This window comes from Cetorhinus maximus, chromosome 4, assembly GCF_964194155.1.
Source record: "Cetorhinus maximus chromosome 4, sCetMax3.hap1.1, whole genome shotgun sequence".
In the NCBI taxonomy this organism is placed as follows: Eukaryota; Metazoa; Chordata; class Chondrichthyes; order Lamniformes; family Cetorhinidae; genus Cetorhinus; species Cetorhinus maximus.
The window spans coordinates 90411845-90483933 of NC_135882.1; the positions used below are offsets into that span (position 1 = coordinate 90411845).

Sequence of the window (72089 nt, forward strand, 5' to 3'; positions counted from 1 at the left end):
TCTCAGACTGGAGGTCTGTGACTAGTGGTGTGCTTCAGGGATCTGTACTGGCACCATTGTTGTTTGTTGTCTATATCAATGATTTGGACGATAATGTGGTGAATTGGATCAGCAAGTTTGCTGATGACACTAAGATTGGAGGCGTTGTGGACAGCGAGGAAGGCTTTCAAAGCTTGCAGAGAGATCTGGAACAACTGGAAAAATGGGCCAGAAAATGGCAGATGGACTTTAATGCGGAAAAGTGTGAGGTGTTACATTTTGGAAGGTCAAACCAAGGTAGGACATACACAGTAAATGGTAGGGCACTGAGGAGTGAGGAGGAACAAAGGTATTTGGGAGTTCAGATACATAATTCCCTGAAAGTGGCGTCACTGGAAGACAAGGTTGTAAAGAAAGCTTTTGGCATACTGGCCTTCATAAATCAAGTATTGAGTATAGGAGTTGGGATGTTATGGCGAGGTTGTATAAGACATTGGGGAGGCCAACTTTGGAGTATTGTGTGCAGTTCTGGTCGCCTAACGACAGGAAGGATATCAGTAAGATTGAGAAAGTGCAGAGAAGATTTACTAGGATATTGTCGGGTCTTAAGGAGTTGAGTTACAGGGAAAGATTAAACAGGTTAGGACTTTATTCCTTGGAGCGTAGAAGAATGAGGGGAGATTTGATAGAAGTTTACAAAATTGTGAGGGGTATAGACAGAGTAAATGCGAGTAGACTCTCTCCACTTAGATTAGGAGAAATAAACACGAGAGGACATGGCTTTAGGGTGAAAGAGGAAAGGTTTAGGGGGAACATTAGGGGGAACTTCTTCACTCAGAGAGTGGTGAGAGTGTGGAACAAGCTACCATCTGACGTGGTAAATGCGGGCTCACTCTTAAGTTTTAAGAATAAATTAGATAGATACATGGATGAGAGAGGTCTGGAGGGTTATGGTCTAGGTGCAGGTCAATGGGACTAACGGAATAATATTTCGGCACAGACTAGAAGGGCCGAATGGCCTGTTTTCTGTGCTGTAGTGTTCTATGGTTCTAACAGAGAGCCCTGGGTGGCCCACTAAGCATTTCCCAAACCACATAACTTGTCTAAAAGAAAGTATTATTTCTTACTCTTCAACAAATTTCTTATCCATCCCCACTAATTTGTCATGTAATACTTTTTGGAAGTCAAGTGACCCTATATTATAGGGCTTTCTGTTATTTACAGCATACCAGTGTGAATTCATCACCAGAAACCTCTGACCTTCATTTTTCTTCACTGCATCTAGAGGGAATCCTTTAGCCCTGCAACGTTTCAACTACAATCTTGGGGACTGATTTAAAGTGACCTTTTTTTTAAACCTTTAAGTAAATTAAGTGTATGTTACATCCGTTTTTGTGTGTGCATCTAATATGTGTGAGGAGTGAGTGTTGTTGCGATTAAATGTCAGGTGTTGTGAGAAATAAGCGTTTATTCTTTCTTTTGATTAAACTTACAGGAAATCTTGTTTTGTGCCCGTTCTTTAAAGTCATAGCACTAAAAAAGGGAAAGACAATCCTTCTCAAAAAATATATCTTGTTCCAGTCAGTTTAGAGGTGAGAAAAGGGGGGTAATTATCCCACATCTCTCCCCATCTATAACAAGATGCTTAAGTCCTAAACATTGGATTCACTTACCTCTTGACTGCTCTCCCCTTCTTTAAGATGCTTCTTAAGACTTACCTCTTCAATCAATCTTTTGGTCACCTGTCCTAATATCTACTAATGCAGCCTGGTGTTAAATTTTGTTTGCTAACACTACTATGAAGCAACTTGGGACATTTTACTATATTAAAGGTTCATATGCAAATGCAAATGGTTACTATATCTGCAATCCTTGAGTCCTCTGGTACAAATTTCATGTCCAAGAATATTTGAAAAAAATATTATCACAGTTTTACTGACTTTCCGTAGCATTTTAAAATGAATGCCATAAAGGACCATGCCTTTTCCATTGAGTTGTATCATTTTAAAAAATTATTTTACTTCTTTAGCTATAGTTATCCTTCCTATGTGTCCCATCTTGTTCTCTGTGTCCTTTCATTACCACTATCAAGCATATCTGTGAAAATTAAGCTTAAGTACACAGTTAGTATTTCAGTCACTGGGGGAAATTTTCACCCGAATTTTCACAGGTAGTGGAGACTCCACGGAGCTTTCAAATTGGTGGGCAAGACCCAGATGCTGAAGGCCTGCCCCCATTTCCAACAGATCCAATTTTTGCCAGTCAGGGAAAGGGGGCAGCACATAATTCACACAAGGGAATCCAGAACCCGGCAAGCCATTTAAACTCAGTGCTGAGTTCAAGGACCTTAACCTGCAGTGTGGAATCATGAATTTACGGGGTAGATGTAAACGCTCCTGAAGGGTGGATAAGGTCAGTATAACTGTCATAATGTGAAGTTATTTACACCCCCAGCCCTTTAAAAATGGAAAAAAAAATAGGCTGCAGGTGTCAACTGGGATGAAGTCCCGGAGAACTGAGATGAGCCTTTTATAAACGTTGCTGGATTCTTGAAGTTCCTCAAGGTCTTTAAGGAGAAAGGAAGCCAGGTACAGCTGTTGATCCTCATGATGGATTTACACACCCATCACAAGGGATCCATGTAGTGATCGTCCATCTCTACAACCTTATGTACCTTTCGTTGATGTGCTCACTTTCCTCCCTAGTAACATTAGGTCATCCAGGCAGCCAACATTTCTGGGAGCAGCCAACATCTCTGGGATCATCTAGCCTGATCTATCACCATCTAGTACATCCCTACCACTTATTCATATTGGTTCCATCTCCGAAATCTGTGTTGAATTTTTGTAGCAAATGCTGACAAATAGGCACTGGGTCCAAAACAACTATTATTCATGTAAAAATGGGCAATGTATTGTTTTAGTCTTTCTGTCACATCTACTGATCTGAAGACTAAAATCAAGCAACCACATTGTTGTGGAGTGTTGGTTACAGTTCGGTAGGTCTGAAGAAGTCTTCATAGTCTTACATAGGTTAACTGTAAGTCTTTATTGACTCTTAGGACTATTTACAAATATACACTACAGGGTATAAGCTAAGACCTGTCACCATGCTTGTTGGTACCAATGGCTCTGTCCAACCCTCAACTGATTCTTGGTGCAGGGTCATGTGCTCTCTTACATCACTGTGTGGACAGTACTGTACTCAGTCCTACATTAAACCTATTTGTGCCAGACCCTTATACTACACCACACACAAGTCTTTCTCCAATTATTTAAGTAACTATAGATTACCTTATGTCTTACACTGTTATTACTATCATACATAGGGGAGACGGTGACATAGTGATAATGTCACTGGACTAGTAATCCAGAGACCCAGGTTAATGCTTTGGGGGCATGGATTCAAATCCCATCATGGCAGCTGGTAGAATTTGAATTCAGTTAATAAATCTGGAATATAAAGCTAGTCTCAGTGATAGTGACCATGAAACTATCTTCGATAGTCACAAAAATCCATCTGGTTCACTAATATCATTTAGGGAATGAAATCTACCATCCTTACATGGTGTGGCCTACATGTCACTCAAGACCCACAGCAATGTCATTGACTCTTAACTGCCCTCTGAAATTACCTAGCAAGGACAATTAAGGATGAGCAAACAAATGCTGGCTTTTCCAGCGACACCCAAATCCCATGAAAGAATAAAAAGTTTTACATTGTCATTATAACATCTCCCCCTTCAAGTCATTGGGGAGAATTTTCCCCATGTCGGGCGGGCCGAGCGGGAGTGGGCGCGGACCTGATCGCCGCCCACAATCAGGTCAGTGCTGCCATTTTATGCGGGGGGCCAATTAAGGCCCGCTCAGCGTATTCCTCGACTCCCGAGGATAGCGGGAGTGGGCAGGCAGCAGCGGGAGTGCACTGACCACCGGGTCCAATGACGACCCGGCGGCCTGTTTAAATTTTGAAGTGTTGGCAGCCTTGCAAGGCTGCTCACAATGGTAGGTAGAAGGGCTCACCAGCGGGTTTCAGGTGAGCAGGCAAGTCCGGAGCGTAGACCAGCAGAGCAGGCCTAGCCGGAGAGTAGGGCAGCGGGACAGGCCAGGCTGAAGGGTAGGGCAGCGGGACAGGCCAGACTGGAGGGTAGGGCAGCAGGGCAGTGTGTCCCTTGTTTTTCGGATGAGTGCCTAGTTGCCCTCCTGGAGGAGGTGGCAGCATAGTGGGAGGTCCTGCTTCCGAGGGACAGGAGGCGGAACCCCCCCCCCACCACCATCTGACCAAACGTGCCTGGAGGAGATGGCCGAGAATGTGAGCTCCCATGATGTGGTGCGAAGTACATCGGTTCAGTGCCACAAGAGATCCAATGACCTACTGCGCTCAGGAAGGGTGAGTACCATGTTGGCTGAGGTCACTTAATGCAGCCGTCAGCCTTTCCCCACAATTCGCCCCACTCCCACCCCCCAACAACTCTGAGTACAGTTACAGCATTGAATCCTTCACGGCATCACTAGGTGGGCCAGTAGATATTGCCCATGCCTAGTTGGCTCTGAGAGGGTAGTGCTGAGATGGGTTCTGCACCCGCAGCATGTGTGACACTGACACCCAGAGTATAGATTCGGGGGCAAACTCAAGGATCTACACCTAGGCAGAGTCCTGGAACTGGGAAGCATGTCAAAGTCAGGGTGCTAACATGCTGGAAGGGGAGCTTCCAGGTGGCGGGGCACCAATCCATCTGCTGTCTTTGCATTCCACGTGTTTGTGCCTCCTTGCTTTGCAAGGTTAGACCATGTGCTACCAAATGTGACGGAGGCAGCACTTGGGCAAGTTGGGGGTCTGCCCTGTAAGTGTGCGGCAGCTGCGGGGTGACAAAGAACTAGAGCCCTGCGATGTCCCACTCTGGCAGGGATGCGATGGGAATACAAGTACAGGCTGGTCTAATCAATGCTCTTCTCTCCTTTTCAAGAAAAGACTGTGCACAATTCTGCCAAACGGACTGGCGGAGGCCAGGCTCAGTTGGCCATCCTGGCACCTTTGGCGCAGAAGAACATGGATCTGGAGAGGCGCCATGTGCCCAGGTCCACCGGTGGCGGTGAGGCTGGAGTGCCACGGGGAGGTACGTTTGCCGAGCACGAGGTCCCCATGTGTGTCCCAAAAACCCTGGCACTGCTGAATGCTCAGTGATTGAAGTTTGCAACATAGGTTGACCATTGATTATGGAAGGATGATCGCATAATGATCTGGGAGACAGGCATGCCCATTGACATTGTCTCCATGTTAACTAATCAAATGTCCTTCTTCTTCCTTTCAGCATCACTGGAGCAGGGCCAGGAGGAGGAGGCAAAGGGGTCACCTCTCACACCTGAGGGCTCTGAACGCATTGATTCACCAGCATCACACCATCTCTGTCAGGCAGGCACCAGCACAGATACTAGCACCTCGGTGGGAATTAGATCTTTGGCTCGTGTCCCAAGGCACAGCAGTGAGGGCACTTCACACTTGCTTGAGGTGCGGGTGGAGACAGAGAGTGCACAGGGCGCCGGCAGTTGGAGCACTACTGGGGACCAGGCACCTGCTCGGTCGGTGGCTGATGATGTGCCTCTGGGGTTGTCCGTGAGGAAGCAAACACTGGAAGTGCAGCAGGATGTGCGGGAGGATCTGGCAGAGATACATGAGGCAATGCGTGGCATGCTGTCCATGCTGGAGGAGTCCACGCGGAGCATCAACAATGCAATGAGCCTCATGGCCGAGCGCCATGCTTCCTCCATGGAGAGACTGTGACCCTGTGGAGATGCTTCTCCAGGGGACCAATCAGGGCGTCCTGGGGATGCACTTGGACCTGCAAGCCCTCACAGCGGCATTGACCTCAGCTGGTCAGTGCCAGTGTGGTAGATGGTTTGGGCACCAAGTATCCCAGCGCAATGCCCATCCATCTACAGTGAGCAGGGAGCTCTGAAGCAACCTCACATCGGCGCAGCAGCTGCCTGTCATCTCTGCGGGCTCCTCTCAGGGCGCTCCGGATGAGGGCAGCAGCTCCTCTGCTCCTCGGCCAGTGACCGTGGCATCCAATGAGGCTGCGGCGACTGGGGGGATGCAGGCTGTGGAACTAGCCACTCCCTCCTAGGCTGGGCCATCAAAGGCTCCATGGGCCAGAGGACAGCAGCCAAGGTCATCGAGGCCTTGGACAGCACAGTGAGCAGCTGTCTCAGATGCCAGTGCCAGCGAGGGGGCAGCACCAAGACGTAGCATCCGTAAGCGTAAATTTAAGGCACCTGAGGCACACCATGGGTTTCTTGCTGGTGCTTTTGTGTTGCCCCACTATTAGTTCAATAACTTGGTGTGATGTGCAATACCATTTTTTTTGGTTCCTGAATTTCATTTTGTTATATCATTAAATTTTGATATGTGATGCCTCAGGGTGATTCCTTACTTCTGCAGGTGGACGGCAATCCATGATGTTATGAGTGATTGTTTGACATTGAGCTTTATTGACAAGGGCCTTAGTTAATGTTCCTATCCAGGCAGATTTTGCACCCAGGTATCGAGTACGGAGCCTGCAGCCCTGGCGTGCAATGGAGGTCCATCTGTGGTGGGCTAGCTGAAGGTTCTTTGGATTAAAGCCTCCCAGGTGTCCCTGCCTCCCTGGAGTAATCCCAGGTCAGCGTCAACCCCCTCAGCATTCTCCTGTGCTTGCTCATCCTCGGACTCACTGCTGGACTCATCGTGTGCAGCCAGAGCAACTGCGTCTACATCTTCTTCACTCACTGCGTATCCCCTTTCCAGCACAAGATTGTGGAGAGTGCAGCATGCAACCACTATCAGCGACACATGATCTGGGGTGTACTGGAGTGCGCCCCCTGAGCGGTCCAGGCACCTGAAGTGCATCTTGAGAAGACCGATGGCTCTCTCCACCACAGCCCTTGTGGAGGCGTTACTCCTGTTGTACCGCTGCTCAACTTCTGTTCTTGGATGGCGGAGATGCGTCATGAGCCACCTTCTGAGGGGATAGCCCTTGTCTCCCAGCAGCCATCCATCCAGATGGGCTGGAGCACTGAAGAGCCTCGGCACCTGGGAGTGTCTGAGTATGTAAGTGTCATGGGAGCTGCCTGGGTTCCTTGCACAGACTTGTAGAATCAGCACCCTGTGCTCACACACTAGCTGCACGTTCATGGAGTGGAAGCCCTTCTTGTTGCCGAAGGCACCGGGCTCACCTGGCGCCTTGATGGCCACATGTGTGCAGTCTAATGCACCCTGGATGCAGGGGAAGCCAGCAATGGCTGCGAAGCCTCTGGCTCACTCTGTCTGGCTGGCCTCGTACCAGTGGTAGTGGATGAAAGTCGATGCACGCCTGAACAGAGCATCTGTCACCTGCTTGACACAAATGAGGACAGCTGACTGTGAGACTCTGCAAAGATCACCCACTGACCCCTGGAAAGAGCCGGAGGCATAGATGTTGAGGGCAGCTGTGGCCTTCAGCGCCACTGGCATGGGGTGCCCACCCACACAGTTGGTGCAGATCTCAGGGCCTATCATCTGACAGGTGGAGGTGACTGTTTCCCTTGAGAGACGGAGCCTCCTTCGGTACTGCACCTCAGACATATTGAGGTAGCAGCTTTGCCTCCTGTACACCCTGGCAGCAGGATAGTGGCATCTTCTGCAGACCCCTCTGCCTTGGACTTCCTGTTGGCCCTGCACCCCTTGTGCCTGTGCCTCTCCTCCCAAAGGTGGCTCCCCTGGAGGCTGAATGTGGACTCCTGGCCATCTCCCCCTTTTGGCCCTCTCTTCCTCCTCAGAGGAGGTGCCTCCAGTGGAGAGCACAACTCCCATTCCCAGGCTAAGGGAAAGCTTCCTGAAACCTGCAGGACCCAAAAATGATATTTACTGTAGAGTCCTGACCTGAAGGCTGTTACTCCTGTCCAAGCAGCCATTATGAGCTTTGAAGTATTCCTGCTCACACAGGCAAGTAGCAGTAAGTTTCACAATTAAATATCTAACAGAAATCACTTGCGACCCCACTCACCCCTCTTATCCCACCCGTGGATAAGGTTTATACAAATGTCTCCTAACGGCCTGCCCGTTGCGCCTGTGCAACATCCTGAAGATCGCATGGGCCCTGAAAAATTACAGACAATTGCTGCCTCAAGTCCGAGAACATCATGAGCCTACCCACCTAAATATTGCAATGGTGCGCAGTGACGTTGGGACGCTCGCCCGATGTCACCGCGCGTCATTTTATGCGTTGACATGCAGGGCCTGCCCCCGCACGCCAATGAGAGAATTCTGGCCCTTGAATTCAAAGGATCAGGCAGTCTGGAGGCCTTATAACCCTTCCATATCTCATTCGCACTACTGTCAGAGGAGTGGTAGGCTCTGTCACTGCTGGTTCTTTCTGTAGGTTCAGAGGCTATTCTGGCATGTGTTTATATTTTCATTCTTTTTCTTCGATTCTTTTATGTTGAACCGCAATTGGTTGATTCGGCTGTTGTGCTGGTTGGTTGTTGCTCCCCTAACTCATTACTTGCGGGTGGATGAACGTTGTGCTCGTCTCCTTGTCACTTTTTCCGCTTCTTCCGTCATCGTATGGGCCATCACAGCATATGTGGAAATTTACATTTCAAAAATGGAACCCTTGTTTCCACTTGTTTCACAATTTTACCCATGGTTTTGCGTATTTTCTTCTTTTCCAGGCATTCGGCACAATACTTACTGGAGACTTCAGATGCTTGAAGTTCATCAAGTTTTAACTGAAGATCTGTCTTTGTTGAATGTGCTTCTACAAGTTTGTCATTTAAGCATTTCAAGTTATCTTTCAAGTGTTCTACATCCTTTGAGGGACATTCTAGTGTTGTCATCAATTCTCGTTTTTCCATTACAAGCTCATCTTTCGTTTGTGAAAGTTGGTTCTCTATGCTGATCAGTTTTTTTTAGCAGAGCATAATTCCTCTGTGCTACCCTTCAAGTTCATGTTCTGTAATTGCACTTCTGCCAATTGGATCTGAGACTCTTCATGCTCTTTTGTGAGAAGTTCTGCTTGCTCTTGCCATTCTAGGTTCTTAATTTTCATCTCTGCATATACATCTTTGGAAATGTAACTTTTTCCCAAGTTTTCTCCAAATGTTCAACCATTTTCTTCAGCTCTGTAGTCTCTTTCTTGTACCTCTTCACTTCCTTCTGGAATATAGAACATTTTTTTAATGCATTCACAGGATGTGAGCTTTGCTGGCTGGGCCAGCATTTATTGCCCATCCCTAGTTGCCCTTGATAAGGTGGTGGTGAGCTGCCTTCTTGAACCGCTGCAGTCCATGTGGTGTAGGCACATCCACAGTGCTGTTAAGAAGAAGTTCCAGGATTTTGACTCAGTCACAGTGAAGAAACGGTGATATATTTCCAAAACAAAAACAGAATTACCTGGAAAAACTCAACAGGTCTGGCAGCATCGGCGGAGAAGAAATCAGTTAACGTTTCGAGCCTTCATGGCCCTTCGGCAGAACTGAAGCATAGTTAGAAGAAGGGAGAAATATAAATTGGTTTAAGGTGGGTGGGGGGGGGGGGGGGGTGGGAAGTGACACATTGAGGGTGTGGTGATTGTGGAGATGAGCAGATAATCAAAAGATGTCACAGACAAAAGGGTCAAAGAGGTGTCGAAGGTGGTGACATTTGTCTGAGAAAAGTGCTAATGAAGAATGGAAGACAGGATATTCAAAGTACAGCTCTAGTGGGGGTGGGGTGGAAAGACTAACAAGGTTTTAGTTTAGATTTAAAAATAATGGAAATAGGTGGGGAAAGAAGAATCTATATAAATTATTGAAAAAAAAGGGGGGGTGGGGGGAAGAAACGGGGTGGGGATGGGGGGAGGGGGAGTTTAAGATCTAAAGTTGTTGAATTCAATATTCAGCCCAGAAGGCTGTAAAGTGCCTAGTCGGAAGATGAGGTGCTGTTCCTCCAGTTTGCGTTAGGCTTCACTGGAACAATGCAGCAAGCCAAGGACAGACATGTGGGCAAGAGAACAGGGTGGAGTGTTAAAATGGCAAGCGACAGGGAGGTTTGGGTCTTTCTTGCGGACAGACCGCAGGTGTTCCGCAAAACGGTCGCCCAGTTTGCGTTTGGTCTCTCCAATGTAGAGCAGACGAGATATATTTCCAAGTCAGGATGGTGAGTGACTCGGAGGGAAACTTCCAGGTGGTGATGTTCCCATCTATCTGCTGCCCTTGTCCTTCTAGATGGTAGTGGTCATGGGTTTGGAAGGTGCTGTCTAAGGAGCCTTGGTGAATTCCTGCAGTGCACCTTGCAAATGGTACACACTGCTGCTACTGTACATCGGTGGTGGAGGGAGTGAACGTTTGTGGGTGTGGTGCCAATCAAGCAGGCTGCTTTGTCCTGGACAGTGTCAAGCTTCTTGAGTGTTGTGGGAGCTGCACTTACCAAGTCCCTTGCTTCACTTCATAATTTTCCAGAGGAACAAACTTTGACCTGAGGGATCCTTGTAGCATGTGAAGGTCCTTTAGCAGGTTTTCCTTTTCTTTGCAAAGTGCAATTACTTTGTCTTGAGTTTTCTTGTAATTTAACAGAGTTCCATCAAGTTTGTTCTACTGGCCCTCCATTCTGCTGTTCAAGGTGGTCTTTATTCCTTCATGGCTGCTAAAGTTTTATGTACGGTTTTTGAATCTGATCTTGAAGGATTGTTAGCTGTTCTTTCAATTGTTTACTTTCCCATTCAACCCTTGCCTTCTCACTCTGTACTTCAGTGCATTGCTTTGTTACTACTGATGCTTCCAATTAAGCTTTTTCTGAAGTAGTATTCAACTTTTTTTTTTAACTCCTCATGTTTTCCCAGGGGCATATATTGGTTCCTCGAGGAGTCTTTCAAGGCCACAATTTCTTTGAGTGCATTTTGTGCCTGCTGTTGTGCCTGGCTGTACAGCAGGTTGAGTTTTCCCAACTCCCGCTTCAATTTGCCAACAATGGAATTCATACGTGTTATTTCCTCCTGGTACCTTTGTGACACCTCAGAAACTTGTTTGTTCAAATCTCAGTTTGGTTCATTGAAAACTTTATTTTGTCCTGCATTTTCAAAGCTAAATACTCAGCTTAAATTTTGTGGTTCAAATCTTCCACTTCAGATTTGATGCAAACATTTTTCAACGTTATTTCATTTTCCTTTTGCAGGGTTTGTTTATTTTAGATTTCATCAGATAGGAAGGGACTTGGCTATCTTTGTTCATGAGTCACTGAAAGCTAACATGCAGGTGCAGCAAGCAAGTGAGAAGGCAAATGGCATGTTGGCCTTTATTACAAGAGGATTTGAGTATAGGAGTAAAGATATCTTACTGCAATTATATAGAGCCTTGGTGAGACCATACCTGTGTGCCGTTTTGGTCTCCTTACTTAAGGAAAGATATACTTGCCATAGAGGGAGTGCAACAAAAGTTCACTAAATTCATTCCTGGGGTGGAGGGATTGTCCTATGAGGAAAGATGAAATAGGCTGGGCCTTTATTCTCTGGAGTTTAGTAGAATGAGAGGTGATGTCATTCAAACATAGAAAATTTGTATAGGGTTCGACAGGGTAGATACAGGAATGATGTTTCCCTTGACTAGGGAGTCTAGAACCAGGGGATGAAGTCTCAGAATAAGGGACAAACCATTTAGTACTGAGGTGAGTATTGGTGTCTGTTGATGGATGTTAAATACCCAGTAGTTTAAGGTAATAAGGGAAACCGGTGTTGGGTATTAGTTAGTTAATTGTACTCAGATGTGTATATAAAGAGTCAGCCAGCACTGGGTGAGACTGTGTTTGAATTGAGAAATGAGCTTTGTAGCAAGCAGTAAACAGTTTTTACCAAAGCATCCTAGTCTCACTTTCTGTGCTGTTTGGGGATCTTACACAAGTTGACACCATGTTGTAGGGTGTTGGTTACAGTTCAGTAGGCCTGAAGAAGTCTTCATAGTCATATGTAGGTTAACTATAAATCTTTAACAAAAACTGCTGGAAAAACTCAGCAAGTCTGTCAGCATTTGTGGAGAGGAAGACAAAGTTAACGTTTTGAGTCTGAATGACTCTTCATCAGAACTAAAAATCTTTATTGACTCAGAACTATTTACAAATATACCTAAAGGGTATAAACTAGGGCTGTCTCCACAGCTCTGTTCAGCACTAGACCGACTGCGTGCAGGTCGAGTGTTCTTTTACATCACTGTGTGGATGGTACTGTACTCAGCCACGTTAACCCTATATGTGACAGACTGCTCTATTACAAATATCACCAACCAATGGAGCTGTTAAGCTTTTTACACTTATCACCACAGCAGCACGAAGCAGCCATGTGTGATTTCAGTGCTCCTAAACCAGTAGATGGCAATATTGGGACACTGATAATGAAATTACAAGCAAAACAAGAATGCGAACTTTAGCTTATACGCCCAAGATCGGAGAATTGCAACACAGGAGAGGCTGATTTGCAAAGTCCGCTTTGGACTGAAGCGGTTTGGAGCAAAGGTCGTCGGTTTTCTGCGGCTGTTGCACACAAACGCAACAGGTTGGCAGCAAACAAGGAAGAAGAAATGAATTTCCTTCTGGAGTCGCTTCTCACACTGTTCCTGTCGCTCTATTACATTCTGGAAGCTCTGGTGCTGCTGGTAGTGCCGGTGCGGAGGAAGAATGTGAGCGGGGAGATAGTGCTGGTGACCGGGGCTGGCAGCGGCATCGGGCGGCTCGTGGCGCTCGAGTTCGCCCGCCGACACGCCACGCTCGTGCTCTGGGACATCAATGAGGAAGGCAACAAGGAGTCTGCCCGGCAGGCCCGAGAGAGCGGAGCTTCCCGGGTCTACACCTACACGTGTGATTGCAGCAAGAGGACTTCTGTCTACGAAGTAGCCGACGAGGTAAAGAAAATACATTCTGAAAACTGCGAGCGAGGACTTGCATTACTTCCCGGAGGGGGAGGAGGGGTTAAATACAATACACGCAGAGGCTGTATCATCACTTTCTCTTTGTCAAGTAAATAAATCCCACTAGCACAGGTTTTTTTGTGTCATTCTATGATTTTAGTTAGGAAATCTTCCCACTATCACACCCCCTCGCCCCAGGAAAAAAATATGGAAATCTTAAAAGCAATGGTAAATCTGAACCATCCTCACCAATTATTTTGGTCAACACCCAAATACCTGGTCATGTGAGGCATTGCACTTGAGTGCAAGTGAACTGTTTGGTAAATTGGTGTTTAGAATCCACCAACCCACCCCTGCCCCCGTACACAAACAGGCCTGCTTGACTCATGTGGCAGGAACCCTCGTCAATTTTCCAATCCTTAATCCAGGATACCAAAGCTAAGTTGTTAAATTCCAGGACCTGGAAGGGTTCGAGGTGTCAGCTGTGGCTCAGTCCATATGCACCCTCGCCTTTGAATCAGAGGGTTGTGGGTTCATGTCCCACTCCCGGAAAACCAAGAACTGTGATTGTACTCCAAAGAAGTTGCAGTCTGTGACTGTTGGTAACTTGAAAGAGTTTCCTGCCCCAATAGCCAGAGAAAAAGAACCTCTAAATGCTGGCAATGGGCACATACAAGTGGGATGAGTCCACTAATGCTTTGGAGGATGAATTCCTAGTATGTATACAAGATGGTTTTCTAGAACAGTATGTTGAGGAACTAAGTAGGGAACAGGCTATCTTAGATCTAGTATTGTGCAATGAGAAAGGGTTGATTAATAGCCTTTTTGTAAAGGAGCCTTTAGGGAAGATTGACCACAATATGATAAAAATTGGCATTAAGTTTGAAAGAGATGATGTTCAATCTGAAACTGGAATCTTAAATCTAAACAAAGGAAACGATAAAGGTTTGAGTGGCATGTTGGCTGTGCTAGATTGGGAAACCACAATAAAAGGTTTGACGGCAATGGCTAGCATTTAAAGAATTAATACAGGATTTATAACAGATATACATTCATTTAATAAGGAACAAAAATCCACAGGAAAAGTGAAGTGGCTAATGAGAAGTTAATGATTGCATCAGATCAAAGGAAGAGGCTTATAAAGTTGTCAAAAATGTAGTAAGCCTGAGAATTAGGAGCTTTTTTAAGAATTCAACATAGGAGGATCAAGAAACTAATAAAGAGATAGAAAATAGAATGAGAGTAAACTAGTGAGAGACATAAAAAATGACTGTAAAAGCTTCTATAGGTATGTAAAAAGGAATAGATTAGCAAAAACAAATGTGGGCTCACTACAGACAGAGACAGGAGAATATATAAAGGGGAATAAGGAAGTGGCAGAGAAACGAAACAAAAATGTTGACTGTCTTCATAGAGGAACATATAGAAGTTGTCCCAAAAATACTAGAGCCAAGGGACTAGTGAGCATGAGGAACTAAAAGAGATTATTGCTGAAAATAGAGACATGCTAACTAAGCTTTTCGTCTTGCACCTATCAGAATAGCTTGCAAAACAATTCCTGTTACTCTTGGTAATTTCTTGCGAGCTTTCCTGATGAGTGCAAAACGTAAAGGTTAGCTAGCATGCCTCTTTTAATCAGCAATACTCAAGTTCTGTACTATTAAACAACTGTTTGAAAGAGGTTAGTAAACAAGTTGTACTAGAGAAATTATTAGGACTGAAAGTTAATAAATTCCCTGGAACTGATAATCTGTATCCCAGAGTGTTGAAAGTGGCAGCTATAGAGATAGTGGATGAATTGGTGGTCATCAAAATTTTATAGATTCTGGAATAGTTCCTGCAGATTAGAAGATAGCAAATATAACCCCACTATTTTAGAAAGGAGAGAGAAAACTGGGACCCATAGACCTGTTAGCTTTGCATCTGTAGTAGGGAAAATGCTAGAAAGTATTCTAAAGGATGTGATAGCTGAACACTTAGAAAATACTGGTAGGATTAGGCAGAGTCAGCCTGGATTTCTGAAAAGGAAATCATGTTTGACAAACCAGTTGGAGTTTTTTGAGGATGTAACTAGTAGAATAGATAAGGGGGAACCAGTGGATGTGTTGTCTTTAGATTTTCAGAATGCTTTCAGTAAAGCCCCACACAAGAGGTTAGTAAGGAAATTTAGAGCACATGGGTTAGGGGCTAACATACTAACGTGGATTGTGAATTAGTTAACGGACAAAAAACAGGGAGTAGGAATAAACGGGTCCTTCTCAGGTCCGCAGCGTGTGACTAGCGGGGCACTGCAAGGAGCAGTACTTGGGCCCGAGCTATTCACAATTTATATCAATGATTTGGATATGGGATCAATTGTAATATTTCCAAGTTTGCTGATGAGACAAAACTAGGTGGGAATCTGAGTTGTGAGGAGGATGTAAAGAGCCTTCAAGGGATGTAAATGGGTTTAGTGAGTGGGCAAGAGCATGCCAGATGGATTATAATATGGAAAAATGTGAAGTTATCCACTTTGGTAGGAAAAACAGAAATGCAGAGTATTTCTTAAATGGTAAGAGTAATGGTAAGGGACCTAGGTGGTGTTGTTCATGAGTTGCTGAAAGTTAACATGTGGGTGCAGCAAGCAATTAGGAAGGAAAATGGTATGTTGGCCTTTATTACAAGAGGATTTGAGTACAGGAGTAAAGAAGTCTTGCTGAAGTTGTACAGAGCATTGGTGAGACCGCACATGGGAGTATAGTGTATAGTTTTGGCCCCCTTACCTAAGGAAGGATATACTTGCCATGGAGGGAGTGCAGTGAAGTTTCACCAGACTGATTCCTGGGATGGTGGGATTATCCTATGAGAAGAGATTGAGGAGATGGGCCTGTATTCTCTAGAGTTTAGAAAAATTCTTACAGGGCTCAACAGGGTAGATACAGGAAGGATGTTTCTCCTGGTTGGGGGGCATCTAGAACCAGGGACACAGTCTCAGGATAAAGGAGTAGGCTGTCTAGGACAGAGATGAGGAATTTCTTCACTCAGATGGTTGTAAATCTTTGGAGTCTCATTCACTATGTTCAAGACAGAGATCAGCAGATTTTTAGATATTGAAAGATATCAAGGGATATGAGGAAGTGTGGGGAAATGGCATTGAGGTAGAAGATCAGCCATGATCTACTTGAATGGAAGAGCAAGCTCAAGGGGTTAAATGGCCTGCACCTCCTATTTCCCATGTTCTAATGAAAAATTGGGCTCAAATACTTAAGGCTTTCAAAGGCCCTAAGATGGTTTTCAGCCAGCTGGTCACTTGCTCTCATTCATCATTCTGGCCCACAATTCTATTCCCAGACTGAGGACAAGGAAACTCCTGCACTGGCTGTACCCTGTTTGGCCGCACCCCTTTTGATACAGCGAACTATGTTTGTAGTGGACAGAAACTGGTGGGATAATTTGGGACACTATGGTACCAGATGCTGGATCCCACCACACTGAGTGAACTTAACACAGAACTGTGCTAGAAGTACTATGGACTTTTAGCCCTGGATGCTTTAAGTGAAAAGCCCCCCAGTTTAGCTAGTTGCCATGTGACAGCTAGCTGTCTCCTCAGGCTATGATGAGTCAAGTGAGACAACAAGGTGTACAATAGCAGCTTTTGTGGAAAGCAGGTGAGCAGTGTGCACAGGTGCAGAATCTGGGCATAGTAAATTGCTCTTGAAAGTTTAAAATGGTGAGTTTTCTAAACAAAATCAGTTATTTGTACAATAAAGTTTTGAATTATTATATTGAGGTGGTATTTTAAATTTGCCACAGTGCCTACCTTTGATACTAGCATGAGTGGTCAAATATCAGAAAATTGAGGTCTGAACTCTCAAGCAGAGCAGGTACCGGTTTAATTGGGCTGGAGAGGGAGAAAAGTTCCAGTATCTGGGCAGCTTGAAGAAAAACTAGGCTCTATGGAAGGGTAATGATTTGGATGGGTTGCACTGCTTCGGTGAATGGGCCTGGAGCAATAGGTGTAGTGGTGGGAGATGGAAGGACAGTTGAGGTAAATCTAAATTTCACTTTACATTTTAAATTTTGTTTTTAAGCAAAATGTATAAAAGTGCTTAAATTAATCATAATTATCAATGTAACAATTCAAATCCTACTAGGAGCACACTCCCAGATGTTTTCCCCTGCCACCCCCCCTCATCCCCACCCTTTCCAAAAATGCACCTGCAATTTTCTGCCTTCTATATTTGATTCTGGTTTCTTTTAGGGTTTTTATTTCTCCAAATGAAGGAATAGTGCACCAGATCACATTTAACTATTGTTTTCACATGTCGGGCCCAAACTTAAATTGTCAGTTTCTGGAGCTGTGCCAGTTTCATTTAAAGCTATTGGTCAGCTTTTGCTAATTTTCTAGTTTGCCCTGTATTAGATACATAATGAATACTATTTTTGAGTAATTCTATGTTACATACAAATAAAATTGCAAAGGAATTAACAAATTAGGGATATAATCAACCAAAAAAAAGTCCTCATTAGCTCAGATTCCTACAAAATCAAAGTTCATAAAGTTGATACAATCTGTGGCTGAACTAAGACCTTTACTATGCTCCTGGTTGTAGCTAAGTGGTTCTCTATGACCTTTATAATGCTAAATCTTTATAAAGCTCTGATTAGGCCCCAACGAGAGTATTCCATCCAGTTCTGATCACCACGCTTTAGGAAAGATGTGACGGTCTTTGAGAGGGTGCAGAGGAGATTTATTAGAATGGTTCCGGGGAATCAGAGGGTATTAGTTACAAGGTTAGGTTGAAAAGGCTGGGGTTGCTCTCCTTGGAGTAAAGGAGATTGAGGGGAGATTTTACTGGAGGTATACAAGATTATGACAAGCTTAGATAAGGTAAAAAAGGAAAAGCTGTTCCCATTAGCTAATGGTATATGGACTAGGGGCCATTGATTTAAGATTTTGGGCAAGAGTTGCAGGGGGAATGTGAAGAAGAACTTTTTTATGTAGAGAGTGGTAATGACTAGGAACTCATTGTCTATGAGAGTGGTGGAAGCGGAAACAATCAATAATTTCAAAGGAAACTGGATGACCACTTGTAGAAAACAAACTTGCAGGGTTATGTGGATTGAGCAGGGGGGTGGGATTTACTGGATTTCTCTGCAGGGAGCTGGCATGGACTCGGTCCTAATGGCCATCTCCTGTGCTGTAAATGACGCTATAGCACTTGCTGCTTCTCCATAGGCAGAGCTTCAGTAAATTCTGTGCGAAAGCAAGTTAGTATAATTCCCTTTCCTGTCCTTTTTATAATAGATGAGCACTCGTGTTGTAGTGGAGTAAAGAAATGCTGGTCCACCACAGTCTATGTTGTTGGTATCTGTTGTTGATGGTGCAAAATGTGTTGTTTGTATTACTTTTGATGCAGTCCAGGTTTGTCTTTTGAGGAAGAAACGTTTCACTCTATCCACAAAGTAAGAATACTTAAAATCTGGCACCCTTCATCAAATCACAAATTATGCCTGCATTCATATTAATTTATGTTTTTGTTATCAGATCCTGGTATATGTAATTATGTTCTGTATGTTAGGTGGATCTTTATGTGTGAATAGTGAAACTTCTGCCACACTGTTCTAACTTTCCAAATCCTGCTTTTAGTTTCAAATTGAACCATTGGTGGTTTATTAGATGTTGCTATACATTTTTCTGACCTCTCACTCCTGTCAGAGCCTCTGATTCTGAGCAGCTTCATTCAATTGGAGAGAAACATTGTCTCAAAGATTGCTTTTGGTTAATAGATTGGTAAATTAATGGCAACTTTAAATATTGTGAGCCTCTTTGCTGTAACCTTCTCTCTCTCCTATCACCATTTTGATCAGCATGGACGGGACATGCCCTAGCTATAAGACTCCAAAGTTCTCTTGACTTGGGAGTCGTTCCTTTAGATTGGAAAATTGCTCATGTCACTGCGGAGTTAAAAAAGAGTGACAGAGGGAAACTAGGGAATTATTGACCAGTGAACCTAACATTTGTTGCTGGGAAATTGCTAGAGTCCATAATTAAGGATAAGGTGAGTGGTCAGCTAAAAACTTTCAAGGTTTTCATTGAAAGGAAACCAGCAGGGATTTGTAAAGGGTGGGTCATGCCTGATGAACCTGATTGAACTTTTTGAAGAGGTGATTAAAGTAGTGGACAGGGGAACGGCTATGAATGTTATTTATATCGACTTTGATGAAGTCCCTCATAAGAGATTGTTAACTAAAATTGTAGTTTTGTTTTATTTTTTGTTTTTTCACAGGATGCAGGTGTCACTGGCTAGGCCAGTGTTTATTGCCCATCCCTAATTTCCCTTGAGAAGGTGATGTTGAGCCACCTTGAACTGCTGTTCCAGGAATTTGACCCAGGGTCAGTGAAGGAAGATCAATATAGTTCCAAATCAGTATGGTGTGTGGCTTGGAGGAGAATTTGCAGGTGGTGGTGTTTCCGTGAATCTGTTGCCCTTAACCTTCTTGATGGTAAAGATTTTGGGTTTGGAAGGTGCTGTCAAAGGAGCCTTGGCGAGTTGCTTCAGTACATCTTGTAGATGGCACTCACTGCTGCCACTGTGCATTAGTGATGGAGGGAGTGAATATTTGTGGATGGGGTGCCAATCAGTGGGCTGCTTTGTCCTGGATGATGTTGAGGTTCCTGTATTGTCAGAGCTGCACTCATCCAGGCCACTGGGGAGTATTCCATCACATTCCAGACTTCTACCTTGTAGATGGTGGACAGGCTTTGGGGAGTCAGCAGGTGAGTTACTCGCTGCAAAATTCCCAGCCTCTGACCTGCTCTTGTAGCCACAGCATTTAAATGGTTGGTCCAGTTCAGTTTCTAGTCAATGGTAACCCCCCAGGATGTTGATAGTGGGGGATTCAGTGATGGTAATGCCGTAGAATGATTTTCTCTTGTTGGAGATGGTCATTGTCCGGCACTTAGGTGGCGTGAATATAACTTGCCACTAATGTCCTTTAGGGAGGGAAGTGTGCTGTCCTTGCCTGGTCGGGCCTACGTGTGACTCCAGATCCACAGCAATGTGGTTCAATCTTAAATGCCCTCTGAGTGGCTTAGTAGGCAATTTCAGTTGTATCAAACCACTACGAACTCTGTCAAGAATAAAACCAGACAGACCCCTCGGCACCAGAAACATCTGTCCATAACAGCATCAGTAGCAGTGATCACTGCACAGTCTTTGTGGAGTTGAAGCCCCATCTTCGCATTGAGGATACCCTCCATTGTGCTGTGTGGCACTACCACCATGCTAAGTGGGATAGGTTTCAAACAGATCTAGCAATTCAAGACTGGGCACCCATGAGACACTGGGCCATCAGCAGCAGCAGTATTATACTCGATCACAACCTCATGGCCTGGCATATCCCCCGCTCTACCCTTACCATCAAGTCAGGGGATCAACCCTGGTTCAATGAAGAGTCCAGGAGGGTGTTCCAGAAGCAGCATACCCCATGAACGAATATTTAAGAGAATCCAAAAATTAGAGCCAAAATTTACAGGAATCCAATTAGGAAACACATACACACGCAGTAATAGAACTTCAGAATTCTCTTCCGCAAATGGCAATTGATACTAGGTCAATTGGAAGCTTTAAATCTATGAAAGATATTTATATATTTATTATCCAAAAGTATTAAGGAGTAATATGGAATTAGGTCTCTGATAAGCTATGATTTCATTGAACGGCAGAACAGTCTTGAGTTGAATGGCCTTCTCCTATTCCTACGTTACTTTGTTTCTAAATCATACTTTAGCAACCAAAGGTTTCATTTTGTCTAATTCAAATGCTTAGCTTATTGCTGACTTCTAATGATATGTTCAATACCCTGGATCCAAGATAGGCTGTTGAAGAAGGGTTCTTTGTTTTGATTTTATATGTTATGTTTCTGATTTCTAGTATACAACATAATGTAATTAGAAGTATGATTAATACACTTAACACTTCATAAACTAGAGTACAAATGAGTTAAAGAAACAATGGAATAACTCTAGTAAATATAGGAAAATGGACTTTAGGCAAAGAGTTTGGATTATGTGTTGCTATTTAGTGGTGTATGTGTTGCTGTTTATACAATTTTTTTTGACAGGTGAAAAGAGAGGTTGGAGATGTCAGCATTCTGATAAACAACGCAGGTATTGTCACAGGAAAGAACCTTATTGATTCACCAGATGCCATGCTAGAGAAAACCATGGAAGTGAACAGTCTTGCACATTTTTGGGTAAGCAATTCAGTACTGTTAATTAGTTGATGATTTGAATCGGAAGTTGACAATCTTGTGTAGCCTGTTATTAATGAGTTTCAATAAAATGTAAGCTACAAAACAAGCATTCTTTGCATTTTATTTTACCTTTGGCCTGATAATAAAGATTTTTAAAATGTTTTTTAATTTGTCTAACATGACCTAACTTAAATTTTAAAGAGGAAGGATATGACCATCACATGCACATGATTTTCAGTTTATTGATGTTGAATCGGAGGGGACATCATTGAAAGCCGCAAAGAACTCTGAGTTTGCACCAGCCCTTTTCACATCTGACCATGTCAGCTGAGGCTCTGGTTATATTGCACTTCAAATCTGAGTTATGTTGCTAGTTGTTTATGTATGAAAATCCATGTTTCCACTGCCACCATACTTCCTAAGCACTAAAATCTTACTTGATACCATGTTGGAACAATTGGATCTCTTCTTGGATCTAAACCAACTTTAATCTTTCTGAAAACTTCATTCTAACTTCCAGAACTTTCTCTTTACGTTCTTTACATATTCAGCTCTCTAGCCTCCTTTGAAAAGCTTCTGAATTTATGTCATCAATCTCTGACATTAAATATCTTGCAATATGAGAAAATCCCATTTCATCAGACCTGACAATCATAATGATATATTTAGTAACATTGATGTTCAAAGATGTCAGTTCAACAAAAATGTCTTAGTAACTATTGCTGGCAATTTTATTTTTTTCTTACTAAACGCTCATTTCCAATTAATTTTATTCTCCTTTTCTACCAGTGTATAAATTTTCAGGAAGAAATGCAGTACTGGTAACATCATCTCTGAACCTCCTATCATTTTGTCAGACAAAAGGACCATAACACACAGCTTTGCCTTTACCCCTGTTAGTATTAACAAGGCCACCCTGGTACTGTTATAGTAATAGACAGCAGCAGCTGCACCAAAGCATATGCAGGTTTGTTTGAATGAAGGGTTAATTTTTGTATCTCTTATGTCTCCCTTGAATGGGGCACAGCCAAGACATTACCTTTGTTATAGGAGTTTGAGGTCCTTTTATTTCACCTTCCCCCTACACTCTGCTTTCAGATCTGGATCTGCCAAATCCTACAGTAGCCTTCCCTTTCAGTTCCAGCACAGAACCACAGATGACTGAGCTGAAGGCTATCTAAATTCAATGCCTCAAAAAAAAACTACGAACCAAAACAGTTTATCTGCTGGAAAATAATTAAACAATACATGTAGCTCTGACTCTCTGTAGGTATGGACATTGTTGGCATGTATTTCCCATTTCTGTTATGAACCTGTTAGGGACTGTTAAAGTTTTAAAGAAATCTGAAAATGCATCAATTAACTGACTGGATTATACCACAAGATTTCATGGTTTTCAACAAAAAAACAAACATCATTATATATCAAAAACAATTAAACAAAGTAACCACTATTACCTTATACATGGTTGCAAACTAGTGTTATTATGAACTCAGTTTTACTTCTTACTCCCTGCACGCCCCCCCCCCAAGAATTTCCTTATCTTATGAAACCTTGAAGGTGCATTCACTTTTCCTGGGACCACCAGAATTTATGCCACAGCCCTCCAGAATTTACTTTAATTCTCCTTCGTATTCCAGTTACTTCTGGGTTAAATTTGATGAGAGTCCTTCCCTTAACCTTTTAGCTACACGACCCTTTACACATGCAGCGAATGAAGAAGCTAGTATTTTCTCTGCTTGAAATGCAGGCCTATCACATCCTATTGGACTCACCTGATGAGATGCAGTCTTTACCAAAACACAGCTGCAACTGCTTCTGTCTGTTCCCAAGCTAAGCTGCCTGCTTCTGTTAGCAAATGCACACAAGCAAAAGTACCTTATAACCATGGCTCCAGAAACCACTATCTGCATGGCAATTTGACCGGCCTGTTCCCCAGGTAGAAATGTAAATTAACTATCTTTAAATTCCAAAGTTTTCCTTGATTCTAGGAAACCATATGAATAGTTTATGTCTCTAATAGTTTTATGACCTCTCTCCCAAAATTGCCAGCTTTTAGCTTTTTTTACGGAGATAACAATAGGCATCCTGGCCAAGAGGTCAGGAAATGTATCATTCATTGTTCAAGTATATAGCTGTCCCTCTGACCTTGGAAAATAAACATTGGCAGCTTTTAACTGTAATTAATTCCCAGCTTGTTTGAATTGCATTCACTTCTCAGTCAGGATTTTCCATTTATCTTACGTTTAACACTTTAACCTCCTAAAACTATAAGTTATATTTTAAAACTTATGAATTATGAACTAGATATTAGCAACACTTCCTACAATAGCCCTTTCCCTCAGCAGTGTGCCCACTCTCTAAAGAGTATGTATCTCTGGGCTCCTGCATGCTGCTGACTCTGACCTCATTTCAAACTGCTTTTAAACTCATGTTGGACTGCTGAGCCTGAGTGTCCCAAAGTTGCCTTCAAACCCCACACAAAGATGGAAAGCAACAACATAAAGATTCTTAGCCCACTTCCCAAGATCCCAGTGTAATAGCCACTGCTTTACACGATGGATCCCTCAGCTCCTTGTTCTGGTTGCCGGCAGATATCCAGTGCCTTCCCACAGCTTTCCAAGCTAACTCTGCTGGCTGCTTTCTGCCACAAGGCTCTGTGAGGGCCACTATAGATTTCTTCCTCTAGCTTAAAGCTGGTAAATCTTCCAGCAGCTTTTCCCTCATAAAATCCAAACTGAGTTAGAGCCCTACCCACCTTCCATGCAGCGAATGAAGAAGCTAGTATTTTCTCTGCTTGAAATGCAGGCCTATCACATCCTATTGGACTCACCTGATGAGATGCAGTCTTTACCAAAACACAGCTGCAACTGCTTCTGTCTGTTCCCAAGCTAAGCTGCCTGCTTCTGTTAGCAAATGCACACAAGCAAAAGTACCTTATAACCATGGCTCCAGAAACCACTATCTGCATGGCAATTTGACCGGCCTGTTCCCCAGGTAGAAATGTAAATTAACTATCTTTAAATTCCAAAGTTTTCCTTGATTCTAGGAAACCATATGAATAGTTTATGTCTCTAATAGTTTTATGACCTCTCTCCCAAAATTGCCAGCTTTTAGCTTTTTTTACGGAGATAACAATAGGCATCCTGGCCAAGAGGTCAGGAAATGTATCATTCATTGTTCAAGTATATAGCTGTCCCTCTGACCTTGGAAAATAAACATTGGCAGCTTTTAACTGTAATTAATTCCCAGCTTGTTTGAATTGCATTCACTTCTCAGTCAGGATTTTCCATTTATCTTACGTTTAACACTTTAACCTCCTAAAACTATAAGTTATATTTTAAAACTTATGAATTATGAACTAGATATTAGCAACACTTCCTACAATAGCCCTTTCCCTCAGCAGTGTGCCCACTCTCTAAAGAGTATGTATCTCTGGGCTCCTGCATGCTGCTGACTCTGACCTCATTTCAAACTGCTTTTAAACTCATGTTGGACTGCTGAGCCTGAGTGTCCCAAAGTTGCCTTCAAACCCCACACAAAGATGGAAAGCAACAACATAAAGATTCTTAGCCCACTTCCCAAGATCCCAGTGTAATAGCCACTGCACAACAGAATGCAAACACCCTCTCCAATGTGTTAATGTCTGTATGCTGTAGCTGTTAGTAAATTCCATAGCCCTTTGATTCTACGAAAACAGCCCAATTGTGGGAACCAAGATAATCCACAATACAAATGCCTCTTTATATTTGTATAGAAATGTGGCAAAAGGCACTTCGGTTATCGTAAAATGTGACCCATGGTTGTTCATAGTCCTTACTGTAATTTCTATAATGTTTAACATTTATCACGAATGGCCTATGATTTCCTTAGAATTTGCCATGACAAAATTGCCACAAGCAGGATAATACATCAAAAACATTACTTGAGAAATGTAGATGTCGTAACATATGTAGTCACCTTATTCTCATATTTGGTAGCATCTGTGAGATGGTAACTGTTTCTCGCTTCACTGATGCTTCCAGACCTGTTGAGTATTTCCAGCATTTTCTGTTTTTATCTCCAATTTCCTGCATCCTCAGTATTCTTCTTTCATGTTACTAGCATGTTTTATAGGTTGTGTCCTGGAACCGAATTTAAAAACAACACCGGCGTCTGTAGAACCTTGTTCAATCTTCCACGTGGGTTGTGCTGGTTGCTGATTCCACCTTCAACTTGTGAAAAGTATAAAAGTACAGCCTGGGGAGAGACAGCATATTATAAAAAATATATTTAACCTTAGAATGCGATTGATAGTAAGTTTAAAATTCAGAAATGTGATTAACTTGGATCACTTCTTTAATATGAAATAACTTTTAATGAAAATTAAATTCTGTGTTTCTGTGTTCCTTTAGTTTAAATGTATTTTCTTAGAATGTATTATCCTAAAATAAAAACAAAACACTACTGCGGATGCTGGAAATCCAAAACAAAAACAGAATTACCTGGAAAAACTCAGCAGGTCTGGCAGCATCGGTGGAGAAGGGTCGTGAGTACTTGAAACGTCGACTCTTTTCTTCTCCACCGATGCTGCCAGACCTGCTGAGTTTTTCCAGGTAATTCTGTTTTTATCCTAAAATAACTCCATGGAAAAGCTCTGTTTAGTTTTCTTCCTCCTACCTCTTTTTATGAGAGGTGTCTGGTTTTCATTCTGTTCTCTTTACACAGAATGGTTGAGTGCAGAAACTCAGCAGAATAAATATATCCACAAATATATCTAAACCGGTTCCTGTTTGTATTTTTAAATAGCAAATAAAGAATTAGTAATATGTAAGGAAGTGCCATAGCACAATTAGAACAGCGAATGACTTATTTCCTTGCTACATTTCCAACAACTCCAAATTCTATTTTTTGACAATCCTGTCAAGTGCTGCCTTAAAATCCATTAAGGTTTTTTGTTCCACAACCAGTAATCTGTTCCACATGCTTAAATTCTATACACAGCAGAAAGGCATACTTGGTTCCAATTTGTCTAAACTTTTCATAACTTTAATGGCAATGAATTAATCAGAGTTAAATTCTTCAATTAACATGCTAACTTTTTTGGCAATTGTTTTAAAATTTTTAAAAATGTGTAGTAATCGTAGAAAGTAACCTACCCCTCCCCCACAACACCCTGATGGATTAAATCAAAGTCTGCCATTTACAGTTCAGTGACTTCTGCAGCCTGTGTAAGCCTTTTATGTTTCAAGCCACAGACTGCTGGCTTCTTTGTATTAATTCTTAGAAGCTTCTGAGCATGAAGCATGTATCGCCAGGTTACAATTATTTTTATTTATGGTCACCTCAACCTTGCTTATTTCTCCCCCACCACAATGATGATGATAAAACGTGTATAAGAATATGGGAAACCAGTGGAGAAAGTACCAGCGATGAGGGGCTTTGGTGGGTGGGAATCTAGGTTGGCTTGCTGCTTGCTTGAGGCACAAACTCAGTGGCTCTTTTTAAAGGCTACTTTTTCAAAACCCTTTCAGCTCCTATTTTCTCAATTTCTAATATGTAAAATAAGTTTAGCAATATAGAATTACGTATTTCACAATAAAATGATTGCCTTTAATTTTTTTGTTTGCATCCATGTAACTTCAGTAATATTTTTCTTGAAGTTTTCCGCCTCTCCGTAGCCTGGGCTTGAGGTTCATATTTTGGCTCAGAACGATTGCTGATAGCTTTAGATGCAGTCTGAATTTGTGTAGGAGTCCCCATTACGCATTAGTAGGTTTCTGTTAATACAAGTGGCAGACTCAAGCAACAACAATGCTATATTTTGGCCCCGCTCTAGATTATGTGCAGAGGTACTAAAATGGTGCTTAAACCTCTGACCTTCTGACACACAAATTTCAGCTGTTGGTAGACTTTCTGATTGCACCTCCAGAATATCCCCAGACACAATAAAGGAAAATCCATCCTTGTTTCTGAAGATGATTCCGTGTAGGCTTGTGCTGAAGATGCAATGCTCAAAGCATTGTGGAGGTGGCTTTGCTTTTAGCAAAGTAAGAACATAAGTTCTTCCAAGTAAGAACATAAGAAATAGGAGCAAGAGAAGGCAATATGGCCCCTTCAGCCTGCTCTGCCATTCAATAAAATCACAGTTGATTCATCAATTCCACTTTCCCATTTTGTCCTCATATCCCTTGATCAGTTAGTTCCCAAAGATTTATTGATTTCAGCCTTAAATATTATAAACAAAGAATCTGCAGTCTTCTAGGGTAGAGAATTCTAAAGGTTTCCAACCCTCTGAATGAAGAAATTTCTTGTCACCTCAGTCTTAAAAGGCTAATACTTTATGCCAAGATTATGATCCCCAGTTCTAATCACTCCAGCCAGGGGAAACAGTCTCTCAACATCTGTTCTGTCAATCCCTCTAAGAATTTTACATGTTGCAATGAGATCACCTCTCATTCTTCTGAACTCCAGATGATATCGGCCCATTCTATTCTATAAAATCTCATAAAATCTTCCCAAGAAGCAGCCTAGCGAACCATTGTTGCACTCACTGCAAAGCAAGTATTTCCTTCCTTAGGAAAGGAAACCAAAACCATACTCCAAATGTGGTTTCTCCAAAGCCCTATATAATTGTTGTGACTTCATTGCTCCTACATTCTAAACCCCTTGCAATGAAAGCCAACGAGCCATTTGCCCGCCTAATTACTTGCTATACCTGTACGATAACTTTCTGTGATACGTGTACAAGAACACCCAATTCCCTCTGAATACCAACAAATTTTTGAGTCTCGCCTTTTTAAAAATATTCTGATTTTCTATTTTTACCAAAGTGGATAATTTTACATTTCTCAATATTATACTCCATCTGCTACCATCTTCCCAATCACTTAAATGTCTCTATTCCTTTGCAGCCTCTTAGCGTCTACCTCACAGTTTATATCCAAGTTTAGACAAAACTAGATTGGAAATAATTACCCAATCCCCGTATCTAGGTCATAGGTTTAAACAGCTGAGCCCCAAGCACTTGTCCTTGCAACACCCCACTAGGTTACAACGTGCAACCCGAAAACGATGCATTTATTCCTATTCTCTGTTTTCTGTTCGTTAACCAATCCTCAATTCATGCTAATGCATGAGCCCTAACCATATTCAACAACATCTTTTGTACCACCTTATCGAATGCCTTCTGAACATTCAGATTCTTGACTGAATTCTGAGTAATGCTATTACTTCTACAATATTGTGCATCTTAAATTGCTTTGCGACAGTGCAAAAATGGCAATAAAACTAGCACGTGAATAATTTTATATTAAATTGTTTTGCCCGCAGTGCATTAAAGGATAAAATCATGTACATTTTGGAGACTTCTTTTGTTCGATTAAAAACTCAGACAAGATACCCTTGGGTTATAATTGCTGATTTTCAGTTTTGTACATGTTTTTAGTGGCTTTCTGTACTTTCTACTTCTCACTGTTTTTTCTCCTGTCTTATTTACTGATTTTGGTTTATTTCATTTAACGGTGATTAATGTAAATAATCTGGCTAAGTTTGCTATACTAGGGGAAAAATGAATTGTCAATGCAGTTTTCAAATATGTCTTTATGTTCTCTTCCTCATTTCGTAATCCTTATAGTTTTAAGTAAAAACAATAAGCCATCGGTTACAGTCCACTTAGTAATTCTGATGGTTAACTGTTTTTAGACCTATAAAGCGTTCCTGCCTGCAATGATTGCCAGCAACCATGGCCATCTGGTTAGTGTTGCCAGTTCAGCAGGACTGTTTCCAGTCAATGGATTGGCAGGTAAGAATAGCTTCTGTGGCTTCTGGAGATTTTATGCTCATAATATTTAGACTGAGAATGTTGTACAATATGGCAGAATATATGCAGCTTTAAATTGCTGTTGTTTTCTACATTTCAGTTTGTGCATATATTTCAAGTGTTTAATATCAATGAGTTAAACTATTACTTTTCTTAAAACATGTGTGGGTATTACACTTTTATCATTATAGAAGCATTATACCATATAATTTACAAGGCACAGATTTTGCTCTCAACAGGGAAAGATCGATATTCAGTATTCATCAAATTGGTGGAAGGGGTCATCAACACTGCTATCAAGCAGCACTTGCTTAGTAATAACCTGCTCACTGACGTTCAGTTTGGGTTCTGCCAGGGCCACTCAGCTCCTGACCTCATTACAGCCTTGGTTCAAACATGGACAAAAGAGCTGAACTCCAGAGGTGAGGTGAAAGTGACCGCCCTTGACATCAAGGCAGCATTTGACCAAGTGTGGCATCAAGGATCCATAGCAAAACTGGAGTCAATGGGAATCAGGAAAAACTCCCCACTGGTTAGCGTCATACCTAGCATAAAGGAAGATGGTTGCGGTAGTTGGAGGTCAATCATCTCAGTTCTAAGACATCACTGCAGGAGATCTTCAGGGCAGTGTCTTAGGTGCGACCATCTCCAGCTGCTTCATTAATGACCTTTTGATCGTAATGTCAGAAGTGGGGATGTTCACTGATGATTGCACAATGTACAGCACCATTCATGACGACTCAGATACTGTAGCAGTCCATGTCCAAATGCAGCAAGACCTGTACAATATCCAGGCTTGGGCTGACAAGTGGGAAGTAGCATTCGCGCCACACAAGTACCAGGTAATGACCATCTCCGACAAGAGAGAATCTAACCATCGCCCCTTGACATTTAATGGCATCACCATCGCTGAATCCCCCACTATCAACATTCTGGAGATTACCATTGACCAGAAACTGAGCTGGACTAGCCACATAAGTACCATGGCTACAAGAACAGATCAGAGGCTAGGAATCCTGCGGCGAGTAACTCACCTTCTGACTCCCCAAAACCTGTCCAAGGCGCAAGTTGGGAGTGTGATGGAATACCCTCCACTTGCCTGGATGAATACAACTCCAACAACACTCAAGAAGCTTCACACCATCCAGGACAAAGCAGCCCGCTTAACTAGCACCCCTTCCATAAACATTCACTTCCTCCACCACCAACGAACAGAGGCAGCAATGTGTGCCATCTACAAGATGTACTGCAGAAACTCACCAAGGCTCCTTAGGCAACACCTTCCAAACCCACTGCCACTACCATCTGGAAGAACAAGGGCAGGGGAAACATGGGAACACCACCACCTGGAAGTTCCCCTCCAAGTCACTTGCCATCATGACTTGGAAATATATCGCAGTTCCTTCACTGTCACTGTGTTGAAATCCTGAAACTCCCTTCCTAAGAGCATTGTGGGTATATTACACCACATTGACTGCAGCAGTTCAAGAAGGCAGCTCACCACCACCACCTCGAGGGCAATTGGGGATGGGCAACAAATGCTGGCCTAGCCAGTGACACCCACAGCCTCTAAATGAATTTAAAAAAACCTCATTGATAGCTGCCCATTGATCTTTAGGCTTGTCAGTGGAGATTTCCTATAATCTGGCATCTAATATTTCTAATATTGAATATCACCGCTATATGTGTTATCAATAATTAGAACTATGATAATTTTTTTTAAACTGTCTTTTTATTCTCATACAACTGACTTCTGTCCTAGTAGATCTGATTCCCAATTGTTTTTGGTGAGCAACGGGTGTCTTTCATCTTTTACAGATTATTGTTCAAGCAAGTTTGCAGCAGTTGGCTTTGCTGATTCTGTTGCACTAGAATTGCTTGTATCAGGGAAAAATGGTATCAAGACTACCATCGTTTGCCCATTCTTTATACGCACCGGCATGTTTGATGGCTGTAACACCAAGTAGGTAGTCATGTAGATTCATTAAATTTGTCATCTTTACTTTCAACTTTATTGACTCAAGCTTAAAATGTATTGCTAGAATGTGTTACTTAAAACTTACAATCTTGAAATGTTAGTATTGTGGCATTCTGATTAATTTCTAGCAATTTTGTAATGAATTACAAAATTAGGGGGAGGCGGTGGCATAGTGGTGTCGTCACTGGACTAGTATTCCAGAGACCCAGGGTAATGCTCTGAGGACCCGAGTTCAAATGCCAACACGCAGGTGCTGAAATTTGAATTCAATAAAAATCTGGAATTAAAAGCCTGATGACCGTGAAACCATTGTCGATTGTCGTAAAAACCCATCTGGTTCAATAATGTCCTTTAGGGAAGGAAATCTGCCATCCTTACCTCGTCTGGCCTGCATGTGACTCCAGACCCACAGCAATGTGGTTGACTCTTAAATGCCCTCTGAACAAGGGCAGTTAGGGATGGGCAATAAATGCTGGCCTAGCCAGCGATGCCCACATTTTATGAATGAATAAAAAAAAAGAATATTTATGAGTCCAACTGATGAATCTGAATTGTGTTAAGTGAAAGTATACTGGCAGGCAATGTATGGGGTAATTCTAAATGCTCAAGGCAACAGGCATAACCAGGGGTTGACAAAATAACAACATTCCATTAAGTGGAAAGTGTGGCAGAGGTAGGAAAACCAATGCCAGCAATAAAAGGAGTAAACAGGTGATAAAGGATGATAAAAAAGGTTGCATTGTTTAAAATTACATATATGATTAAAACACTAAAATGAGTACAGCAAAAAATGAAGAAAATAAATAGATTATGAGGGTGAAGATCATGAGATAAGGATGGTAGTAATTGTTTGTTTTTTTAAAATGAGGGTTCTACAAATATACCCATGAATAAAGAGCTATACTGGTAGCTGTTAGACTTCTGTTGGATCTTCTTTTCAGGTGAACATAAGAAATAGGAGCAGGAGTAGACCACACAGCCCATCAAGCCTGCTCCACCATTCAATACGACTATGGCTGATCTTGGGCTTCAATTCCATTTTCCTGCCTGCTCCCCATATCTCTTAATTCCTTGAGAGGCAAAAATATGCCTACCTCAGCCTTAAATGTATTCAACAATGGAGTATCCACAAACATCTGCAGTGAAAAATTCCAAAAATTCACAACCCTTTGAGTGAAGCAATGTCTCCTCATCTCAGATCCTTATCCTGAGACTGTGCCCTTGTGATTTAGATTCCCTGACCAATGGAAACAATCTCTCAGCATCTACTCCATCGAGCCCATTCAGAATTTGTTCAATGAGCTCGCCTCTCATTCTTCTAAACTCAGAGAATACAAGCTCAATTTACTCACCCTCTCATCATAGGACAACTCCCTCACCCCAGGGACCAATTTAGTGAACCTTCGCTGTACTGTTTCCAATGTAAGTGTATTCTTTCTAAAATGTGCAGGTCAATTGTATTGAATTGCAGTGAAACTTCTTTATACTTGTACTCTAATCCCCTTGCAATAAAGGCCAACATGCCATTTGCCTTCCTAATTGCTTGCTGCACCTGCATGTTAACTTTGTTCCTTGTATGAGCACAACCTAGTCTCTTTTGAACATCAATACTTAGAAGTTTTTTTTAAATTCTGTTTTTCAATTCTTACGACCAAAGTGAATAACTTCACACTTCTCTACATTATACTCCATCTGCCATCTTGTTGCCCATTCACTTAACCTGTCTCTATTTCTTTGCAGCTTCTCTGTATCCTCCTCACAGCTTACTTTATCACCTAGCTTGGTATCACCAGCAAACTTAGATACATTATTCGCTGCCTCTTCCTCTAAGTCATTAATATAGATTGTAAATAGCTGAACTGCAGCACTGATCCATGCAGCACTCCACTGTTCACTGCCTGCCAACTTGAAAAAGCTCTGTTTATACCCATTCTCTGCTTTCTATCTGTTAATCTATCCACTAACCAATCCTCTATCCATGCCAATTTATCACCCCCAACTCCATGAGCCTTTATCTTGCCTATCATCTTTTTATGTGGCACCTTATTGAATGCCTTTTGGAAATCCAGGTATACTACACCCACTGGTTTCTCCTTTATCTACCCCACTATTTACATCCTCAAAAAACTCAAATAAATTTGTCAAACAGGATTTTCCTTAAGACTTCCTTAATAGATTCCAGTATTTTCCCAATAACTACATTAGGCTAGCTGGCCTGTGGTTCACAGTTTTCTCTCTCCCTCCTTTCTTAAAAGGCAGTGTAACTTTTGCCAACTTCCAATCTAATGAGACCATTCCCAAATCTAATCCCCTGGATCCGTTCAGCCAAAAAGTGGAAGATATCTTTTCATGTAGAAAAATAAAAAATCATGAGGCCGGGGAATAAAAAGAAACAGTGGGAATACAGAAAAGGATATGGAAGTTTTTTTGGTAAACACACCTAACCCACCATCGCAAAGTGGCCCCATGTTTTGTGGTGAAAGTAGGATCTTCAAATGTCTAGCTTGAGAAATATAGTACACAGTGATGGTCTGTACAAAGTATTTACCCTCTGCCAGCATCAGTGTACAATTCTGCATACTGTGTCACAAAAGGACATTTTGACCTTTTGAGGGGACACAAAGAAAAATCAGCTGTGTTGGTGAATGGGCTTCAGGTCAGTAGGATGCTTGGTTAAGTTGTGGCGGGTGGTGGTAGGCGAGATGTGGCATTGAGGTGAGCTTAAGTTATTTAAGACTCTCAAGGCAGAAGACAAAGTATATTCTAAAACTTTTCAGCATTAAATGCATTCAAAACTTTAAAATGTGAATGCACGGTTAACATATGAAAATTACAGACAGGAAAAGATCAACTGATCCATCAAGACTGTTTCTCACTCATAATGCCTGAGGCAGCATGACTAGATCCCACTTAAGCCCTCAAGAGGCAAAAAAGGCAGAAAAACACAGAAGCGATAAGGGAAAGAAAATCTGTAAAATTCCCCCTCTACTCCCTCAAGTGATCAAGGCGGTCCAGAAGATCTCACTAACAATGTATTTGTTCACTGTAAATCCACTTACCTTTATCGTGTTTCAATCTATGCATCAGTCAAGAACCAGTCCAGCTTCCCCTTGAAGACTTGCAGGAAGAGCCTTCCTTCCCTCTGCTGGTGGCATGCTAGTATTGCCAAATTTCTCACTTCTGTTTAAAAGCCCCTGTTGTAATGTAGGAAATGTGGCAGCTAATTTCCACCGAGCAAGCTCCCGCAAACATGATAATAACCAGATTTTTTTTTTCATATATACATTGATTGAGGGATAGCCAGAACACTGGGGATAACTCCCCTGTCCTTCTTCAAAATAGTAACATGTGATCTTTCACATCAGCCAAGCAGGCAGATAGGGCCTTGGTTTAAAGTACTCATCAAAAGATGGCACCTTCCACCAAAGTGCAGTGCTGCAGTGGAATATCAGCCTTGTTTTTTTGTGCTCAAGTCCTGGAATGTGACTTGAACCCAAACGTTGTGATTCAGAGGTGTGTGCTACCAACTGAGCAATGTCCAACACCAAGCCCCATCAAATACTCAGATGCCTTTATTACATTGAATGAGACTCTTCTATCAGCAAGTGTCACCAATTTATTGCTATTCTTTAGCTAAGCTGATGGCAAAAAAAATCTTCTAACTGTAGGGAGATCCTGATGAACAATGTAGGAGAAAACCTGTGTTTTTTAGTGTGTTTTTTTTAAAGCAGGATTTCTCAAATATATTTTTTGGGTGGTTAACCACCTTTATTTTACTCATGAAAACCTGCATAATTTTTTTGTTGACAAATTGTGAACAATGAAACTAAGGCTTTTACCCTATAATTTATACTCAATTTCTATACAGGTGGCCACATCTTATTCCCGTTTTAGATCCAAGTTATGTTGCCAAAAAGATGACGGATGCTATTTTACGGGAACAAATGCTTCTTATAATGCCACGAAGCCTGTATTTTCTGTTTGCTTTGAAAAAGTAAGTACGGTTTATCTTGGTCTATGATGTTCTACAATTCATTTTTATATCGTCTTTTAAGCAGTCTTGATTCTTCAATATGAGAAATGTCTATTACAACAACTTTCTTTTATGACATTATTTTTCTCCATGAAAATTCCTGTATGGTAAAGAACTAATGATTGAATATTGTCTTTGTGCACCACTGAATACAATCAAAACATGACCAATTATATAATACAGCTCCATGTTGTAGTTGCTAACATGATGCACACGGTAATGAAAATGGAATGAAGTGGAATGGATGTTGATGGTGGCGGAATTCAGTGATGTTAATGCTATCGAGAGGAGGTGGTTACACTCTTGTTTTAGAAAGACACTGTCTGGTATTTCTGTATTTCTGTGGCATGACGCATGTTACTTGTCATTTGTCAGCCCAAGCCTGAACGTTGCCCAGATCCTGCTGTATGCGGGCATGGATGGCTTCATTATCTGAGAAGTTGTGAATGGAACAGAACACTGTCCAACTCTACACATGCCTCCCCCCTTCTGACCTGTCACCACCTCTACCTCTGTCTACCCCTTCCCTTTCCTCCCAGACCATGATAATGTCCCCCTTGTCCTCACTTTTCACCCCACCAGCCTCCGCATTCAAAGGATCACCCTCCACCATTTCCACCAACTCCAGCATGATGCCATCACCAAACACATCTTCCCTCACACACACACACCCACCCACACTGTCAGCGTTGCATAGGGGCTGTTCCCTCCAGGACACCCACTCCTCCATCACCCCCAACAACTCATCTCCTTCCCACAGCACCTTCCCATGTAATCACAGAAGATACAACACCTGCTCTCCTCACCATCCAAGGGCCCAAACACTCCTTTCAGGTGAAGCAGCACTTCACTTGCACCTCCTTCAATTTAGCCTACTGCCTCTGCTGCTCTCAATGTGGTCCCCTCTACACCAGGGAGACTGAATGCAGACTGGGTGACCGCTTTGGGGAACGCCTCCGATCTATCTGCAAGCATGACCCAGACCTTCCTGTCACTTGCCATTTCAACACCCCATCCTGCTCTCATGCCCACATGTCCGTCCTTGGTCTGCTGCAATGTTCCAGTGAAGTCCAACGCAAACTGGAGGAACAGCACCTCATCTTCCAATTAGGCATTTTACAGCCTTCTAGACTTAACATTGAATTCAACAACTTCAGACGATGAATACTCTCCTCCATCCTCACCCCCTTTGTTTAATCTCCTTTTTTCTACATTCATTTTATTTTTTATCCACTTATTTTTATCTTTATTCATTTGGCCAGTGGTTTCATCCCCTTCTTATCCCCCCTTCTATCCAATTTTCTATCCTTTTTGTTTCCCCCACCACCGCCCCCTCCCCTCACCCCATCCCCTACAGGGCCATCTGTTACTTGTTCCATGTTGTTCTCTCACACAATGCTACTCTTGTTCTGCTATTATCACAAACTGCTTTCTTACCTATATGCCGCTGTCAGCATCGTTTTTAGCACTAACCACTACCATTAACACTCCCTTTGTCCTTTGCTTCATGGCATCTTCATCGATCCCTCATTTGACCCCACCTATTGCTGGCCTTCTATCCAGCTCCACCTACCCCACCCCCCTTATACAGTATCAATTTCATCACATTTCCACTTCTCTTCAGTTCTGAAGAAAGGTCGCACGGACTGGAAATGTTAACAATATTTGTTTTGGGTTGCTTGCACTAATTGTGTGCTCTCAGCTCTACACCAGTGTTTCCTCTGGTGAAGAATGCATGTTTTACTCTGTAATCTAAGGCTGTGTCAAAGTGCCCTTGAGTGGGAGGAACAACTATGACGGGGGGCAAGTTGTGCTGGGTGGTGTGATGCTGTTGGGATAATGGTCGGCTTGGACATCTAGCTGGAAGGCATATGAGATGTTCCTGCAGCAGCTGGAGCCATCTCCAGCAACTCCTTTGAGACGCCTGCTGGCACTACTCGCCCCAGCTGGCTGACTAATGATCTGTAAAGGAGCTGTCAGTATAGCTTTTCTCACTAACACACTTTTCAACTGATATCCAGCCTGTCAAATACTCCAGTGACATTTATGTAAGTGAGAACCATAGTCTCAGTGACGTCAGTCACATACTTCTTGAGCAAGTTGTTCAACACCTATTTCATTTTGTTGTACTCTTCAGTTGACTGATGTTTGCACTCACTCTGCTTCTTTGAATTCCCATGAATTGCGCATGTAGGAGGTGCATCATTGTGCATTCTCCGCCAGCTGCTGCAGGTTGTTTGCAGTAGATTTTAAAAATGTGAAAAGTATATTTTGCTTTTACATTAATTCCTGTCTGAAGCCAGTTTAGTAGGACATCAGTGCTTTGTATAAAGATTAGACATATCTTGTTGCTCCCAGCCTTCAACCCTCTTTATTCAGCTCCTGCTACAACTTCTAGTTCTGTACTTCTCTCAAACAGTCATTATATGTTCTAATGTGCTAGTAGCTATGCTGGGGGCAGGAGAATCACTGTGGAACTTGGCTCGACACAGTCAGAAATGGTTTCTAATGTTTAACAATGCCTCAGGGCAATGCTTTGGCCAACTGGGGTTAAGCTGCCTGGTTTAAATTTCAAGCAATGCTTGGCAGTTAACTGTCAGTCACCATCAATGGTGCATTCTCCATCACAACACCACTTGCCAGCCAATTCAGCATTCTCTTCACATACAGTATAAATTGTTGTCTTCTTCTTATATTGGTATTCTTACAAGTGCCCTGATGAGTGCAAGATGAAAAGCTTAGACATGTCTCTCTTTTCAGCAATACTCAAGTTCTGTACTACCAAACAACTAATTTTAATGTTATTATGTATTATAATTTTGTGAAGCTTACCAATTATCAATATTAGGCTGACTGATCAGAAGTTACCTGATTTATTCTTTTTGACCTAACTCACATCAAAACTGTTCACCTATCACTCCAAAGCTTGCTAACCTCCATCCTGGTCTGACTGAGATATTTAAAATGCGTATCCTTATTTTCAAATCCCTGTGTGGCCTTACCCCTCCCTATTTCTGTAACTTCTAGCTCTACAGTCCTAGCCTCCGAGATATCAATGCTCCACCACTTCTGGCCACTTGTACACCATCCACTGCTGATGACTATGCCATCAGCTGCTTAGTCCTAAACTCCAGAGGCTTTTGCCAGACAACAGTGAAGGGCCTCTAAGAGTGCCATTACCAATGGATCAGGGTCATGCCAGCAGGAGCAGGTGGGTGTTGTTCTACAATGGACACAAAGGATCGGTGACACTTATTCCCAAAGGAGTAGCAAGGGGCAGGTTCTGGGTGGAGATGGGCTGCAAAGATAGTGCAAGGGAGGGAAGAGACCACCTGACATAGAACTGATCCACTCAGTCTTCCAGACCACTTTGTAAGAAGAAGGAGCAGTGAAGACGGAGAGAGAGCCAGGCACTGGTGGCTCCACAGCAGCAACTGAAGGTCAGCCTCTGGATGCGCATGGCAGGGGAGTGGCAGCAGCTGGCCACGTGCAAAAGGGCCTGTCAGCAGGAGAGATTCTATTGTACACTACTCAGCTAACTGCAAATGTCAGAGCTGCAGTGTCAGTGCAGACTGAGGCTTTACAGGGAGGCGGTCATTGATCTATGCACCATGCTTCAGGACAAATTGAGACCCATGGTATTCGGTGGACCCCAGTACCAGTGGCCCTGAAAATCACCATGGCTCTCAAATTCTACCCAACCAAATCTTTTCAGGGATCCACTGGCAATATATGTGACACCTGCAAGGCTGTGGCCCATCAAGGAGGCGACCAATGCCATGTTAAAGAGGGCTGGAGACTATGGGCAGAATTTTGCCCTTGGCGTGCGGGCTCGTCAGTGCTGCGCTGGGGGCAGTTGGGAAGCCAGAAAGCAGTTGCACACTGGCAAGCCAATTAAGGCCCCCCCAGCATGAAACACAAGCGGCAGCACTCAGTGCTGCCTGTGTTGGTGGGGGAAGGAGGGCGAGCTGGGTGAGCGCACGCTACGTAATCTCTCTTAGGCAGAGAGCTGCCTCATGGAGATGGAGATATATGAAAAAAAAAGTAATGAAACATGTCCCTTCATGTGACTCTGTTACATGAACAGGGGCATGTTATTAATGAAAAATTAAAGTTTTTATTTAATTTTTATTTGCTTTTGGAAACCTCATCCCGCCCATAAGTGAGGTTTCCAAAAAAGTGCAAAGGCCACTTGGCATTTTCACCTGCCTGCCAACTGTAAGATTGGACGGGCAGTGGAAATTTTATTTTAATTAACTTTTTAATGGCTTTAATAGGCCTTTTAATTGTCGGCGGGCGCACCACCAACTGAAATATTGTGCGAGTACGCCATAATGTCAGGACACTTGCCTGACGTTATCGCGCGTCATTTAACGCTTGGTCAGGTCGGGCATGCACCCGTCCTCCAAGCGAAAAATTTTACCCTAAGTGTGTTATAGCACCGATTCAGGTAGCCAGGTGGAAAGGTCCATTGGCTTCAAGGCCATCGCTTGGTTCCCTCAGGTGCAGGGTGTCATCAACTGTGATCCTGTGGCCATCAAAGCTTCCATGGACCAGCCAGTGGCCTTCAGCAGGAAGGGCTGCCGCTCCATCGATGTCAAACTGATCTGCAACCACTGAAAGCAGATGCTTCAGGGGTGTGCTGTATTCCCAGGAAGCAGCTACAAAGCCTACAAAGTAAGGCAGTCCCAGGTGCCACAGCTTTCCTGCTCCTCCCCCAACATGTTTTCACAGAGAGATCCTCTGGGACTAGGTCTACCTATTGAAGACATGGTTACTCAGGCCTGTGAAGAACACTCGCATGGAAGAGGTACAATACCTGCCAGGGGCCTGATCACCGAGCAGGCCATTAGGATGCTAAAGTTGCGAATCGAATGCCTCAACTGACCTGGTGGAGCCCTTCACAATGCCCCAGAGAGGGCGTCTCAGCTTGTGCAGAACACAGCGGACCACCACTATTGGGGGGGCCTTGAATAATTAGGACATCATCGATTGCCTCTCATCATCCATGAGGAGGAGGCTGCTGAACGTGCAGTAAAGGATGAGGAGGAAGCCCTTGCATTAGAGGGGAAGGGAATTGAGAGATGCGCATGGGAGGCTCAGACAATCTCATATACCCAGTTTCTTGTGCATATATATCAGTGCAATATAGACCTACTTTAATGCGGACTGGGCTGTCACCTCATTCATCCTGCACCCCGTTGCCCAGTGCTCGGGCTCACCGTGCACTGATAAAGCTGAGGAGCTGATCAAAAACCACCTACCCTAATACAAGCAGGCTATTGAGGGTGAAAGGTTGTTTTAACATCTCACAAGGCAACAAGAAATACATGAATAGCTAACTATAGCAAGTGTGACATTTATTGAGTGGCACTAGTGTAAGAAGGCTTAACATATGCAAAATTTAAACACCTCTGAGCCCCATGTGTGTCTAAGTGCTTACGTGTGCTTCTACGAGGTGCAACCCCTGAACTTACAGCTGAGGTGGAGGCAGGCAGATTCTGTCGCCCATGTCCTGGGATGACTTTAGCCGTCCTCTGGCTGCTTGATGCCTGGAGTGCTCTGGCATGCTGAGGGTCTCCTGTGCAGGTGCAGGACCCTCCTCTGTTGTCATGGCTACTGGAGCTGGGGTCACTGACTGAAGTGGCTGAGAAACTGCTGCACATATTTGGAGTGCCCTGAGATGGAGCAGCTGCTTCTCCACCCTTGAAAGACCTCTTTGTACCTCCCTGCTGACTTGAGAAGGACAGAAATTTGGTGTAAACTCCAGGTGGATCATCCACCTCTCGCCATGCCATGGCTGCAGAGAACTCATGGATGAGACAATAGCTTGTAGTTTTGTACGCATTTCCAGCATCCACTGACTGGTCTGTTGGATCGGGTTCTCGTAAAGGTTGCCAACCCCACAATGGAGGAAGCCATGCACTCTCACATCTGAGACATGGCCACACACATGGCCTGGATGGACTTCTTTGTTTGTGCATCGGTGTGAGTAGCCTCTGGAAGATTGCCAGATGTTCCCTCACCTCACTTCGTGTCCAGCAAGTGCTGTGTTCCTGAGTCCAGAGGCAGTTCATCATCCTGGGGCTCAGTTTGGGCCTGACCTCTTATAGTTCTCCAACTGTCAGTGACCTTGACTGTCACACTGTTCATCAGCTGCTTGGGTGTGTCTACTGTGCTCACCAGGTCGTGACCCTGAATCTAATCACAAGAATTACCCATTGATGCAAGAGTATCTTCACTGAGAGGGTATGGGGCAATGACTCTGAGGATCCCTCCTCCACCTCAGAGGTGGACTGCAGGCCCCTGCTCTCTGCAGCTGAGTGTCCTTCAGGAATACTGAGACCATGAGAGAATACAAACATTTAGGAGTTAAGGGTTTCACATCTCCTCATCCCAAACATGCTTGATTTAGAACTCCACGTGTCCAATAATATAGATGCAGTGTTCATGTGTCATAAGAACATAAGAAATAGGAACAGGAGTAGGCCATTCGGCCCCTCGAGCCTGCCCTGCCATTCAATAAGGTCATGGCTGATCTGCCCCAGGCCTCAACTCCTCTTTCGTGCCAGCTCCTCATAACCCTCAACTCCCCGATATTTCAAAAATCTATCTACCTCCTCTTTAAATACTTTCAGTGATCTAGCCTCCATAACTCTCTCTGGAGTAGAGAATTCCAGACATCCTGAGAAGAAATTCCTTCGAATCTCTGTTTTAAATGAGTTCCCCCTTATTCTGTAACTATGTCCCCTAGTTCAAGAATCCCCCACTAGTGGAAACATCTTCTCAGTGTCTACCCTGTCAAGCCCCCTCAGAATCTTGTATGTTTCAATAAGATCACCCTCATTCTTCTAAATTTTAATGAGTAAAGGCCTAACCAGTTTAGCCGTTCTTGATAAGTCAACCCCTTCATCCCAGCAATCACCCTAGTGAATCTCTTTTGAACTGCCTCCAATGCCAGTATGTCCTTTCTTAAATACGGGGACCAAAACTGTACACAGTACTCCAGGTGTGGCCTCACCAACACCCTGTACAGTTGTAACAAGACGTCCCTATTTTTAAACTCCAACCCCCTGGCAACATGGGCCAAAATTCCATTTGCCTTCTTAATTACTTGCTGCACCTGCTTGCTGCACTTTTTTGGAGCCTCTGTCCATGTAAATAATAGTGTACCTTTTGATTTTTCCTACCAAAGTGCATGACCTCACACTTTCCTACATTAAACTCCATCTGCCAAATTTTTGCCCACTCACTCAACCTATCTAAATCCCCCTGCAGATTCCTTAGGTCCTCATCGCAACATGCCCTCCCACCTATTTTTGTATCTATCACATGTTGTCCAGATTCACTCTTTTGTCTTGCACTCAAGCAAATCATTTTTCTGTGATGACACTCCTGTTTTGCTATTGGCAATTGCACTGCCACCCCCCTGACTGTGAGCCAGCTCCAGGGCTAACACCTCTGTTGGGGTCAAAACACAAATGTCTGGATGCCTCCACCCTCACCCACTTTTTTTTTAATTGTGGGCCTATTTCTCTTGCAAGCAGAAGGAGGAACATTGTTAGTTTTCCCATAAAGATTAGCACAGATATTTTATGCAGGTCACAGCCCTTTGGCCTATGATGAGGGCTCATGAATGCCATCTCCTTACGGGATGTGGTGGGGGTCAGCAAAGACAGACTGCTGGCTGTCTCTGAGACGCAGCCATGCAACTGAAAAGGTTTGCTGCTGCCACAGCCACTTGCCACTGCCTCGGTTGTTACTCCCTTCCCATGTAGCACACTCTCCCATGTTGCCATATGCAAGCCCCAAAGAGGAGAGTGGTAAGGAGGACTCACCCTGGCATGAATAAAGGAGGTCATTTACCTGTTTGTGGCACTGCACCCAGGTTCAGGGAGTGACCCCACAGCTGCTGACCTCCTCTGCAATCCTCATCCAGGGTTGCTGTTCAGGTGGGAGGGTCTCTTCTTGCCATCTCTTGGTAAGAGGGACTCCTGCCTTGCCATTGCAGCCTGGAGGAGAAACTGCAAGGAGACATCGCTAAACCTTGGGGTCACTCATTGTCTTCCCTCTGCCTTGGTGGCAGCAGTCTCCTAGTCTGCTTCGTGGGTCTTCATTTGAGCAATAGGAGTGGAAGATTCCACAGTTCAGCTACAGGGGCCTTTAGCACTGCTCAGTTAATTCTTGGCAACAAGGCAGCACTGTATACAGGGCTGGCAGCCCTTTAAAGATGCCACCAGCACCTGCCTTTTAGTCAGGTGATGCCGCCATAGATGCCTTGTTGCCCACCCCCACTCAACAATTGGAAGGGCCCTGTCCTCCAGGCTGCTAATTGGCCAGCCCATCACACGTCATTTATGTGGAAGTGCCACCTGCTTCCAGTGCCACCACCGCAACCTGCACCATTCAAATAAAATTCAGCCCTTGGTGTGGGGAAGATACGGCTGGTAGAGTTTTGGATCAGCTAAAATCTACAGAGGCTGGAGAGCAAGAGGTCAGGATGGACAGTGTTCACAAAGTTGAATCTAGAGATGAATAAGGCATGAATGAGGTTTCACAAACCGTTAAGTGGAAATTGGAGCAGAGACTGGTTATTATATGGTGCAAGCAGAAAATCCTTATGATGGAGAGGGTGCGGAGTCAGAAGTTCAGCTCTGGTTTGAATCCAACGTCACAGTGAATGGTCTGTTTCACTAGGGAGGGCAATAAAATTGTTAGCAAGTGTATGGAGTTTGCAGCAAGGTCTAAAGATGATGGCATGGATTTTCCAATCCTTAACTAGAGGAAATTACAGCTCATTAAGGAATGGATATGAAGCAAGCAGTGTGATAACAGAGGCAATGGAGGTATTGAGAATGGTGGTGGAGAGGTCACCGAGGGAGAGGAGGAGGGGTTTAAAGATAGATATTCATGATGCTCCAGAATGAATAGGTAAGAGTAGAACCGACCAAGCTATACAAGGAAGGAGAGATGTTGAAGTATAATAATGTGGTTGACCATGTCAAAGGCTGCAGAGCGGACAGGGAACAATAATGTACTGTGGTCACAGAAGATGCCGTTTGTGACCTTGATTAGTGTCTTTCCGGCACTGTGACAGGGTCAGAAATCTGATTGGAGAGATTCAAAATGGAGTTGCAACCTTTTGATTGTAAAGAGTGCCACATACTGAATGAAACTAACATTGATATTTCGCCAAAACCATTAAAAACGTGTCTCTCTAGCCAGAGCTAGTAGAATCCAATATCGTTAGGCCCCAACTCCAAAATAGTTAGTAATCAAAGTCAAGATTAAATTAAAGACTGACTGCTATTAAAACATGAGGGTTCTGGAACAGTCCCGGTAGATTGGAGGGTATCAAATGTAACCCTACTATTTAAAAAAGGAGGGAGGGAGAAAACAAAGAATTTCAGACCGGATAGCCAAGCATCAGTAGTAGGAAAAGTACTCAAATCTATTATAAAGGATGTGATAACAGGACACTTAGAAAACAACAATGGGATTAGACAAAGTCAACATGGATTTATGAAAGGAAAATCATTTTTCACAAACCTACTGGAGTTTTGTGAGGATGTAACTCGCAGAATCGGTCAGGGTGAACCGGTGAATGTGGTGTATTTGGATTCTCAGAAAACTTCTGATAAAGTTCCATGTTAGAGGTTAGTGTGTAAAATTAAAGCACATGGGATTGGGGGTAATATATTGGCATGGTTTGAGAATTGGTTAACAGACAGGAAACAGAGTAGGAATAAACGGATATTTTTCAGAGTGATAGGTGGTGACTAGTGGGGTACCGCAGGGTCCAGTGCTTGAGCCCCAGCTATTCACAATATATATCAATGATTTGGATGAGGGAACCAAATGTAATATTCCCAAGTTTGCTGACAACATGAAACTTGGTGGGAATGTGAGGAGTGTAAGAGGCTTCAAGGTGATTTAGACAGATTGAGTGAGACGGCAAATACATGGCAGATACAGTAAAACGTTGGAAAGTGTGAAGTTATCCACTAGTAGGAAAAACAGAATGGCAGAGTAGTATTTAAATAGTGATAGATTGGGAAATGTGGATGTACAAAGGGACCTGGGTGCCCTTGTACACCAATCACTGAAAGCAAGCATGGTGCAGCAAGCAGTTAAGGAGGCAAACGGTGTGTTGGCCTTCATTGCGAGAGGGGTTGAGTACAGGAGCAAGGATGCTCCTGCAGCTACAGATACTGCAGCTGTACAGGGCCTTGTTGAGACTACAACTGGAGTATTGTGTGCAATTGTGGCCTCCTTACCTAAGAAAAGATATACTTGCCATAGGGAGAGTGCAGCAAAGGTTCACCAGACTGATACCTGGGATGGCAGGATGGTCATATGATGAGAGATTGGGCCGACTAGGCCTGTATTCACTGGAGTTTGGATGAGCGAGAGGGAATCTCATTGAAACGTATAAAATTCTGACAGGGATGGACAGTCTAGATGCAGGAATGACGTTTCCTCTGGCCGGGTGGTCTAGAACAAGGGGTCTCAGGATAAGGGATAGACCATTTAGAACTGAGATGAGGAGAAGCTTTTTCACTCCGAGGGTGGTGAACCTATGGAATTCTCTACCACAGAAGGCTGTGGAAGCCAACTCACTGAATATATTTAAGAAGGAAATAGATTTCTGGACTCTAAAGGCATCAAGGGGTATGAGGAGAGAGTGGGAGTATGGTGTTGAAAATAGAGGATCAGCCATGGCCATATTGAATAGTGGAGCAAGCTCGAAGGGCCAAATGACCTACTCCTCCTATTTTCTATGTTTTTATGACAGATGTTGCTAAATTAATCTATCCAATCATTTATGTACTGCTTTATTTACAGTTTTGGTAAATATATATAGCAAGCTAGTCATGAACCTTTTTACTTTTTCTTTGTCAGTTGTTGCTCTAACAAAATTTGATTATAGTCACCAGTCTTCTTTTTCTTTTAATAGTTTGTTTCCTACGAAACTTGGATTTCTTCTTGGAAACTATTTCGGTGTTTTCAACCTCATGGAAAACTTCAAGGGCCGAGTTAAAAAGGATTAACATGATCTACAGCGTTAATAAAAACAACTGTTTTAAATGTACTTTCTTACAAAAATAACATGCAATGTAATACATTATGCAGTGCCACTTTATCTTGCTATGATCAAGACATCGGTATCAGGTTGCAATATTATTTACATGCTGAAGTTACTTTCTATTGATAATTTCAAGCTTGCAAAAAATGTAATGCTTCTATTCCAGGCAATAAAAGGTGTGACAATGCCAGAGATGCATGTTAAACTCAGCAGCAAACGCGTGACACGCTCATTTTAAGTATCTTGGAAACTGATGAAATAAAAATGTGAGGAGTTTTAAATAAGTGACATGTTTAGAAAACCATTTCTAAAATTCACAATTTGACTATAAACTGTTGAGTAGCTGTAACTGTAACTCATTGGCTAGTCTGCCAAATAGTAGACCGCTGTGGAGAGGTTTTCCATTGTTCAATGATGATGATGGCAGAGATGCATGTTAAAAGTTAGCAGAAAAGTGAGAGATAAGCTGAAACTGCGAGCAGCTTTCCTGCGTTGCCTTGTTTTCCGTGCCCATCCCAACAAAGGGTGTGCAGGTGGTGAGAATTGTTTTTTTTAAATCAGCTGTTGTTCTTAATGAGTTTTCAGAGAAAAAAGATACAACAGTTTACCACTGGAGAGGATTAAAATGACTGGCAAAGTCAGCGTTAGTAAATGTAGTGCATTACATTTGACCCAGGATAAGACACTGACCACATATTTGTACCATCACGAAGGCCACCGATGTCCATCTCCTTGACATCACCTGAACCGTCCCTGCCTCAGATCATCTGCCGTAGAAACTGTTATCCATCTCTGTTACCTCTGAACTGGACTATTTCAGCACATTCCTCACTGGCCTCCCACATTCTACCTTCAGTAAACCTGAAGTCATTTAAAACTCTGCTATCCATGTCCTTACTCTCACCAAGTCCTGTTCACCTATCATCCCTCTGCTTGCAGATCTAGATGGCTCCCAGTTAAGCAATGTCTCAATTTGAAAATTTTCATCCTTGTTTTCAAATCTCTTCAAGGCCTCGCTCCCCTCTATCTCTGTCACCTCTTCTAGCTCCACAACCCTCTGAGATATCTGCGCTAATCTAATTCTGGCCTTTTCAGCCATTGGTGGCTGTGCCTTCAGCGGCCAATGTCCTAGGCGCTGCAATTCCTCCCTAAAACATCACCACCTCTCTGCCTTTCTTTCCCCATTTTAACATGCTTCTTAAAGCATATCTCTTTGGCCAAGCTTTTGATCATATGCCTTAATATTGCCTTATTTAGCTTGGTGTCAAATGTTACTTTATATAACCTTTCTGTGAAGTGCCTTGGGGGTGTTTTGTTACATTCAAAGTGCTACATAAGAACAGCTTGTTGAAAGATAAAAGCAGAATGCAGCCTCCAAGACTCCATTCTATGTTTACCTATTGCATTCAAAAAATGATTTCAGATGTCTCAACACAATAGACTCTGAATTAATGCCAGTATCAGTTTTTTTAGTATGACCATACATAATTTAATCCTTGCTCTAAAGCAATCAAAAACTCCACCTCAAAGGCAAAGTACTATGGACAGTGGAAATCTGAAATATAAACAAATTGCTGCAAATACTCAGCAAGTCATGAAGCATGTATGGAGACAGAAACAGTTAACGTTTCAGAACTGATGAAAGGTCATCACCCTGAAATGTTAACTCTTTCTCTCTGTGCACAGATGTTGCCTGACCTGCTAAGTATTTCCAACATTTATGTTCACTTCTGAAGCTCCACATTGTTTGCTGAATCCAGATTGGCATTTAACTGGTCAAAGAATAATAAAAATGTTAATTGCTAAATTGACTGCTGTAGCCACATGTAGAATTGAATAATAGCTGAAGATTCAAATACCAAAAGACTCTTTACATTCAGGCGAATCAAAATAAGCCTTCACTTTAAGAAATGTAATGTTATCTAATCAGTATTAAGTATAATTCAGTTTTGGTTTTTTCTTACTGTCATCCTCTCTTGAAGGCTGTAACTCATGCAAATAAATGAACATTTCGGCAGGGATGTCAGCTCCCCTCTAATGCATCACCTAAGTGGCAATTATTTAGCTATGAGCTTGCACAGTGCTTTCAGCAGAATGTTAAGTCAAGCCTGACCCTGTTTTGCCAGGTATGCAAACTTATTTGCAGTTTCATGCAAGAGTTCACTGATAGCATTCAGAATTTAAAAAATTCTCCCCCCTACCTTAATGCTGTTGAGGCTTGTCCCATTTTCCCTTGGCTGCAACTGTAACTTGGCCGTAATTAATTTAATATTCCGGCAATAGTACTGAAGACTTATGCTCCAGAACTTGCTGCGCCCCTAGCCAAGCTGTTCCAGTACAGCTACAACACTGACATCTACCTGGCAATGTGGAAAATGGCCCAGGTATGTCCGTACACCAATCCAACCTGGCCAATTACCACCCCATCCCCAGCAGAGGGGGATGGGAACCTATGCAAGGAGTCAGAGGAAGGGGAATCAAAGAAGAACAAAAGACAGAAAGTGGAATAAGAAAAGTGATAGAGAAATCAAGGGCAAGAATCAAAGAGGGCCTCGGTGAAAAATAGTGAGGATGGGACAAGTAATGTTAAAAAGACAAGCCTTACGGCTTTGTGCCTTAACGCGAGGAGCATTCGCAATAAAGTGGATGAATTAACCCCGCAAATAGATGTAAACAGGTATGATATAGTTGGGATTGCAGAGACATAGCTGCAGGGTGACCAGGGATGGGAACTTTAACATCCAGGGGTATTCAGTATTTAGGAAGGACAGACAAAAAGGAAAAGGTGGTGGAGTTGCATTGCTGATTAAAGAGGAAATTAATGCAATAGTGAGGAAAGATATTAACTCCGACAATGTGGAATCTGTATGGGTAGAGCTGAGAAACACGAAGGGGCAAAAAACGTTAGTGGGGTTGTATATAGACCCCCAAACTGTAGTGGTGATGTTGGGAATGACATTAAACAGGAAATTAGAGACGCATGTAATAAAGGAACATCTGTAATTATGGGTGACTTTAATATGCATATAGATTGGGCAAATCAAATCAGTAACAATACCGTAGAGGAGGAATTCCTGGAGTGTATACGGGATGTTTTTCTGGACCAATACATTGAGGAACCAACAAGAGAACAGGCCATCCTTGACTGGGTATTGTGAAAGGAATAATTGGCAATCTAGTTGTGCGAGGCCCCTTGGGGATGAGCAAACATAATATGATAGAATTCTTCATCAGGATGGAGAGTGACGTAGTTGATTCTGAGACTTGGGTCCTGAATCTTAATAAAGGAAACTACGATGGTATGAGGCGTGAGTTGGCTATGATGGATTGGGAAACGTTACTTAAAGTGATGACAGTGGATAGGCAATGGCAAACATTCAAAGAGCGCATGGATGAACTGCAACAATTGTTTATTCCTGTCTGGCGCAAAAGTAAAACAGGAAAGGTGGCCAAACTATGGCTTTCAAGGGAAGTTAGAGGTAGTATTAGATGCAAGGAATAGAGACATACAAATTGGCCAGAAAAAACAACAAACCTGAGGATTGGGAGCAGTTTAGAATTCAACAAAGGAGGGCCAAGGGATTGATTAAGAAGGGGAAAATAGAGTATGAGAATAAGCTTGCAGGGAACATAAAAACTGACTGTAAAAGTTTCTATAGGTATGTGAAGAGAAAAAGATTGGTGAAGACAAATGTAGGTCCCTTACAGCCAGAAACAGGGCAATTTATAATGGAGAACAAAGAAATGCCTGACCAATTAAATACATACTTTGGTTCTGCCTTCACAAAGGAGGACACTAGTAACATGCTAGAAATGTTGGGAAACACAGGGTTTAGTGAGAGGGAGGAACTGAAAGAAATCAGTATTCGCAGGGAAATGGGGAAATTGTTGGGATTGAATGCTGATAAATCCCCGGGGCCTGATAATCTACATCCCAGAGTACTTAAGGAAGTGGCCCTAGAAATAGTGGATGCATTGGTGGTCATCTTCTGAGATTCTATAGACTCTGGAACAGTTCCTACAGATTGGAGGATAGCTAATGTAACCCCACTATTTAAAAAGGGAGGCAGAAAGAAAACAGGGAATTATAGATCAGTCAGCCTGACATCGGTAGTGGGGAAAATTCTAGAGTCCATTATAAAAGATTTAATAGCTGAGCACATGGAAAACAGTGGCAGAATTGGACAGAGTCAGTATGGATTTATGAAAAGGAAATCATGCTTGACAAATCTACTGGAATTTTTTGAGGATGTAACTAGTAGAGTTGATATGGGGAAGCCAGTGGATGTGGTTTATTTGAACTTTCAGAAGGCTTTCGACAAAGTCCCACATAAGAGATTGGCATGTAAAATTAAAGCGCATGGGATTGGGGGTAGTGTATTGAGGTGGATAGAAAACTGGTTGGCAGACAGGAAACAAAGAGTAGGAATAAACGGGTCTTTTTTTGAATGGCAGACAATGAGTAGTGGGGTACCGCAGGGATTGGTGCTGGGACCCCAGTTATTCATAATATATATTAATGATTTAGATGAGGGAATTAAATGTAATATCTCCAGATTTGCAGATGACACAAAGCTGGGTGGGAGGGTGAGCTGTGAGGAGGATGCAGAGATGCTTCAGTGTGATTTGGACAAGCTGAGTGAGTGGGCAAATGCATGGCAGATGCAGTATAATGTGGATAAATGTGAGTTTATCCATTTTGGTAGCAATAACAGGAAGGCAGATTATTTTCTCAATGGCTGTAAATTGAAAGAGGGGAATGTGCAACGAGACCTGGGTGTCCTTGTACACCAGTCGCTGAAGGTAAGCATGCAGGTGCAGCAGGCGGTAAAGAAGACAAATGGTATGTTGGCCTTCATAGCCAGAGGATTCGAGTACAGGAACAGGGACATCTTGCTGCAGTTGTACAGGGCCTTGGTGAGACCACACCTGGAATATTGTGTGCAGTTTTGGTCTCCTTATCTGAGGAAGGATGTACTCGCTATAGAGGGAGTGCAGCGAAGGTTTACCTGCCTGATTCCTGGGATGGTGGGACTGACTTATGAGGAGAGATTGAGTCGATTAGGATTATATTCACTGGAATCACTTTGTAGACCACAGATAGAAAAAAAAATTGAATTTAAACTTAAAGATATACCTTATTCCTAACACATCCAAATACAAATATAACTAACTTAAACTATCTCTATTTCCTATCAACGTAGCATTCATAACAAAGTAAACAAATTGATATCACGCATTGAAATAAATAAATATAATCTGATAGCCATTACGGAGACATGGCTACAGGATGACAAGGATTAGGTCCTGAATATTGAGGGGTATATGATATTCATGAAGAATATGCAACAAGGTAAAGGGTGGTATTGGAGATCAGGATGTAGAATCGGTTTGGAGATTGGAAATAGTAGGGGAAAAAAGTCACTAGTGGGAGTGGCCTACAGGCCTCCTAACAGTAACCACAATGTAGGGCAAAGTTTACAAGAAGAAATATTGGGTGCTTGTGATAAAGGGGCAGCAATAGTCATGGGCGATTTTAATCTGCATATGAACTCGAAAAATCAGATTGGCAGTAGTAACCTGGATGAAGAATTCATATAATGCGTTTGAGATAGTTTTGTAGAGCAGCAAGTTCTGGAAACAGAGAGCAGGTTGTATTAGACTTGGTATTGTATAACGTGAGAGGATTAATTAATGACCTCAGAGTGAAAGCACCCCTATGTAGCAGCAACCGCAACATTATTGAATTTTACATCCAGTTTGAAAGAGAGAAGAGTGGGTCTAAGACTAGTATTTTAAACTTAAATAAGGGCAACTATGTGGCTTTGAAATCTGAGCTAGCTGAAGTGAACTGATAGACTAGGGGATAGATCAATAGAGAAGCAGTGCCAGAGATTTAAGGGGGTTTTTCAAAATTCTCAGAATAAGTATATTCCTACAATAAAGAAAAATTCAAAGGGGAGGACCCACCATCTGTGGTTAACTATAGAAGTTAAGGAAAGCATCCAACTTAAGGAAAAAGCATACAACTCTGCAAAGATGAGTGGCTGGTCAGATGATTGGTCAGAATATAAGGAACGGTAGAGAATTGCTAAAAGATTAATCAGGGAATGGAAATTGGAGTACGAGAGGAGGCTAGCTATAAATCTAAATACTGATAGCAAGAGTTTCTACAGCTATTTTAAAAGGACAAGAGTAAGTAAAGCAAGTGTTGGTCTTCTAGAGAGTGAGAATGGGCAGTTAATAGTAGATAATAATGAAATGGCAGATGAAATGAACAAACATTTTGCTTCTGTCTTCACTCTAGAGCATACAAAAAACATTCCAGTAATAGCTGTAAAGCAGGAGGTGGAAGGGAGAGGGGAACTTCATGAAATTACAATCATTGGGAAGCGGTACTGAGCAAACTGATGGAGATGCGGGCTGACAACTCTCCAAGTCCTCATGGACTTCATCCTAGGGTCTTAAAATAGGTCCTTAATGAGGTAGTAAGTGCGTTGGTATTAATTTTCCAAATTTCACTAGATTCTGGAAAGGTTCCATCAGATTGGAAGGTAGCAAATATAACCCCTTTATTCAAGAAGGGAGGGAAGCAGAAAGCAGGAAACAATAGGCCAGTTAGCTTCTCATCCGTTGTGGGGAAGGTGTTTGAATCAATTATAAAGGAGGTTATAGCTGGGCATTTTTAGAAACTTAGGGCAATCGGGAAGAGTCAGCATAGTTTTGTGAAAAGGAAATCATGGGCAGGAATTTACCGTCGGTGAGCGGGGGCGGGGCCCGCTCGCCGACACATAAAATGATGCGCGGTGATGTTGGGCAAAACTCCCAACATCACCGCGCCCCATTTAAATTTTCAGGAAGGCAGGGGCGCAGCAAAATCAGATGCACAACCTCCAACCTGTCAATGGTCTATTGAGGCCATTGACAGATCAATTAAAGTAATTAGTGGACCTGCCCGTCCAACCTTAAGATTGGCGGGCAGGCCAGGAGCCCCGGCAGGAATTAGAAAAAACATGAAACCTCATCCATGGGCAGGATGAGGTTTCATGTCGGGTTTTAAAAATTTTAATAAAGCTTTTTTGGAAATGATGAACATGTCCCAACTCATGTGACATTCTCACATGAGGGGACATGTAAGGGAATTTTTTTTTCTCTATTTTTAATATTTTTGAAAGTAGAGGCGATCTCCCTGAGGCAGCACTTAGCCTCAGGGAGATGAGTGCGCTCTTTCATGCGCATGCGTGAAAGAGCGCACTCTCGATTTTAGGCATCCCCCCACCGCCCGTACAGGAAGCGCATGGCACTTCCGTGCGGATGTCACACTGGGCGGGCCTTAATTGGCCCGCCCATGTAAAATGGCGCCACGCCTCCGATCGGGGGCGCCAATCAGAAGTGTGCCTGCACGTGCCCACTCATCATCTTCCCCCCTAATGGGGGGTAAATTCAGCCCCATGTTTAACAAATTTAGTGGCATTCTTTGAAGGAGTAATATGCGCTGTGGATAAAGGGGGGGCCTATAGACATGCTGTACTTGGATTTTGAGAAGGCATTTGATGATGTGCTACATCAAAGGTTATTGTGGAAAATAAAAGGGGGTAACATATTAGCATGGGTAGAAGATTGCCGACTGGCAGAAAACAGAGAGTATGCATAAATGGGTCTTTTTCTGATTGGCAGAGTGTGAAAAGTGGAGTCTCACAGGGCTCTGTGCTGGGGCCTCAACTTTTTTCAATTTATATCACTGACTCAGATGAGGGGAAAGAAAGTATGGCTGCTAAATTTGCAGATGATACAAAGATAGGTAGGAAAGCATGTTGTGAAGAGGACATAAGGAGGTTGCAGACGGATATAGATAGGTTGAGTGAGTGGGGCAAGGGTCTGGCAGATGGAGTATAATGTGGGAAAATGTAAAGTTGTTCGCTTTGGCAGGAAGAAGAAAAGAACAAAGTATGATTTGAATGGAGAATGGCTGCAGAATTCCGAGGTGCAGAGGGATCCAGGTGTTCTAGTGCGTGAGTCACAAAAAGTTAGTATGCAGGTACAGCAAGAAATTAAGAAGGCTATCGGAATGCTATCCTTTATTGCAAGAGGAATTGAACATAAAGTAAGGATGTTATGCTTCAGTTATACAGGGCATTGGTGAGATCACATCTCAAATATTGTGTGCAGTTTTGGTCTCCTTATCTAAGGAAGGATATTAATGCATTGGAGGCGGTTCAAAGTGGGGTTACTAGATTGATACCTGAGGTGGTTGTCTTATGAGGAAAGGTTAGACAGGCTGGGCTTGTTTCCAAAACAAAAACAGAATTACCTGTAAAAACTCAGCAGGTCTGGCAGCATCGGTGGAGAAGAAAAGAGTTGACGTTTCGGGTCCACACGACCCTTCAACAGAACTGAAGTATAGTTAGGAGAGGGGTGAAATATAAGCTGGTTTAAGGTGGGGGGCGGGGGGAGAGAAGTTGAGGGTGGGGTGGTTGTAGGGACAAGCAAGCAGTGATAGGAGCAGATAATCAAAAGATGTCACAGACAAAAGGATCAAAGAGGTGTTGAAGGTGGTGATATTATCTAAGAAAAGTGCTAATTAAGAATGGATGGCAGGACACTCAAGGTACAGCTCTAGTGGGGGTAGGGTGGAAAGATTGACAAGGTATTATTTGTAGATTTAAAAATAATGGAAATAGGTGGGAAAAGAAAAATCTATATAAATTATTGAAAACAAAAAAAAACAAAAGGAAGGGGGAGGAAACGGGGTGGGGATGGGGGGAGGGGGAGTTTAATATCTAAAGTTGTTGAATTCAATATTCAGCCTGGAAGGCTATAAAGTGCCTAGTTGGAAGATGAGGTGCTGTTCCTCCAGTTTGCGTTGGGCTTCACTGGAACAATGCAGCAAGCCAAGGACAGACATGTGGGCAAGAGAGCAGGGTGGAGTGTTAAAATGGCAAGCAACACGGAGACCGCAGGTGTTCTGCAAAGCGGTCGCCCAGTTTGCGTTTGGTCTCTCCAGTGTAGAGGAGACCGCATTGGGAGCAACGAATGCAGTAGACTAAGTTAGGGGAAATGCAAGTGAAATGCTGCTTCACTTGAAAGGAATGTTTGGGCCCTTGGATGGTGAGGAGAGAGGAAGTGAAGGGGCAGGTATTGCATCTTCTGTGTGGGCATGGGGAGGTGCCATAGGTGGGGTTGAGGAGATGAGGAGAATGTTTTTCTCTCAGGGGGTTGTGCGACTTTGGAACTCTCTGCTTTCAAAGGTGGTAGAGGCAGGTCATTGAATATTTTTAAGGTGGAGGAGGATAGATTCTTGTTAGAAAAGGGAATCAAAGGTTATCGGGGGTAGATGGGAAGGTGGAATTCAAAACACAAACAGGTCAGCCATGATCTTTTTGAATGGTGGAGCAGGCCCAAGGGGCCGAATGACCTCCTTCTGCTCCTATTTCATATGTTCATATGTTCTTATGTACTGATGAGAGTGGCAGTGCATTTGGGGAGGGCAGCCAGAGCCAAGTCCATGGCACCAAAGGTGGCTCAGCTCTCCAGGGGTGGTGGTCGGGTGGGGGAGGTACAGGTACAAGGAAGACTGGAAGAGCAATAGTGATAGGTGATTCTATAGTTAGGCGGATAGATAGATGTTTCTGCAGCCACAGACATGAATCCAGGATTGTATGTAGCCTCCCTTGTGCCAAGGCCAAGGATGTCTCTGTGCGGCTGCAGAGCAAAATGTTTGTGGAAGGTAAGCAGCCATAGGTAAAAATTACATAAATGGAGAGAGTGATATGGTCTTGCAGTCAGAATTTAGGATGCTAGCTGGGAAATTAGCAAGCAGGACTTCAAAAATATTAATCTCCAGACTACTCCCAGTACCACACAGAGAGTATAGAAATAGGCAGATAAAGCAGAGAATGCATGGCTGAAGGGATGGTGCAGGAGGGAGGGCTTTAGATTCTTGGGACGTTGGGACTGTCTCTGGGGAGATGGGACCTGTACAGGTCAGACAGGTTGCACCTAAATGGAGCCAGGACTGTGTTCCTTGCAGTGTGTTTTGCTGCTGCTGTTGGAGGGTTTAAAGTAAATTGGCAGGGGTGTGGGAACCTAGCAATAATTTCAGAGAATACCGTGGTGCACAGACCAGAGTAAACAGCAATAAATTTTATTCATGGGATGTGAGGGTCACCAGCAAGGCCAGCATTTATTACCCCTGAACTGAGTGGCTTGCTAAGCCATTTCAGATAGTAGTTGAGCTGTGGGTCTGGAGTCATATGTAGACCAGACCAGTTAAGGACAGCAGATTTCTTACCCTAAAGGGACATTAGTGAACCAGATAGGGTTTTATGACAATCAACAGTAGCTTCATGGTCACCAGCGCTAAGACTAGATTTCAATTTCAGATTTTTGAATGTGGTGGGATTTGAACCTATATCACCAGGGCATTAGCCTGGGCCTCTGGATTACAGGTCCACCACTACCACCATGCCACCATCTCCCCTGGCAGAGAATGGGGGAGGGTAAGTTAATAGGTGGGGTCAGAGTTATAGAGAGGGGTGGCTGTATAGATTGAGGAGTGAATTGCAGAGCTGGAGAAAGAGGATGTCCCAGAGGGATTAAGGACAGGATCAATTTGACTAGAACTAAGGAACAAAAAAGATGCAGTTACATTGCTTGGTGTAGTCTATAGGCCATCAACTAGTGGGAAGGATGTAGAGGAACAAATTTTCAAGGAAATTACAGAGGGGTGCAAAATTTATAAAGTAGTTATAATGGGGGACTCTAATTATCTAAATATAGACTAGGATAGTAGTAGTGTAAAATGCAGAGAGGGGCAAGATTTTCTAGACTTTTTTTTAAGTCGTATGCTTCCAGTCCAATAAGGAAGGAAGCATTGCTACATCTCGTTCTTGGAAATGAGGTAGGCCAAGCAGATCAAACGTCATTAGCAGAACATCTTGGAGACATTGATCATTGTATCACAGGGCTTAGGCTGACTATGAAAAAAGACAAAGAACAGTCCAGAGTAAGAATAATTAACTTGAGGAAAGCCAACTTCAACGGGGTAAGAATGGATCTGGGTCGAATTAATTGGAGTCAAATGCTGGCAGGAAAAATGGTAACTGAACAATGGGCTACCTTCAAAGTAGAGATAGTTAGGGCCCGGTTCAAAAGGCAAAAGTAGGACAAACAAAGCCAGAGCTCCCTGGATGACAAAAGTGATAGGAATCAAGATAAAGAAGAAAGGGTGTGCTTATGACAAGTGTCAGGTAGCAACTACAATTGAGAACCAGGCTGAATATAAAAGGTCAGAGGGGAGGTGAAAAAGTAAATAAGAGAAGCAAAGAGGGAATGTGAAAAGAGACTGTTAGCCAACATAAAAGGGGTCCCAAAGTCTTCCATAGGCATATAAATAGTAAAAAGGTGGCCCGATAAGGGATCAAAAAGAGGATTTACGCATGGAAGCAGAGAGTATAGCTGAGGTATTAAATGGATATTTTGCATTTATCTTTACCAAGGAAGAAGATGGTACCCAGGAAATGGTGAAAGAAGAGGTAATTCAGACACTAGAAGGGTTTAAAATTGATAAGGACGAGGTATTGGATAGGCTGTTTTTACTTAAAGTTAAGGCACTAGGACCTGACAAGATGCATCCAATGATATGAAGGGGAGTAAGAGGGGAAATTGCAGAGGGACTGACAATTTTTCAGTCTTCCTTCGACTCAGGGGTGGAGGACTGGAGATTTGCAAATGTTAAAACCCCTTTTCAAAAAAGGGTGTAAAAATAAGCCCAGCAACTACAGGCCAGTTTAACTTCAGTGATGGGAGAATTCTGGAAACAATAATTTGGGACCAAATTAATAGTCACATGGACAAACGCGGGTTAATTACGGAAAGCCAGCATGGATTTCTTAAGGGAAAATCATGTTTAACTGCTGTAGATTTTTGATGAGGTAACTGAGAAGGTTGATGAGGGTAATGCTGTTGATGTGTGCACATGGACTTCCAAAAGGCATTTGATACAGTGCTGCACAACAAACTTGTGAACAAAGCCATAGCCTGTGGAATAAAAGGGATAGTAGCAACATGGATACAAAATTGGTTGAGTGACAGGAAACAGAGAGTAATGGTTAATGGAAGTTTTTTGGACTGGAGGAAGATTTGAAGTGGAGTTCCCCAGGGGTGGGACCCTTGATTTTCCTGATATATATTAATGACCTAGACCTTGGTGTACAGGGAACAATTTCAAAGTCTGCAGATGGTACAAAACTTGAAAGCATTGTGAACTATGAGGAGGATAGCGTAGAACTACAAAAGGATATAGACAAGTCGGTGGAATGGGCAGACAGCTGGCAGATGAAGTTCAATGTTGAGAAATGTGCAGTGATTCATTTTAGTAAGAAGAATATGGAGGGACAATGTGAAATAAAGAGTATTCTAAAGGGGGTGCAGGAGCTGAGGGACCTGGGTATATATGAGCACAATTCATTGAAGGTGGCAGGACAGCTTGAGAGAGAGGTTATTAAAGCATACAGTATCCTGGGCTTTATTAAAAGAAGCATATCGTGCAAGAGCAAGGAGGTTATGATGAACTTGTATAAGACACCAGTTTGGCCTCAGCTGGAGTATTGTATCCAGTTTTGGGTGCTGCACTTTAGGAAAGATGTGAAGGCATTGGAGAGAGTGCAGAAAAGATTCATGAGGTGAGCTCCAGGAAGAAGAAACTTCCATTATGAAGATAGATTTGAGAAGTTAGGACTGTTTTCCTTGGAGGATAAAAGGCTGAGAGCAGATTTGATAGAGGTATTCAAAATCATGAGGGGTCTGAAGAGAGTACATAGGGAAAAACTATTCTATCTCACAAAAGGATTGAGAACAACAGGGCACAGATTTAAAGTAATTGGCAAAAGAGGCAAAGGTGATATGACACAGCGGGTGGTTAAGGTCTGGAATGCACAGCCTGAGAGTGTGGTGGGGGCAGATTCAATCAAAGCATTCAAAAAGGAATTAGATTGTTAGTTAAAGAGTAAGAATGTGCAAGGTTGCAGGGAGAAGGCAGGAGAATGGCACCAAGGGATTTGATCATTCAGAGAGTTGGTGCAGGCAAAATGGACCAAATGGTCTCCTTCTGCACTGTAATAATTCTGTGATTCTGTGATGTGAGAAACATTAGTTAATGATCGATGCAAAAGGCAACCCCAGCTGTGGGCAGGAATTCCCCATCACCATAACAAGTGGTTTCAGAAGCTCCAAAGCAGACACCAGCTCTGCAAATAAGGTGGCAGCAGAAACCAACCAGTGCCACTGGCAAGGGACAACTTCATGCATGGCATTTGTGGCAGACTTTGCCTTTCCAAAATTGGCTTGTTCAGCCATCAAAAGAAGTGGAGTAGATGATCTCATCTGACTTCACCAAAGTTCTGAGACTGCATTCCCATCATTCCTCATAGATGGAAGGATGCCAACCAAGTTGCTTCTGAGTGTAATGGCTTGTTTTTTATCCAATTCAACAATCCACTGTTGTTCCCTTCAATAGTAATTACGTGCAACAAGAACAGGGTATCTAATGCTCAGAACAGACATTAAATTATTAGGACTTATAGTAGAGTTCACGCAACATTCCCATAAAAACACTGGAGCAAAATTGCATAGATTCTGTATGTTAATTTACATTCAGCATTAAATTTGCTTTCAGCTTTTTAGTAATTCTTTGCTCAAGTGCAAGACTGTCAGAAATGATAAGAATAAATTGGGTTTTATATGTGGTAGTGCTTCTGTTAGATACTGCAGAGAAATAAGGTGCGGCTTGAAATTTTATTTAATATGTATTTATTTTAGTAAGATAATGCCACTATCAGGAATCTGTCCGTATGCATGAATTAGAGAGAGAAAGTATTAAATGCAAGCAGTCAAATACATCGTTCATGGTTTCCTTTCAAAGAAGTTTTCTTTTAAATTGGGTATACATTAGTCTTGAAAGATAACAGCATGATAAAGACAAAAAACTGCGTATGCTGGAAATCGGAAACAAAAACAAAAAATGCTGGAAAAACTCAGCAGGTCTGACAGCATCTGTGGAGAGAAAGACAGTTAATGTTTCGAGTCAATATGACTCTTCTTCAGAACTAAAGGGAAGTAGAATTGTAGGGAAATATATACTTTTTAAGGGGTGGAACAGGTGAAGCTGGATAGTCGGCCGTTGATAGGTGGAGGCAAAGGAGAGATTGCGAAAGATGTCATAAACAAAAGGTCAAAGGGTTGTTAATAGTGGTGATGCTGGCTAAAGTAGTTGCTAGTGGTGACATTAAGAGTGGAAAGCAGAATGTGATAATGGCAGAACCAGAGTAAGCACTCTGGAAAGTGACAGTTGGCCCTAGCGGGGGTGGGGTGGGGGTAGGGGACGGGGGTGGGAAAAAAAGATCGAAAAGGCTAAAAGCTGGGGATCGAACAATAAATAAAATGGAAATAAATAATAATAATGAAAACAAGTGGGGGAAAATAAATAAATAAAAATTTAAAAATAGAAATGAATAAGAAAAAAGGGGGGGAATCAAAAAGGGGTGGGGATGGAGGAGAGAGTTCATGGTCTGAAGTTGTTGAAAATACAGGTTAATGAATTGATTAATGGCCTTACTAGGCCTCTTAATTCTCGGCAGGTGCGCTGCAAACTCTCATGTGCACCGCCAAACGAAATATCACAGGAGTGCGCAATGACCTTGGGATGCTCGCCTGACATCATCGCGCACTATTTCACGCTCGGGTGCATGCCCGCACGCTGAGCTGAAAATCCTGGCCCATATTTTCTTCTTGTTACATTTGAAATATGCATTACAGTAGCATTATACAAACTGCATGCTTGGTAAATCTGCAGCTGGGTGCTCCTCCCCCTTCCTCTGTGAATTGAACACTAAAATGATGCCTGATCCATATTGTAGCCAGTGACCATTTTATTTAACTGAACTAAAATGGATTTTATCAAGAATGGTGGAAAAGTATTTTGTTTTAAAAAGTAATCAGCATGTATATCGATTATTGAAAACAAATTCAAAATTTAGCACAATGCCACTTTTCCAAAAAACATGAATTGTACTATCCATTTCCTTTTTTGAAGGTTTTTGCTATGCTTAGTTATAGTAGAAAGAATTGTTCTGATTGCAATGTGCAGCAATATTATAAGTGCATCTATGAGGATTTTGTCTGGGCAGTATTTTTACAGAAATCATAAATATGTTCAATTTCTCTAAAAACAGTGACCAGAGGAAATGTCACCTTTATGACTACAATGTCATACACGTAACAACCAGAGGAATTTATTCTTTTTTCTATGTTAAATCCATCTTACCCCATCAAATGAACACTTGCAGCTGATCCTGCTCTCACACATCATTCTCACTTTCTGATATAAATCACAAGTTAATGAGTAGCAACAAATCCAAGAATGTTGGCTAATTTTTCCTTTTCCTAGTCTAGGAAAACTGAAGATAATTGTAACCTTCCAGCAACATGCACAGAGCATTGAGGACAAAAAAACATAATTCTGTGAACAAGCAGCTCTAGTTCACCAGCAGCACATTTGTACACTAAAAGCAGTGGATTAAAATGTTCTGCAGTCAGAATCATTGAAATTAGTCAAAGCTGAACATTTGAAGTAAACTGCATGTATAAGCAGGAAGCCACTAGCAAAGCCTGGCATAACTGGAGCCCGATCTGCACACTTCAAGAAGGAAATTGCTGCCTTCCGGTGGGTATCGCTCTCATTTGCAACCCACCAGATAGCAGTAGGATTGGTGCAGGCACATTGCTTTAACCAAAAAAGCTGCTTGCCTCTCCATTTGGCAGGATAATTGGCACTATGACTTGTTGGCCACCAGCCTGTTTGTTCAGGTTTGCAATATGTTAACTATAGGTTCAAATTTCCTAAGTTCCAAGCTGTTGCACAGACTGAGAAGGCAACTTCCCAGAGTACAGGAAATTTGAATCCACTAAGCGCATGTGATGGAGGCATGTTTGGTTGAAGCATTCAAAAGGGAATTGGACTGTTATCTGAAAAGGAAGAATGTGCAGGGTTACAGGGAGAAGTCGAGAGAATGGCTTATTCAGAGAGGCAGTGCAGACCCGATGGGCCAAATGGCCTCCTTCTGCTCTGTAACAATTCTGTGTTTCTGTGAATTTAACTACCACCAAACATAGGCAACTTGACTGCTGTCTAGGAAGTTCCAAATCCGGCAGCAAAACCCCCTTGAGTAAAACAATTCAACACATGCACTTCTGAGACCTACTATTTCAGCAGAGATCACGATTTGAACCTGTGCCTTAATTACCCAGTACCATAACATGTGGTACTTCTATCTATTGTGCTGTTAGTTCCTCCGACACTATTTTATCTGTTTCTTTCCTTTTCTGACTTCATAACTAAAACAACATCTTTCAATGTTTTCAATATTGCCTAGTAAATGTAAAAATATATAAAATTCCTCTGTGCCCATTCTGGCATGCACTGGGAGTGTAAGTTACAAACTGCATCCTCCCAGCCCAGGTCACTCACACTCAAAGTGAAGACATTGCCTTCATTCTGAAGCCTTGCCCTCATTTCCATCAAGCCAGCCAGCTCCAGAGCATCAAATGGTTATCTAGATGCAGCTCACCAGCATGAGGCCTACCAATATTAAGTCACCAGTAAGTTTGAGATGAGTTGCGACCAGTGATGGCTGCAGAAACCCATAATATTTTGCAGGGCACACAGATTTAAGGTTTCGGAATGGGGAATGTGAGGAAGAACCTTTTTATGTAGCGAGTGGTAATGACTTGGAACTTGCTGCCCACAAGATTGGCAGAAGCAGAGACAATCAATGATTTCAAAAGGAAATTGGGTGGGCACTTGAAGGAAACAAACTTGTAGGGGTGCAGGGATAGAGCAGAAGGGGACTGACTGGATTACTCCATGGAGAGCTAGTATGGACTCAATGGGCTGAATGACCTCCTTCTGTGCCATAAATGACTCAATGACTCTATGATTCGGTGGAAATTCTTGATCCTCCAGGCCCCATAAAAATAATTCCAAAATCATGTCTGTTGAGCTTTTCCACCTCGCTTGGCCATGGAACTGATCAGAACTTGCAATAAGCACATCCTGAACATTTCCAACTTAACTGGCACTGGTGTCCTATTTATATCATAGGATGTCGATTTCCATATTAAATGAGGTTTACCACCTAAACCTAACAATTGCCTTAGGTACCTGGTGGCAAACTTCTTTCAAAATGTAACTTGTCCTCTCATCATGGTGAAAGGAGGCAGAGGCTGTTACCACCCCATTAATGCCAAGAGAAGCAAGTGAAAATTCACCACAAAGAAAAACATGCACTGGGAGTACTTTTTTTATTCATCAACAGGGTGTATGCCAGAAATGACACAGTAAAATATTTATCCATTACTATTCAACTTTGACCTGATCCAGTCTTTCTTTGTTATTCAATAAAATCCAAATATAATATAGCTTAGATTTAATAATGCTGACATATATGTCCAAGAACATTTTTCAGACCAAATCTGATTGCACCAATAACCTGTATTAAAATTGCAGAAAATGCATTATGAGATGATGCCAATTGATAACAAAATTATCATGTCCTTTCTGGTAAAGAAATGGGCATTGTGAATGAAATCATTAGTAAGTGATAAGCAGATGTTCCTCATGTTTCTACCATAGGGTCTCAATAGGATTCTCCCATGTCCATGTCCATGAAGAGCAGTTAAGGCCCAGTTAAATTTGCATAGAATCAGGCTTACAAAGGAAGGTTAGCTAAATATTCAGGCCCATGATTTAGTAATCAGAAAGATGACCAATTATTGGAATTTGAACAAAGTACTAGCAGAAAACAACGGTGAATTTAAAGAGATGCTAGTTTACATCTCACTCAATAACCCAATCCCCACTGCTGGCCTAACCTAACCTTACTCTCACTGGCAAATCACACACTCAAATGAATAGAAATTACATTTGACTCATGAGTTATTTAAATATGGAGGGGGCTGCAAAAATTATAAACTGAAATTGATTATAATTGATAACATTGCATTGGTATGAATGAAAATTAAAAAGAAATTATGCCCTATGGCATAGTAATTTGTCTGATCCGGAATATTCAGTAGGTCAATTTTTGTCTGATTACACTCTGTGGTATTATTATGTTAAAGATGCCATATAAATGCAACTCCTTGTTGTAGTTGAGAGGTATTCTGATTGAAGCCATTGTTTTTGGTCCCCACTCCAAACTGATTTCCTAACTATTGACTTGGTCTTTACCTCTCATGAATTTTATCATGAGATTAAGCTGGTTAGTTCACAACCTTGGTGTCACTTTTTATCCTGAGATGAGCTTCCAGCCTTATATTTGTGCCATCATTTATGCACATATTTCCAACTCTGTAGCATTTCACAACTTCACTCCTGCTCCAGTGGATATGCTGCTGAAACCCTCATTCATGCATTCATTAGCTCTAGATTCAACTATTCCAATGCACTCCTGGCGGGTCTCCCACATTCTACCCTCTGTAAACTTAAGCTCATCCAAAGCTCTATTACCCGTGTACTAAATCACAACAGGTCCTGTTCCCCTAACACCCCTCGCTGACCTACATTGGCCCCTGGTCTTGACTTTAGAAATCTCATCCTTGTTTTCAAGTTTCTTCTTGGCTTTGCCACTCTCTATCTTTCAATCTCTTCCAGACCTACAGCCCTATGCAATATCTGCATTCCTCCAATTCTAGTCTCTTGTGCATTTCCAAGTATAATTACTCCACCATTGGTGACCATGTCTTCTGTTGCCTAGGCCCCAAGCTCTGTAATTCCCTCGCTACATCTCTCCATGTCGTTTTGCCCCTTTAAAGCACTTCTTAAAACTTACCTCTTTGACCAAACTTTCGGTCATTTGACATCATATCTCCCTTATGTTGCTCACTGCCATATTTTTGCTTTATAATGCCCCTGTGAAGTGTCTTGGTATGCTTTGTTACGTTAAAAGTACTATATAATCAGGAGTTGTTGTTGTTGCTTGTGCTATGCATTTTTCTTCTTCTTCAGTTCTCTGCCCAAAGGCAGATCGAACCCACAGCAGCACAATCTCCATCACAGATAGAGCAAGGAGGCAGGTCCCAAATCCACCCCAGCCAGAACAGTTAGCAAACCCCATGCTGTTGGCACCATTTGAATCCACACCAGCCATCCAGCCAACTGAGACAACCACGCACCACCCACCCCGCTTCCCCCCTCCCCCACCAATGAGTCCAAGTTGCTATGGCAACCTACACTTTTAGCTGCATGTTGTAGCTCGGAGCTATGGATAGTGATGGTCGAGGCTCCAATTTCTTTCTATCACATGGCTGACAAGGATCTTTCCTGCTCTTCCTGCCTGTCAATTGAAAGCAGGAGGAATGTAGATATTGCAGAGGGTTGTGTGCCTGGAAGAGATTAAAAGATAATTGGAAGGATTTACAAGTTGATACCTGTTTGGCTGTGTTATGAATGTACTTTCTCCGGCCACCAAGACCTGGAGTGGGACTTGAACCCTGAGCTTCTGGCTCAGAGGTGGGGAGGCTACCCACTGCATCACAAGACCTTCACCTATACATTCTAAGGATCCAGAAATAGGATCTTCCAAATCCAAACTTGAAGGGGTGAAATGAAACTTACCAGCTTCCAAATTGGGCTAGGTCTTCACTAAAGTGAAGTATACCAACCAGTAGATTGCCATGACTGGCATATCCCATCATTCATTGGCATGTGCCAACTATTAGATTGCCCTCTTCCGTTAAACGTTCTGACATGTTGATGCAGTCCTTTTCCCCATCAGACTGACAGGGACTGAGGCACACACCACTACGAGTTTGACTTTCCCTCTTCCCATTCACCTCCACTACATCAGCTAGACTTCAAATGCACATCTATCTAAGGTTACAAAGGAGTTCTCCCCCCTCAACACTATCAACTGTCTATTTACTGATAGATCGTCACTGATCAGAACCATTCCTTCCTCTCTATCATTGTTGACTGGCCATAAAAGATCAAAATAAAGTCATAAATATAATACTCCATTGACAGCAAAGGACTTGTTCAGTAATCACAAAAAATTACAACCCCCCCCCCTAAAATAAAATTAGTATTATGCTTAAGAATGGAAAATGAAAGAATTAAAAGTAGCATTAATCTCAAGTTTAGGTTGCCATTTATCAACTGCGCACATTTTGTTTTTACAGCTTACGATATAATTTTAGCGTTTTGATTGTGGCGCCAATCTTCTACTGTTCCTCTGCCCATTCTTCTGTGTTTAAAATAAATGGGATAAGGGGGCTGGCTAAACGCCAGGCTGTCCTCTCAGGAGTGATAGATAGGTTAAGCTACGGGTATTAATAGGTATCAGTGTGGGTTGCGAAACTGCATAAAATTGAAGAACTGTACAGTGCATCTTCTTACATGGGCGAGAATGGAATTGTTCCTATGACATCTGCTATAGCATTTTAGGCGTTTGTTTTCATTCATCTAATAAAATTATAAAACCAACACTACTGTCCTCACAGGCCACATAGAGCCACCTTGTCCGTGTTCACACCCGCTATCTCACAAGTTAGCTGTAATTTCTTTAATTTGTGAGTGGAAATAAAGCGGCTTGGAGCCAGGCTAACAACAGGGATTGGCACGGGTCCACATTTAGAGGAATTGAGGGGAACAAGGCTATTAATCCTTTAGATTGGATATTTCATTAAACTCTCCAGGACTTTGACGCCTCCTTTCTCCCCAATAGACCAACTATACGAGAGCTTTGCAAAATCTTTCTCCGTACACCGTTCGAATAGAGAAACATTTGCCAGTTTTTTTCTGGTGAACATGAAATTGCTTGAGAAATTGGGAAACAGCGGTGTAAATTCTCCGATCTGTATGTGGCAATGTGCTTGCTGCTTCCGCAAAGAGGGATTTCAGGGAGCGCATTGTGGCGGGGTGGGTCTCCCCGGGAAACGGCTGGGGAAGTATTTGATTGGCCCGTAAACTTTCACTGACAAGATCTGTTATGAAGGCGATGAAACCTGTGCGGCAAAATATCATTCATTGCTACAAAGTGAGGGCTATTAACTCTTCATTGTAGAAAGTCGAAAAAGTAGCCCCCTTGTGTCCTCAATCTCAAAGCAGTAGCTTTGACCCCCATCCTCAAAACACCGATGGAATCAGCATCCGTTTTGTCAAGGATATGTAGGTGTGTGTGTGTTTACTTTACACTTCATTAATAGACTGAAGTCTGGCAATATTCGCAGTTCTAGCGCCTGGCTGGCCCGATGGCTAAGTGACACGGCTTCCCTTTGGATTTTAACCACAAAAACGCAGAATCAAATCCTGCTGAACTGGGAACTCTTGAACACTTGAGCTCACGTATTGGGAGCTGAAGAAGTTCGCGTTATCAGTGAGAGTCTTCCAACCAATGCTCAGTTCCTACAGATTAGTTGGTATCAGAAAACGTACTTCTGTAAGTAACTTAAGCTTTTCCTCAGAACTGATTTTTGACGATTACTCCACGATTACTATTGTCGCTGGTTAGCAGGTAGATTCAGTCAAAATGCGAGTAAGGCCAATTTGGTTTGGCGCTTTAGAATGGAGCCCAGCTCCAACGAACTCCCAATTGATAAAAATACATATTTCTAAATAGATAAAATGAAATCAGCTTAATCCAACATGTGTCCATTTGCCATTATTCTACAGATCATCACGCTAAATGTGTGATATTTCGGATGTAGCCTATTACCTGCCCATCTAGGTGCAATCTAGGTTTGTGATTTTACCAAATATTACCAGGTCACTCAGTAACAAAGTGACTAATCGGATTTCACATATATTTCTAACTTTATAACTTGTCCTTTGCGATTTGCTAAATGCAACTCAGGAACCCAAGATCCCATTCAGTCGCACCTAGTTCTGACATGTATTACCAGTGAAAGCTAAACCTCAGAAAACACTTCACAGGAGACACGTCTCACTTGTTGCTTTGCTGTAATTGTCCAAGTTGGTCTTGGGGTAGCGGCTGTGGGAGTTTGGTATTGGAATGTGAATGCTCCCTGCAGCTCACCTTACCCAGCTTGTTTAAAAAAATACTGGGGGCAATCGATCATCCCTCATTTACAAATCCACACCTCTTTTTCTTCAACTGCACCCTGAAGCGTGTTGTCCCGTAGGTGGAAAAGTGTCATGCGCCGTGAACTTGAGATCTTTATATAGCGTTGCTTCCATCTCAAGCGCTGTAAATGTTAACAATCTGAGTTTGGACAAGGATTGACAGTTACCCACAGTGACCCGCCCTTTCTTAAAGGCGTGCAGCGAGACAGTTAGGTATCAGTAGACTGGCAAACTGCTTGCTGTAACTGCGGGGCACTTGTCTATTTCCCAGGTCATCTCCAGAGATCAGCGCATTCCTCTGTAAATACCAGCCGAAGTCTGCAAGGGGCAGAAAATCTATGTCCAGCTTCAGACGAGTTTCACTTTCAGAAAGGCTGCTCCTAAGGTAAGGCAAGACTTTTTGAGTCTTTTGAGACGCAGTCAGAATCTGGCATTGCTGCTACCTTGTGAGCAGGAACATTAGGTAGAACTTCCAAAATTCACCGAAACTGTAATACTCTGTAACTGTATCGAGCGGGGCTTATTTTAAACTAAAATAACTTTACGCAAGCTTTGATCCTTTTGTAGTGGTCAATGTACTACGTTTGGAGTGAAAAGCAAGTCATATATAAATCCTTCTTCCGGAGAGAGATGGTGATGATAAACAATGAAATGACAACATCCATTTTCATCCTTGACTAATCTCTTGTCTTGCACAGTAGTTTACATTTGACAGATTCGGTCACTGCTGAATGGCCGTCTCGGTCTCTTGTTCCATGAAAGCCACACATAATTGGCTGACCCCGGAAAATTGTTTTGAATCCAGTCTGTACTGGTACTTGCTGGTTTAGCCGATGAACTGGACCTTTCCCGATTTAGATCTTCCTCCAATAAAACGCTTATTTATGGTTTTGCTTCTATTAAAGAGCTGGAATATTTATTCAAGCTATAGATAAGCAATGAGTATCCCAAACTGGATGTCTTGTGTGATCACATTTACTAATTGAGATTATGTAGAATGATATGAAAGTTTTAGGCATGTTTGAATGAAGACGTGCATTTTCCTTCGCGTATCTGGGCTGAGTATATGTTGTATTCTCCCCTGTATTTGCAGCTCATGGCGTTACTGTGGAAGTGTCACTGCCTGGTGGCGGTCTTGTGTGCCACCTTCATGGGGGTCGGGGCGGACTGTGACCAGGACTGCGCTTACTGTGCCTACCATCTGGCTGGTCATCTGACAGAGTTTAACCCGCTGGTGAGTTTAAACACCCCCAAAAATCAGACGAAACACCTACCGTTACACACATACATCTCCACTGTTAGGAATCCCAAGTTGTGACACCCAAAGGCCAATGTGAAGTTTATCTTTTCGACCAAAAGCCGGCTGTGTGAAGTCACTTGTATCCTTGGTCCAGTCTCTGACCAGGCTTCCGCAATCCAAGCTTTAGCTTAATACAACATTATGGAAAAGCCGGCGTCTAAAGTAGTTGGGAGTTCTTAGGAAGTCAAGCATTCAATGGCTGACTTTCATATTAACTTGTTTTAAGTGTAATTTGTTTTAAGCAAAGCCGTGTGGCCAATCTGAACATTGCAGGCGTTTGTATAGCAGCTGTGTTCATGGGTTAGGGGTGAGGGGGCATCGATGGGGAGAATGAACGGCATTTGGGTAAAGTGAGCGCGGGGTCCAGAAAACTTGGGACGGGGAGTGAGAAAGAGACGGGAAAGAAACAGAGAGGACACGACTGAAAGATAAGACTGAGGCGGACAGACAGCATCGCGCAGTTCTACAATCAGCGATTACTGGTCAAAGCTTTTCCTCCGCTCTTGCAACGCCACGGTTATCTGTTAAACGCCATCCCGCCGGTTCCTTGATGTTCCTAAAGCCAGAGACAAAAGAAAGAAAAACCTCCAGTAACACTTGAGGCAAAACTGGATCCTTCCGAAAATGCCACTGGCGCCAACTGCCGCGGGCTGGGACTAACTGCACTAAATGCTCCGGTAAATGCCGCGCAGTTCAACAATCCGCGCAGGCACTCCGGGCAAGTGTAGCAGTCCGGCTTTCTCATTCTAATTATCATTAGTCTTGTCTCGCAAGAATTTTTTAAAAACACACTTAAACGTTAGAAGTGAATAAAGATGGACAGTGGACCTGGCAATTAGCCCATGAGAATCGATTTAGGTAGATTCCCCGGACATGTACATAGATACTAGGGAGTAAATATTACAAATTCTTGGATAAATCGCTTCTCCCACTCCAGTCTCCCAGTAATTCCAGATTCAGGTTGTTGTTTCGAAGAGTGGGCGGAATTTCATTGTATTCCTCGCCACAAACTCTCTAGGATCGACTAGCTTCAGGCTCAGTTTTGAGAAAAGCAGTATTCAGTCTGGAATACAATGGGCATTTTTAAATAAGACAGTCATAGGGGTTTAAATTCAATACTGTCATCGTGGGAAAAGCGTTGATGATGCATTCGGCCGTTTGGCCCCCTTGTGTTTCGAGTGCTGAGCCGCAGTTTGCTCCAAAGGCTCGATGCTTGGCCGAGTGCTCATCCGCAGACTGTCCCTAAGATAGTTTCAGAATGATTTTGCTAGGCTATCCTACAAGGGGTGCCCAGCGAAGACCAGGCAGCAGAACCAACCATTGGTCTCACAGTCAAAAACAAAAACAGAATTACCTGGAAAAACTCAGCAGGTCTGGCAGCATCGGTGGAGAAGAAAAGAGTTGACGTTTCGAGTCCAATGACCCTTCAACAGAAACGTCAACTCTTTTCTTCTCCACCGATGCTGCCAGACCTGCTGAGTTTTTCCAGGTAATTCTGTTTTTGTTTTTGTTTTGGATTTCCAGCATCCGCAGTAGTTTTTTGTTTTGGTCTCACAGTGTTGCAAGGTTGCCCTCAACGAATGGTTGACGCGTGGCACCTAAAGATGAGGTGGACCAGCAAATCAATTAATTCAAGAGTATATCTTTCTCTCCACAAATGCAGAAAAATTATACATTGTGCACAGAATTTATTAATATAAAGATGAGAATATTTGTACATGTCGCTTGGAAAACAGGAAACCCCGGAAACACGCAGCAGATCAGTCAGCGGCTTTGGAGAAAAGAGATGCTTCAAAATTTCCTGAAGCAGTTCAGGAAAACCTTTCAGCAAAACGTTGAATTGCCTTCTCTCCACAGATGCTGACTGACCAAGTGAGTTTCCAGAATTTTTTCTTCCTTTCAGATTTCCAGCATTTGTAGAGTTTTTGTGCCAACTTATGAAGCTTCCCTAATCCTTTTACAACACAGAAATGCTACTGAAATTCAATGTTCGAGCTATCGTTATCAATAGGTTTCAATTACCGGCAAACATGTTTGTCATCAGTTTTGTCGGTTCAGTTTGTCATCATCATGTCTGCAGCAAAAACAAGACGGATATGAAATCTAGATGTTTCTAATAAATAGCAATTAATAGTCATAAAGGGGCACACTGGGTCCAAGAGACCGTGAAAGGGCCGGAGTTATGTTTCAAGAGCTTGGACTTTGCCAGCTTCGGACTTGAAGAGGGATTCCAATAATCAGCATCCATTAGTGATACTCACCATATTCACTGCTGTACATTTTTCCGCTCAGCAGCAGACGCGGAACACCGCGTACACAGATTGTACTTGTACTTGTATTTGTCTGTGGAGGGCACACACAAACAAGAGATCTTGATATTTTATCAATTTAGTTTTTTTAATTAAAAGAAATGCATTATTTGTTAGGAACGTTTGTTCGAGTGAATATGGTGCCAGATGCGAAATTGTTCCACCACATTCCAGTCTGTCTGGAGTAATCCACTAGCAGGGTGCAAACAATATGAGTAGGTGGTAAAGTATGGGAATTGTGGCAATATTCCGCTGGCCATGTGTACTTGAAAGATAACATTGTTCAAGAAGTGAGGTTGGAAGGCAATCTGGCTGCAGTTATCAAAGTGGAAATCATCAT

At 42.7% G+C, this 72089-nt stretch overlaps 1 protein-coding gene and 1 pseudogene across 2 annotated transcripts in view; both read left to right on the forward strand.

The window, feature by feature from the left end:
- The first annotated feature begins 12336 nt into the window (after positions 1-12336).
- Positions 12337-46207, forward strand: LOC144679757 (epidermal retinol dehydrogenase 2-like). Its single transcript, XM_078540464.1, has 6 exons — positions 12337-12860; positions 20973-21104; positions 28788-28887; positions 30724-30868; positions 34752-34877; positions 45874-46207. The coding sequence occupies exons 1-6, from the start codon at positions 12540-12542 to the stop codon at positions 45965-45967; spliced, it is 918 nt and encodes a 305-aa protein (XP_078396590.1). The 5' UTR covers positions 12337-12539; the 3' UTR covers positions 45968-46207.
- Positions 46208-68331: 22124 nt separating this feature from the next.
- Positions 68332-72089, forward strand: part of LOC144679751 (proenkephalin-A-like) — an 8502-nt pseudogene continuing 4744 nt past the window's right edge. The window contains exons 1-2 of the transcript XR_013576415.1: positions 68332-68525; positions 69234-69374. The product of XR_013576415.1 is annotated as a proenkephalin-A-like (transcript). The remainder of the gene's footprint in view (positions 68526-69233; positions 69375-72089) is intronic.

Bases quoted from the DNA above. Each gene is read 5' to 3' on its own strand.
- LOC144679757 (XM_078540464.1), top strand. From the start codon at position 12,540: ATGAATTTCCTTCTGGAGTCGCTTCTCACACTGTTCCTGTCGCTCTAT. The intron at 12,861-20,972 runs GTAAAGAAAATA...TTTTTTTGACAG, and splicing joins TCTACGAAGTAGCCGACGAG to GTGAAAAGAGAGGTTGGAGA. The intron at 21,105-28,787 runs GTAAGCAATTCA...AACTGTTTTTAG, and splicing joins ACAGTCTTGCACATTTTTGG to ACCTATAAAGCGTTCCTGCC.